Consider the following 71,867-nt stretch of genomic DNA (forward strand, 5'->3'; position numbering starts at 1 on the left):
TTGTTTCTATACTTGGTCCAACAGGCAGATGGGAGTTGCGAACATTAGTTCCAAGATTGATCGGGCACTTATTAATAGTAGTTGGCTGAATTCATTTCCTCTAGCTAAAGCAGATTTTCCACCGGCTGGGGATTCAGATCACTCCCCTATTATTATACCACTCGTTGCACCCAACATACACCGGCGGACTCCGTTTCGGTTCTTTAATGCCTAGATGGAGGATCCCACGTTCATGTTGCTTATGTATGGAAGGTGTCAGTACGGGGTAACCCGATGTTTCGTATGGTGACAAAGCTCAAAGCTTTGAAGGCTCGGTTGAATGAATGGAAGAAAGTTCGGTTCAAGGGGGTGACAAACCAGGTAACCATTAATCGGAATTTCTTACATTCAGTGCAGGTTCATTTGCAGGGGGATCTAACAAACCCGGTGTTACGAGGCAAGAGAGAGTAGCTACTGAAAACTATAGTAACATTGTTCGGGCTGAAACGGCAATGCTTCGACAACGTGCTAAAGTTGAATGGCTTACTCTCGATGATAGCAATACAACTTACACAATTCCATCAAAGAGCGGAAGTCTCGGAATGCTATCACTCGACTCACTAGGGAGGATGGTTCGGTGGCCGAGGATCCAGAGGAGATAGCTAATATGTGTGTGGACTTCTATCGGGACTTATTTGGTCGAGAGGATGAGGATAATGAAGCATTAGACCCCATATCTAATGTGGAGTTCTCATGCCCGCTTACAGACGCTGAAGGAGCCATTCTCATTACGAGGGTGACTAAAGATGAGATTTTGTGCTGCCTTACAGACTATTGGTTCTGATCGATTGCCGGGATCGGATGGGTTCTCTTCCCATTTTTTTAAGGCGTGTTGGAAGATCGTAGGAGATGATTTTGTGGGGGCTATTCAGAGGTTCTTCAACACCGGAAAACTTCTCAAGGAGGTAAACTCTACCTTTGTGACTCTTATTCCTAAAATAGATAATGCTTCTTCAGTGTCAAATTTCAGACCGATATCTTGTTGTAATCTGGTGTATAAATGCATTACCAAGATTCTTACTGTACGGCTGAAGGGAGTTATTTATTCAATGATCAGTCCGAGCCAATCAGCTTCATTTCTGGTCGTACTATTCAGGACAATATCATGTTCGCCCATGTGATTGTTCGGAATTACCACCGACCAGACATCTCGGCTAGGTGTACGGTTAAAATTGACCTTAAGAGGGCGTATGACACAGTTTGTTGGTCTTCTCTATTCTCAGTCCTTGGTAAGTTTCTTTTTCCAAGGATATTCATAGAATGGATACGAGCCTATGTTACTACGTCTAAGTTCTCGATTATGGTCAATGGTGAAGCCATGGGTATTTTGATGGGAAGCGAGGCCTACGACAAGGCTGCCCGATTTCTCCATATTTGTTTGTGTTAGTGATGGAGGTATTTGCAGTTCTTATTGATAGAGAGGAAAGAGCAGGTCGGTTTCTCCTACACCCGAAGTGTCGAGTTCTGAAATTTACTCACTTTTGTTTCGCTTACGATCTCATGGTCTTCTTCTGGGGAGACGAGGGTTCGGCTCAATCCCTAAAATGTGTGTTAACTGGTTTTCATCGGGCGACAGGGTTGCAGGCCAATGTGCTCAAGAGTACGGTTTTCTTTGTTGGTATTCGGACCCAAGGTCAGAGTGATATAACTAGTATTCTGGAATTCGGTACTGGTTCTCTTCCTATCCGATACTTAAGTTTGCCTCTTATATCGTCTCGTCTTACTTAGGAATATAGGAAGAGTCTTCTAAATTTATCAAAGTGAATCTAAACTAAAAAAAACACGTGATAAAAAATGGGTAGTGAATCTAGTTTTAATATTAGGAAGTCTAATTTAGATACAAAAATTTAGAAAGTAAAATTTAGGTGGGATCCTTATTAATGCAATATTATAGGACAAGGGATAGGCAATGTTAGGGACTATTGAGGTCGAGGCTAGAGAGGTGGTGGTAGATAGTACTCTAAGAGATGAGGTGATCTGGACGCCTAGCCAGAATGGAGAGTTTACTCTCAAAGAGACGTATGAAGCTATTCGACCTAGAGGAACTCGATTGAGCTGGACTTCATTAGTATGGTCACCGGGGGGTATACCCAAACATTGCTTCATCACATGGCTTGCTTTCCGACAACGCCTCAAAACCAGATCGCTTCTGGCTAGTTGGGGTATGGCTATAGACACTACTTGTGTATACTGTGGGGGGGGGGGGGGGGGGAATGAAGAAACGGTTTTCCACCTATTCTTTAGGTGTTCAGTCACAAAGATTATATGGGAATCGTTATTACTTAAGATGGGATTCCAGAGAGTACGTGCTGCAGATTGGGAAGGGGAGCTATAGTGGTGTATTAATCATTTTGGTGGGCTTTCTATCGCTGCCCGAGTGGGTCGTTTGCTTCTAAATGCCTATGTTTATCATATTTGGAAGGAGCGGAATAATAGAGTATTTAGAAGTAATGTCATGCCACCGGGGTTGATTATACACACTATTTGTGATGAAGTGAGGATCAAGCTGAATACCATTACCAAACGGTTTGAAGATACGGAGGAGAATCGGAGAACCATTGATCGCTGGAATCTTACTATCTCTCTCCAAAAGCCGGTTTACACTCCATGCAAATAGACTCGGCCGACGGCAGCGAGATACATGATTAATACGGATGGTGCATTGAACGAGGTGGATGCGGGGTATGGAGCCATTATTCGAGACTCGGAGGGGACCGTTGTGAGAGCAGCCACAGGTCAGGTTGACGGACAGACTATTTTCATACATGAGCTACAGGGCGTTGAGTTGGGTTTGGAGTTAGCACTTAGTGTCGGATTGCAGGAAGTTGAACTTGGTCTTGACTCGATGAATATCAAGTTACTTCTTGCAAAACCACATCAGAAATTACCATGGAGGGCGAGGCGTTTGTGGAAGAGAGTTCAGAGGCTTCGAAGTCAATTTCAGAGTTTTCGAGTTTTTCATATCTATAGAGAAGCCAATCAGGCTGCAGATTTCTTGTCAAAGATGAAGCTCGGACCGGGGGTGACTCACTTGAATATTAGTCAACTTCCGGTGGAATTAGTCAATATCGTTAATGCGAACTCTAGGGGGACAGTGAGAATGAGGAAAAGGTGGGGCTAATGAAATGATGTAATTTTGTTTTTTTGCTGTCTTTTGATTTTATATTTCATTGTTTTCAGTTCGGGCATCTCCCGCTTATCATTATCAAAAAAAAAACTTAAAATGGGAATGAGTCAAAAGAAGGGGTTGTCACCATAGTCCATAAAATCGAATGACCTAAACTCCTCAATTGTGTTGCTCAACCCCTCCTTAAACAACAAAATACTACAAAGTTTTACAAATATCACAGCAAACGACAGTAATAACAATCAAACAAATTATTTATTGGCATAATGGGATTACTCCAGTGTTGATGGTGGAGACACCTAGCTATTAAACATTATTAGAACTTCAATAAGCATTACCCTACTACCTATTACCATATTAACCACTTCAAGTTATGTTTATGAAACTTAGTTGTGTTCTCCATCTCCTCCTCCTTAAAGCCATAAAACTGACAAAGTCTTACAAATATCTCAAACAATTATAACGGGAAAAACAATACTACAACAATAAATTATTTGTTAATTAGTTGCATACAGGAGTACGAAGTCAAGGGTTCGAGACGCTAATCAATTAAAAAAAAAAAGAACTATGTAAATGCATGATTATCAATTAATTGTTAGTTAGTTTTTTTTTCTATATTTTCAAGTATCTGTAAAACACAATGCAATATTGAGGGACAAAGAGAAAGAAACAAGAAACACAACTAAATTTGGTAAGAACACAAATATTTAACGAGAATGAGTCCGAAAAAGAGGATGATATGGTATCACCATGATATCTGTTGTCCTACCATAACAGAATTTACCATATCCTCTTTGGACCAACCTCTACTAGTTATGTCCATCAAATTTAGAAATAATAAGTCAACAAGTTTACATGTATGTATTTATAGAAATAGAGTAGGGCCGGTAAATCTAAAACTACTTGGTTGTGACCCAAAGTCATAAATACTTTCTAAATTTGTCCAAGTGAACATAAACTAAAAAAATTCGAAGTAATAAAAAATGAAAAGTGAATCTAGTTTTAAAATTAGAAACCGTAATTTAATTGGGATCCTTATTACTCCCTCCGTCTCAAATTAAGAGACCCAGACCTAAAATCCTTCAAAATTTTCACGTATTTTTTCTTCCACTTATACCCTCATTTAATGTTCAGATTTGTGTGATTCTTTTTTTAGACTAAATCTAAAATGAATTTCTTTACCGAAAATAGGTGGAGGAAAATTGGATTTCAATTTAATAGTCAAATTATTTTAAGTAACAAGATAAATTGTTCCTAATATTAGATGGTATTTTTCTTTTAAATTGGATGGTATTTTTTCTTCGAATTTAGATTGTTACCAATAATCAAGCAAATACAAATAGATTTCTATAGAATTCCTCCATTGATACAAATATTTTCACAAAAAAATTGTTGAAACTTGAAATTTTTTGGAGGTAAATTTATATCCAACTTAAATTTAATTTTTTTGGAGGTAAAATTTGGTTGAAACTTAAATTTTGTTTTTGAGAGTAAAATTAGATTTAATCAATCAAAAAGTATGCCGCCAAAACTTGATTTAGACAAAGAATACAAAAATTTGAGCTCTGTATATGTCATGACTTTCATCTTCATACACAGTGTACCCTTTAGCTAGAGTAATTTTTTGTTTACCAAACTAGAAATTCAAGTCCATACTTTCTAAATCTCTTTAGTTCTCAATGTCCGATCTCCACTTGAATCCCTCTACCTTTGGTTCTAAGAAAAAAGTTTCAAATCAAGAACGTCAAAATATTCTAGATTACCTCTGGATAAGAAGTGATAATGGCAAACTACGGAAAGGTACAATTAGTGAAACGGCAACTTTATTTTCGCGGGATAGAAAAACCATACATCGAATTTGGAATCGTGCTCAAGAATGCATCGCTAAAGGAGAAATTGTTGACGTATCTCACTGATTTTCTAGGCGTGTTGGTCGAAAAAGAATTCAAATTGATCCCGCTAAAATTAAAGAGCTTCGTCCACAACGACGCACAAATATTCGTTCCATGTCAAATGATTTGCATGTTTCAAAAGATACACTTCATAGACGAATAAAAGAAGGTATGCTTGTACCACACTCAAATGCTCTAAAACCGTCTTTGACAAATGAAAACAAGAAAACAAGACTTCGGTTTTGTTTGTCGATGCTTGATCCAAATAGTCTTACTACCAATCCAGTTTTTCGCAATATGTACAACTATATCCATATTGATGAGAAATGGTTTTACATGACCAAAGAAACTCAAAAATACTACCTCCTCCCCGGAGAAGAAGAACCGCATCGTACTTGTCAAAGTAAACGGTTTATTAGTAAGGTTATGTATATTGCACCTGTCGGTAGACCAAAAACTGATTTCGAAGGTAATGAACTATTTTCAGGAAAAATTGGAATTTTTCCATTGGTATGTAAAGTGCCGGCAAAAAAAAACATTAAAAATCGTGTTGCCGATATTTTAGAGACGAAACCAATAACATCTGTAAATAAAGATGTTATTCGATCTTTCTTGATCGAAAAATTTTTGCCGACAATAAAAGAAAAATGGCCGCTTGATCGTCTCTCGGATACCATTTATATTCAGCAAGATAATGCAAAACCTCACATTAGCCCAAATGATGTTGAGTTTCGCCAAGCCGTCTCAAACATTGGACTTGATATTCAATTGGGTTGCCAACCATCAAATAGTCCGGATTTGAACGTCTTAGATCTTGGATTTTTTCGAGCTATTCAGTCATTACAACATCAAGAAGGACCCAAGAATGAAAATGATCAAGAGAAACTATAGCAGGTGAGGTTGGAGAGAGAAAGTCCCGGGTTGGGAGATTTTTTAGGGCTCTTCCACTTTCCGGCGCCGCCTATCTTCTTCTCTGATTTTCTTGGGTTATTGACCGGTTTTGTTGTCTGCTTGGGCTTGGTTTCTGTGTCCGATTGCTTCTCTTTAGCTGACTGTTTCTCTTGAAGGGAAATGTTGGCTAAAAGGGAGGCACGACTCCTTCTGGTGGTGGAGATTCAGGTCCATTTGGGTCTGAGTCTCTACCGAAACAGAAAGTTCATGGGGAAGGGGAATCAGATAGGTGCTCTGAGAAGTATTCTGGTGAGTTCAAGGTCCGTTCGAGCTGGTCTGGTCTATTCCAGAAGAATGGAAGAGTTTCTCGTGAGAAAATGGATTTTGTACCTCCTACTGTGATTAATGAGGAGGTAGTTCAGGTGATTTCTACAAAGGATTATGAGGAGGATATTAGACAATGTGAGAATTGGTTGGTGGGTTCCTTCATTGGTAGACGATTGGATTTCATATTTGTACGTAACTCTTTACGTCGAATTTGGAAACCGAAGGGAGAGATGCACATCACTGCTCAAGGTGAGTCTTCCTTTGTTATTCGTTTTGACTTGGATGAAGATAGACAGAGAGTTCTTGAGCTGGAACCTATTTACATTGCTAGTCGTTTATTTTTTGTGCGTCCATGGAAGTTGTTTATTGAGGAAGAGCTTGAGGAGATTGAGTCTCTTCCAGTGTGGGTGTGTTTGAGGAGAGTCCCTGGTTTTCTATGGAATCGAAGAGGTCTAGCTCAGATAGTGAGCAACTTAGGGACTCCAATCGTGTTGGACAGTCCTACTGAGCTTAAGACTAGAATGAGTTTTGCTAGGGTTCTTGTGGAGATAGGGAAGGAGAGCTCATTCCCTTCGACAATACCCCTGTTGGTGGACGGAGTGAGAGGAGTGGAATTGCAAGTAGAGTATGCTTGGAAGCCGATGAAATGTGCAGGTTGTGGGTCTTTTGGGCACTCTATTGGTAAGTGCCTCAAAAGTGTTCGACGAAATGCCACACCATCTGAAGATAAGTTTGCTTGTAAGAAGCCTAAGAAGAATCCTAGGCATAGTGTTAATGAGGTAGGGCAATCTAGTTCAGCAGCTAGTATCCCCATGAATGCTCCAGCTCGTGCTCAGGGATTGGGACCTTCCATGATCCCCCTACAAAGAGTTTGGGGCCAACTCGAGTACAGGTTCAGTCACCTGGTGTGCTGAACTTGGCAAAGGGTGTGAAGGGAGCTGGACAACCTGCTGGATTGAGCCTGATTGATGAAGTAATGGAGGATAGTGGTGCTGGTTGGCCTGTGGTTACTAATAAGAGGAACAAGAAGGCTGGTCCTAATACTGGGTTAGTTTCTACTGGGTGCAATGAGGAGAATGAGCTGGCTAAAGGGATAAAGAGACAGTGTGTGAGTGTGGTTAAGTCTGGGGAAGATAAGCATAAGGAGGATACTACAGTTGGGGTGGGAATGTCTGAGGAGGAGTGTTTAAATGAAGATGTGGATGCTGGGTTTGAAGAGAATGGGGTTCATGATGTGGATGGGGATGGAGTAGCTAATATAGTAGCTCTATTTACCAAAGGAGTTGAGGGTAGGATGGCAAAGCCAGGGTTGAGGGGTAGGGGTCCTTATAGAAATTTCAATGGTTAGTTTAGCTAGTTGGAATGTGAGGGGGCTGAATAATCCTCCTAGAATAAAGGATGTTAGGGATCTTGTTAGAACTAAGAAGTTGTCTATGGTGGGGTTGGTAGAGACTAGAGTGAAGGAGGTGAATAAGGTAGCTGTGCAGAGAAGTATCTGTCCCTTTTGGACTTTTTTAGATAACTATGAAGAGGATGATGGTGGGAGAATTTGGTTGGGGTGGGACTTAAGGGTCTTGGATGTCCAGCTATTGTTTAAAACAGACCAAGTCCTGCTGTTCAGGTGAGAATGTTGGATGGAAGGGAGTGTTTGGTTGCTGTTGTGTATGGTAGGAACTCTAAAGAGATGAGAAAGAGTTTGTGGAAGGATATGATAGATCTTTGTGAGTCCTTTGAGGCTCCTTGGATGTTTTTGGGTGATTTTAATTCTATAGTGAGTAGTGATGAGAAGATGGGTGGCCAGGTAGTGAGGGCTAACCAGTTTGAGGACTTGGCAGAGTGTATCCAGAGGACCAGTTTGTTTGACTGTGCTTTTTCCGGTTCTCTCTTTACTTGGTATAATGGGCAGGAGGGGGAGAATGGTATTTGGGCTAAGTTGGATAGAGTGCTAATCAACATTGATTGGTTGGAAGTATTTCCTGGGTCTAAGGTCTGTTTTGACTTGCCCAGGTCTTCTGATCATGCTCCAGCCATTATGAATCTTGATGATGTTGAGGTTAGGGGCAGGAAACCCTTTAAGTTCTTTAATTGCTGGTTGGAAGAGACTGGGTTTATTGAGATGATAGAAGAGGTATGGCAAGGCAAGTTTGAGGGTAACCCTATGTTTAGATTTGTTTCTAAGCTTAAGGCTGTTAAGGGTTGCATTATTCAGTGGAAAAGGGGTAAGTTTAAGAATTTCCCTGATCAAGTTAGTGTTGTTAGGCATCATATGGAGAGGGTGCAGGGTCTTATACAGGGGGAGCCTTCTAAGTTGAATTGAGGAGGGTGGAGAGAGAAGCTGTAGAGAATTATGCTCATTTGGCCAAATATGGAGGCAGCTATGCTTAAGCAACAGACTAGGGTCAAATGGATTAATTTGGATGATGGGAATAACAGGTTCTTTCACAATACTATTAAGGAGAGGAAAGCTAGGAATTCTATTAAGCAGGTAGTGGGAGATGATGGAGTGATGGTGGAGGACCAGGATAGGGTGATTCAAGAATGTGTGAACTTTTATGAGAGAATGCTAGGGACTGAGGAGAGTGATGTGGAGGAGGATGCTATTTTGAATTCCTTTCAGTTCCAACACCCCTTGGAGTATGGTGAGAGCTTGGAATTGGTGAAACCTGTTAGTAGAGATGAAGTTCTTCATGCCTTGTCTACCATTGGTTCTGAGAAGGCCCCAGGACCTGATGGTTTTTCATCTTATTTCTTTAAGAAGTGCTGGAGGATAGTGGGAGATGATTTTGTACTTGCTGTCCAAAACTTCTTCAAATCTGGGAAGCTGCTGAAGGAGGTAAATTCCACTCTTGTTTCTCTTGTTCCTAAGATTCCTAATGCCTCTTCTCTTGGGGACTTTAGACCTATTTCTTGTTGCAATGTGATCTATAAATGTATTACTAAGATTCTAACTGAAAGGTTGAAGCTAGTTGTGTTTTCCATGGTGAGTGAGAACCAATCTGCTTTTATTTCTGGGAGGTGCATACAAGACAACATCATGCTTGCTCATGAGATTGTGAGAAACTATACTCAGAAGAAGGGGATGGCTAGGTGTACAGTTAAAATAGATCTTAGGAAAGCCTATGACACTGTGAGGTGGTCTTCCTTGCTCAAGATTCTTAGGAAATTTCAATTGCCTGAGGTTTTTGTTAATTGGATTTTTGTTTGTGTTTCCACACATAGATACTCTATTGTTGTTAATGGGGCGTGCTCATGGGTATTTTCATGGGAAAAGAGGATTGAGACAGGGTGACCCTATATCCCCTTATTTGTTTGTTATGGTGATGGAGGTGTTCTCAGCCTTGTTGCTCAAAGAGGAGAATGAGGGTAGATTCCACCTTCATCCCAAATGCAAAGAACAAAAAATTACTCACTTATGCTTTGCAGATGACTTGATGGTGTTTTTTAGAGGTGATGAAGAGTCTGCTTCAGCCCTTAATAGGGTGTTATTGAGCCTAAAGAAGGGTACTGGTCTTGGTGCTAATTGTCATAAGAGCTCCATGTTCTGGGCTGGGTCTGATTGTAGGGAGAAAGAGCAAGTTCAGGCTGTTTTGGGGTTTCAATGGGGTTCTTTGCCAATTAGATATCTTGGTTTGCCTCTAGTTGCTAGTAGGCTTTCCTATAATGACTGTATTCCCCTCATCCATAAGATTCAAGGGAGGATTAAGTCTTGGAAGGCTAGGTTTCTGTCTTTTGCTGGGAGATGCTTGTTGATAAAGGCAGTGCTTTGTAGTGTACTTATCTATTGGACAACAGTGTTTGTGCTTCCTAAGAGGGTGTTTAGGGAGATTAATGCTCTATTCTTCAGATTCTTATGGTCTGGGGTGGAGATGGGTGTCAAGAGGCCTACTATTAAGAGAGATGTTGTTTTCTTGCCTAAGGAGGAGGGAGGTTTAGGTATTAGAAGCAGTGAAACTCTTAATGATGCTATGAACCTCAGGCATGTTTGGGAGCTGGTGAGTGGTAAGAACTCTCTATGGGTTAGATGGGTCAAGAAGAATTTGGTGAAGGGGAAGAGTTTTTGGGTGATGGAGATACCTCATGACTGCTCCTGGTGTTGGAGAAGAATCCTAGGCAGTAGGGATAGGGCCAAATCCATTATCTTTCATATGATAGGTAAGGGTGATAATGTTCAGGTTTGGCTTGATGTATGGCATCTTAAGGGGCTTCTTTACTCTGAATTTAAGGAGAATGCAAGGTTTGCTTCTAATCTTAAGCTAGATATGAAGGTGGCTGAGATTATTAAGGATGGGATGTGGAACTTTCCTAATCACTTGAGACACTTATTGGATCCTATTCTAGGTTCCATGGAGAATGTTTCTATAGGGAAGGTTGATGAAGATAGAGTTGTGTGGACAGTGAGTAGTAATGGGGATTTTAGTGTGAAAGCTACTTATGACCATGTGAGACAGAGGTGTGCTGCTACTGTTGAGTGGCATAGGTTGGTATGGTCTGGGTGCTCTATCCCTAGACACTGTTTTATTGCTTGGGTGGCTATGCAGAGGGGGTTGAAGACAAACATGAAGTTGAATTCTTGGGGCTTTCTTGTTCAGAGGAGTTGTCATCTCTGTGGGACAGTAGATGAAACTAATTTTCATGTCTTGTTTGAGTGTCCTTTCTCAGTTAGAGTTTGGAAGGGGCTAATGCTTCTGCTGGGTATTAGTCCTTGTGTGTTTGTTGATTAGGAGGGTGCTATCAGGTGGTGTATCATTAACTTTCAGGGAGATAAGTTCTGTAATAAGATGGGTAGAATGGTGTTTTCAGCTTTCGTTTATCACATATGGAGGGAGAGAAATTTGAGATCTTTTCAAAGTTGTAGTAGGAGTGAGGAGGCTGAGATACTTATTATAAAGAAGGAGATAGTGATCAAAATGATTTCTTCGGAGGGCAGGATTGAGTTTACTTCTGAGAATCATAGGTTATTGGCTGAGTTGAATGTTGATAAACCTATGGTTAGGAAGGGATTCAAGGGGTTGAGATGGAAGGCTCCTAATGAAGGGATAGTGCTGGTTAACACGGATGGTGCTTTGGATGGCATTAGGGCAGGATATGGTGCAATCCTTCGAAATGATAGAGGAGAGGTCTTGGCTGCTAGTGCTGGTTGTACTGTACCATGTGATGTTCTTACTCATGAGCTTCAAGGAGTATTAATTGGGCTTGAGGTTGCTAAGAGGTTGGGACTTAAGAGGATTGAAGTGGCCTCGGGTTCTGCTTTGGTGGTGATGCTGCTGTCTGATGTCAACAGGGAAGCTCCATGGAAAGTATGGGGTATTCTTAAAGAGGTGACAGATATGTGGAAGACTTTTGAGAGCTGTAAAGTTACTCATGTGTATAGGGAGACAAATGAGGCTGCTGATTTCTTGTCCAGGCTGAGCAGCAGTGGAGTGATTCATTTAAATGTTAAGCAGTTGCCGAGCAGACTTGCTGATATTATTTCACAGGATGTGAGAGGTGTCATTAGACTTAGGAAATTTTGGCATGTAGAGTCTTAATTGTTGGTTTTTTTCTTTGGGGACTTTTGGTTCATTATAGGTTTCTTCTATAATGAGGGTTGTATGAACGGTGGTGTTTTCAATAAAAGGGTCGGGGTCCCTTTAATCCCCGCTGACTCTTTCAAAAAAAAGAAGGACCCAAGAACATTGATGAGTTGATTTATGCAGTGGAGAAGTCATTCAACAACTTATCGTACGTCAAAGATCCTCAATAATTTTCTAACTATGCAACAATGTATGATCGAGATAATGAAAGTGCACGGGGTCAATAACTATAAGATCCCACACATGAGTAAAGGACAATTAGAAAACAATGGAAATCTTCCTTCTCAACTTGAATGTGACAGTGTTTTACTTGATAATGTCTTAGAATTTCTGCAAAATCAAGTTTGAAAGAATGGTCTGACAAAGTTCTTACTTCCATGTATTTGTTAGTCAATTTTTAACCAATTGATGTCATTGTCTTTTAATTTGATTTGTTTCTTTCTTTTTAATTCGTGTATGTATTAATCGAATAAAATAAAAGAACAAAATATTCGTAGTAAAAAAAAAATTAAGTAAGTATTCTTAGTTAAGTAATTTTGATTTAGTTACCTTTTTGGTTGTTGGCCAATATATATTTGAGCACAAACGTGTAATATAAAGATAAAGGGTACTGTTGGAAATTTAATGAATTTTATATGATAAAAAGGAAAATGAATCTCTTATTTTGAGACAACCTAAAAAAGAAACTGGGTCTATTAATTTGAGACGGAGGGAGTACTAGTTAATATTTAGTGATGATAAAAAAACTGAAAGTGAATCTAGTTTTAAAATTAGAAAGTCCAAATTAGGTCGGATGGTATCATTACTATAATGATTAGTATTTAGTAATGATAAAAAAAAAATGGAAAGTTAATCTAGTTTTTAAAATTAGAAAGTCCAATTTATTTGAAATGGTATCCTTATTAATGGTTAATATTTTGTACTGATAAAATGGAAAGGGAATTAGATTAATTTCGTAGTGCTTGTATTTAATAGCTACCCATCTATTATTCCCTGAAATTTAAAATGCAGGTTCATTCCGCACTAACAACCGTCAGGGGGCGGGGGGAGTGGGGAGAGGAGGGGGTCGTATCATAAGCATTGCATTGCACCTGTTTCACCAGTGATTGAAAAAGTGGGATTTCGGGGATAGATAAGACAAGATTTGAAGACCCATCTCTCTTTTGACAATATTTATGCTCTTTAACAGTACCCCAATGGGTTTCATGTCAAATTAAAGAGACATTAATATGGTTAACAAATCCAGTATTTGTTTCCCGCGGGAAGTGTTTCCAACATCTAAATGATACATGATTGAGTCTTATTTGTCGCATGCGAACAAATTCCAACACAGTAATCAAGTCAATTCTTCCAAACAATGACATATGCCGACAATGATGGCATTCTTTAAACAAAAATTCCAACAGGGAGAGGGGATGTGATTTGTGTCCCTCCAAAAGAGTTTCCAGCGTGGCATAATTTAGTCTCAACAGCTACTAAATTTCAACACAGTTGTTCCAAACTATGAGATAAAATGATAATGCCTTCTCTTTCAACAAAAAAAAATGACACCAAGTGAGATTCAAACAGCTCAACGACACATAATTAAGTCTCATATGTTGCATGTTAACCATTTTAAACAAAATGAATACCTTCTCTTTAAGCAAAAAAAAAAAAAAAGAAAAAAGCTAGCGAGCCAAGGAGGGGGGATATTGTTTCCCTCCAAACGAGTTTCCAACAGCTCAACGGGACATGATTAAGTCTCACACATGCTAACAAATTTCAACATCTGATTTGTCACGTGCTACCAAATTGCAACACATCATTTGTCGCATACTAACAAATTTCAAAACATAATTTGTTGCATACTAACAAATTTCAACACATTATTTGTGATCAAGTAAATTGCTCCAAACTACCAAATACCCCAACAATAACACTTTCTCTCCGAACAAAAGAAATTTGTGCTTGATGCAAAGGGCACATTAGCTAGTACCATGTAATTCAACCAAAGTAACTTGTAATTCCACCATTAAGTCCCCGTCACCCTTTCACTTCATTCAGTTATATACATTTCAAAAGATAAAATTCACCCTAGATTTTTCTTTCGGTTACACTTGGTTCTCCAACAACCATATACAAAAATGCATGCTTCAACTCCAAACTCGATAGGCTTAAAGACTCAAAATCAGAAAATATATGAATACTAATATCAAGATTTAACAAGAAACCAAAAAATCCACATAAACTATCATATTTCGGCTTCCTAGAGCCTCGCATTAATAACTGTTTCTAGAAAAGTGGCCTACAGTAAACACAATTGCTTGAAATAAATTGTTATAGCAAAAAAAATTGCTTGAAATAAATTGATTCCTTTTATGTAAGTAAAGCAATGCCAACCTTAATTTCGAAAACAAAAACATAAAAAATAAAAACAAATAAAAAAAATAAAAACAATTACACAAATAGAATCTCCATACATCATATGCATATCCATGAAATTAAGCCAACTGTCGGACAATGTTTATAGTCATATCACGATGTATGGAGGAGATATTTGTGTAATAAGGCCAAACAAAAATAGAAAAACGAAAACAAATACCTTCTAATTGTAAAGTAAATATGGTATTTTCCATCAGAGTTTCCAACTGTCGGCCAATGTTTATAGTCATATCATGATGATAATGCCTTCTCTTTCAATGTGTAGATTTTCAAATACCTGGTGTTTTGATGTGTGAATTTTATTTGTATAAATAACTGATATACTTACTATGATGTGTACTTTTAGAAATTAGTATTTGATGTGCCTGTATTGAATGAGTGCAATATTCACAAAATTACAGTCATTTTTCTTGTTGGAACAATTTACGATGTGTAATTTGTCCGAATAGTTGATTTTGGGTCCATTTGAATCTGACATAACGTAAGTCCGAAAGAATAGTTGTTTGAAATAATGTTAAATTACTATTGTGCGCACGACTATGACATGTTTGGACAATTCCAACTGGAACTTTTTTTGCAAGTCTTAGAATTCAAACTAGGTAGTTTTGTAAATTTTCATACGGTTGGTGTGGCACTTTTTAATTAGAAATTGATATTTTATAGGTTGCTTAGCGGTAGTGATATGCATCGAATTAGTATTTTAGTATGTGTAGTATGAAGAATTGGCATCTTGGACCATTTTGCATGTACAATCTTTGTTTGGTTGAGTGAGTGCAGAGATACCATATGTGATTATACACTTGACCATGCATTAAGCTAGTAGTTTGTGTGGATGTGAATTAGGTTCATTTATCTGGATACTTAATTTGGTTGTTTGCAATATAGTATTTTAGTTTGTGTTTTTATGGGCAGTAAACTGATGTATTATGGACTGTGTCGTCACTATTATGTCTGTTTTACCTCTATTGTTATATTTCGGTGTTAATAGTTATTTGGACAATATTTTTGTATCTTAAAATTGTATTTGGTATTGTTGATGAGGAGGGCTATCAGGCTATTATCGAAGTTCTTGTAAGCATGTAGGACATTAGGGTTATCGGTGTTCTTTTCTATTTTGTTATTGGATGGATTTTCATAAAAAACTAATATTTTGGTGACCTAGGTAATTATGTGGTTGTTTTCTTTTCTGGAATTGTAGTATTTTACATATGCTTTGTAGCTTTACTCTTTCCGTTAATAGAAACTAAGAATTATATTTGAGACAAATCCAGGCGTTGGTTGTGTTTTTCATTAAATCTTGATCATTAAATCTCTTATCTATCTTACAAATTGAAAATTGATTCACCCGCTCGTACAAGAAAGTAGACAAGTCAATGAATCTGGATCGGTAACCCCTTCATTTTTAATCTACACAGTAATTGTTGATTCTATGGGCCACATTATTGGGAGAAAGTTCTCTCTCCATTTATTAATATTACCTGATTTACTTCCTCCCACAAGAAACGCCCAAACCCCGTTACTAGGGAAACGTTTCCAAATCTTTTTTTTTCTTAGCACTAATTAATTTTCTCATATCAGCTCATCCTCTTGATGCTCCTCTGATCCATGAAATAATGTATGTTGATTGGTTTCGTCCTCTTCCTTCCATTGCCAAATTGATGCACTTAGAAACCTTTAATACACCCTTCCATTTACCCTCATTATCATTTTTTCTTCCCACTGTTTTTTATGTTTCTACTCTCTAAAACTGAGTTGTTGAAAATCATCTCAATTTGATTGAGTTAGTATTGTTTCTATTGTAATAGATTATGGAGAGAGTTATTGGGGTAAATTCAAACTTGGAAGGAAGATTAGGAGTGGATCATTTGTTGAGCTTATTCTAGGTATGCGGACTCCTTCTCTTTTTATCTAGTTTGACTCTTAATTTCTTGGGAGAGTTACTGAAAACTCCACCTTTTGAAAATGTTTTCACATGAATCTACATTTTTTTTAATAGTTGTATTTTCCACCACCTTCTGTCAGAGTTAACAGAAAATCACCGTTAGTGAAAGTGTAATTACAACTAAGCCCATTTACTAAATAAGGACTAATTCGGTGAGACCAAAAATGTGGGGCGCCTTCAATAGAATGCAGTTGCGTTTATTACATAAATCCTTTCTCCCTAACATTTGAAGAATCAAGCTAACTCCTTTCTGTAATCCCCAAATTGATAGAAAAAAATCCAGGGTTCCATTCGAAGAAGAATTTCTAGGGTTCCATTCGAAGAATTAAATTTAGGGTTACATTCGAACTGTGCACCGCCTCTCTCTTGTCTCTGGGTACTCCCTCTCTCTCGCTCTCTTCGTACTCCATAACCTTTCATTTAAGTTCGTATGGTTAGAAATGCACATTTACCCATTACAAAAACCATATATAATAGCTCGATTTAGATGAAAGGTTATGGAGCTCGATTTAGATGAAAGGTGAGAATACCATATATAATAGCTTGATGTAGATGAAAGATTATAGAGCTTGTATGAAATTTTATGATTCTCCGTGGAGTAAAAATCAAGTGGAGTATATAAATCAATGATGAAATTTGGTAGCAACCCTGAAATCACTTGTCTGAAATTTCTTCATTGACTTATACTCCATTTGATAGCATTTCAGAGAAGTGATTTCAGGCATGGAGTATAAATCAACTAATGAAATGTTCTGAAATCACTTGTCTAAAATTTTATACTCCATTTGATACCCAGAAATTCTCTTAAACTTATACTTCTGGTTCTCGAACCAGGTCCTCTATCTGTTTCATCTCTCTGAAATTTTATACTGAAATGCGCATACATGACTATTCATTAGTTGATGTGTTAAAATACGGTTGCGCGACGACATTATGAGCTCGATAAATAGAAAGTTTTGTCATTGATTTGCATACATGACTAACAGGGCCCAATTGGGAGTAAGGATAGTCTTAAACGAACGGTTGAAATGTTGGCTTTAATGCCCGAGAATGATCCTTATCCTCTTGATGCTATTTATTGGGGAGGAACGGACAAACAATTTGAAACACCTCCACCACCACCACCAAGTAATGGATTTTGTTCCCCTTCTCTAATTTCATGATAGATTGTGTTTATGGGATTGTTTTGAAGGACTGTCGTATATATTATTTCTTAATTTGATGTGCTTTATCTTTGTCTTGTAAAGGTGGTACTACTGTTGGGTTATGATTCATACTAGTGTTGTTAGCGGAACCTCAGACATCTTATGTCTAACACTAGCATTCCTAGGATCATCATGCATAAGTTAATAATTAACTAAGAGTTAGAGATTACCTTAATCGCTAGTTTTCCCTCGAACCTTTCCAATCGAATGCAAAGACCAAGAGCCCCAAGTGTTGCTCCTTTACTCAAGACACCCGAATGATCAGTTGATCTTCCACCTGGTAGTTTTTTTTGTTGAGTATTCCACCTTGTAGCTAGCTAGAACTCCAATGGTGGTTTGATATATGAAGAACACCTTCTTTATTGACTAGTTAGATAGCTTGGGAATTAGCTCATTTTCTCTTCTCTACTTGATGTTGTAGAGTAAGAAAGCTTCTTGAGAAATTCCACACCTTATTCAAGTCCCTAAGATACATTATATAGAACCCTAGTTAGAGACCCACCCTAATTAGGTTTTCCAAAAAGTCCCTTTTGAATGAGATTAAGAAAATAGTCAAAAAAATAGAAACAGTTTCTATTTTCCACTTTGCTTAAGTTGTGGCCGTACAAACCTACCCAAACTTGGCAGATCAGACATGGCCCTTTAGGGCAACTGGCAAGCCAGGCCGGCCCTAATCTGGGCCCAAAAGGTCTCCCTTTTGCCCCCAACCCAAAATCCCTCTTTTTTAGCCTTTTGTGTTATCTTTGCCTAAACTTCTTTTAGGACTACGAGACATGTTTATGGGACTCTCCTATGATTATATGTCTCATCCCACTAGTCATATCACCCGATCAAATAGACATTCTTATGTGTAACCAGATGTAGGATCCGGTCGAAGTTAGCCGCGAATTACTTCGTAATTCGACAATCGTAGAAGGTTTCTAGCGAAACACTACGACCCCTAAATCGTCCAAACTTAATGATTTTATTCATCAATTGTCATATCCGACAAATTGCTCGCATTGCATCTTTGGTCGAAGGAACTTCTTCCCCTTTCTCTTGCTTCTCTTCATCATCCCCTCTTCCTTGCAAAGATGTTTATTTATAGTCTTAGTATCAATTGTTATTAACACCTCATTAATTCATCCTGATAACTTTTGTAACCACAAACTTTTTTTGGCTGTGCTTTCCCATTCTCTGTTTGGAGTTAGTTGTTATTGTTATTGGGCATACGAAGACATCATACGGGTATTTGGGCTGAACAATTGAATTGGTCTATCAATACGTTCCATGGAAATTCCATTCTTGGTCGACTTGAGAGCCTGATATTTAATGCATACTTCTTCCATATTTGGACAGAGAGAAATCATAGTATTTTCTGGGGTGCAACACGCACATGGCAGATAGTTCTTCAGGTGATTAGTAGTGAGGTCAAAGTAAAGGCAACATCATGGAAGAAGAGGCCTAGCGCGACAGGTGGGGGCCAGCAGATTCTCAATAATTGGAACATTACGATACCGGTTTCCCCAAAAACGCCCAAAATGTGTAAATGGGAATGCCCATCGCCAGGTTAAATACTAATTAATACTGATGGTTCGTTTGCTGACTTAGCAGGAGGATACGGTGCTATACTCAGGGACTCGAATGGGGACCCGATAGTTGCGGCGGCATCTCGGACTAAAACAGAGTCAGTGTTGAAACATGAACTTCAAGGTGTCAAGTTAGGACTGGGGTTAGCAGTGAAATATGGAGTTAGGCGAGTGCTTCTTGCCACAGATTCGTCTCTTACGATTACTATTCTCACGAGAAGCAATCAGAAGGTTCCTCGGCATGTCACACGGTTAGTAAATGAGATCCGATCACTATGGGTCCGATTCGAGGATTGCTTCATTATGCATGTTTACCGCGAGATAAACCAGGCTGCAGACTACTTATCAAAAAGGAGGACCACTATGGGATTATCAGAGATGAAGCCGAATGAGTTTCCAGAGGAGCTACAAAGGATTGTGAGGGGTGTAATTAAAATTCGGACAAATTAGTTACTTTACACTTTTTTGATTTTTTCTTTGAGATTCTCATTTAACTATGATTAAAATTTAGTTTTTCTTTGGGACGGACCCTTTAACCTGTTGACAAATTCAAATAAAAAGAAATGTTAAGTTTACAATTTAATCGAGCACTTAATGTCTTCAAAATAACTTTTGTAACCTCTTTTGTAGTAATTGCCATCAATTAAAACCTTAGAATGAATCTGGACCAATTGTAACCAACCCTTGGATTGCAACCTACCCTTGGATTCACACTACTTTCTCTCTCTTGATGAAATCAACGTGAATCCAACCTGTTGGATGGCGATTCACGCCAAAAGCGTCGGTCCCCATATCACTGCTGTAAAACAAAATTCTCCGGAGAATAAAGATTTTAGTCAATACATATTGACTCAGGGGCATTTTTTTTTAGTCCAAAAATTGATTTGATCAAACATTGCCCCATAATCTTCATCTTCTCTCCCTCTCTATATTTCCCTCTCTTACTCTATCTCTCCTATTGCTCTCTCTCTCTCTCCCAGTGTCTTGCATCATCTCTCTCTTGTTCTCTTATTCTTTACCTCTTCTTCTCTTAGTCTCTCTCTCGATTCCTCATTGTTTATCAAAGGGAAGTGTTCTCATCGAAACTTAACATAGAGGAGGGTTTCTAGTGAAACCCTCATCGAGGATTTCGTGGACATTACCATTTTGTGGCCACAAATCGGGTCGTGGCCACCAACTATGTGGTTTCCACAGAGAGATCTGTACAAACTGAGAGAGAGAGAGAGAGGGAGACTGCGAGAAAGTGGGATAAAGACTGAGGGAGATATAGATAGTGAATGAGGGAAATATGTCTACAACGGGAGAAATTATGAGAGGGTTAAAGACCAAAGTAAAGTTAAAATCATGGGGGTTGGATATAGATGAGGTATGTCCACTATGTAAAGTAGGTGAAGAGTCCGATGAACACCTTTTTTTTCAATGCTCTTATTCTCTTAAGGTATGGACAGATCTTCTAATGTTAATGGGTATTAGGAAAAATGCAACAGGGTGTTGGGCTGACGAAATTGAATGGTGTGTTAACACTTTCAAAGGCAACTCCATTATAGGACGACTTGGTAGCATGGTATTTATCGGGTTCTTCTATCACATTTGGATCGAACGCAATAACCGAGTCTTTCGTAGAGAGGAAAAAACAGAACAAATTCTATTTAGGCAAAATAGTCAGTGACATCAAAACAAAGGTAATGACGTGGAAACGTAAACCGAATGGGTTGGATGGTGCTTAGCAGATCTTAGAACGATGAAATCTGACTGTACCACTATCAATTCAAGTATCGAAAACTTGTAAATGGGCAAGGCCCTAGTATGGATCAGACTCTAATCAATACCGATGGGGCATTTGATGATGTCTCAGGTGGTTATGGTGCGATCTTGAGAACCTCACGAGGTGAGCCTATAATAGCAGCAACAACATGGTCAGAGAGGAGGTCGGTAATCATGCATGAGATGCAGGGAATTTGCTTAGGATTAAAGCTAGCGGCAAAATTTGGTAAAAGACGAGTGAAGATCGCCACGGACTCCTCCTTTGCTGTTTCGATTTTGTCTTATGAGGGGAAGAAGCCTCCCTGGCAACTTATTCGTGTAGTCCGAGAAATATGGGAGTTATGGAGGCAAATAGACGAATGCTCTATTCAACATGTTTACCGAGAAACCAACCAAGCAGCAGATTACCTATCGAAAATGAAGCCACTATCAGGATATATAGAGATGTCACCACATAATCCACCTGCTGACCTTCAGAAGATTGTAGATGACGACAAAAGAGGAGTTATTAGAGTTTGGCGTAGCTAGTTAGCAAGACAACATTTGCTATATTCTTTATTGTTTATTCGTTTATTTGTTTCTCTCTTGACATTTTGATGTATTATTGTTATTTCTCTAGTTTTTCCTAGTCCTCTTTGTTCGGATTGGGCCCTTTATTCCTGCGGACAAATTCAAATAAAAAAAAGAAATGATGAGAGGGAGAGAGAGAGAGATCTAGGGTGAGAACGACAGAGAGATAGTCAGTGAGAGAGAGAAAACGGAAACAATAAAACAATGAGGTGGGAGCCAGCAGATTCTCAATAATTGGAACATTACTATATCGGTTTCCCTAAAAACACCCAAAATGTGTAAATGGGAATGCCCATCGCCAGGTGAAATACTAATTAATACTGATGGTTCGTTTGCTGACTTAGCAGGAGGATACGGTGCTATACTCAGGGACTCGAATGGGGACCCGATAGTTGCGGCGGCATCTCGGACTAAAACAGAGTCAGTGTTGAAACATGAACTTCAAGGTGTCAAGTTAGGACTGGGGTTAGCAGTGAAATAGTGAGTTAGGCGAGTGCGTCTTGCCACAGATTCGTCTCTTACGATTACTATTCTCACGAGAAGCAATCAGAAGGTTCCTCGGCATGTCACACGGTTAGTAAATGAGATCCGATCACTATGGGTCCGATTCATGGATTGCTTCATTATGCATGTTTACCGCGAGATAAACCAGGCTGCAGACTACTTATCAAAAAGGAGGACCACTATGGGATTATCAGAGATGAAGCCGAATGAGTTTCCAGAGGAGCTACAAAGGATTGTGAGGGGTGTAATTAAAATTCGGACAAATTAGTTACTTTAGACTTTTTTGATTTTTTCTTTGAGATTCTCATTTAACTATGATTAAAATTTAGTTTTTCTTTGGGTCGGACCCTTTAACCTGTTGACAAATTCAAATAAAAAGAAATGTTAAGTTTACAATTTAATCGAGCACTAGATGTCTTCAAAATAACTTTTGTAACCTCTTTTGTAGTAATTGCCATCAATTAAAACCTTAGAATGAATCTGGACCAATTGTAACCAACCCTTGGATTGCAACCTACCCTTGGATTCACACTACTTTCTCTCTCTTGATGAAATCAACGTGAATCCAACCTGTTGGATGGCGATTCACGCCAAAAGCGTCGGTCCCCATATCACTGCTGTAAAACAAAATTCTCCGGAGAATAAAGATTTTAGTCAATACATATTGACTCAGGGGCATTTTTTTTTAGTCCAAAAATTGATTTGATCAAACATTGCCCCATAATCTTCATCTTCTCTCCCTCTCTATATTTCCCTCTCTTACTCTATCTCTCCTATTGCTTTCTCTCTCTCTCCCAGTGTCTTGCATCATCTCTCTCTTGTTCTCTTATTCTTTACCTCTTCTTCTCTTAGTCTCTCTCTCGATTCCTCATTGTTTATCAAAGGGAAGTGTTCTCATCGAAACTTAACATAGAGGAGGGTTTCTAGTGAAACCCTCATCGAGGATTTCGTGGACATTACCATTTTGTGGCCACAAATCGGGTCGTGGCCACCAACTATGTGGTTTCCACAGAGAGATCTGTACAAACTGAGAGAGAGAGAGAGAGAGAGAGAGAGAGAGAGGGAGACTGCGAGAAAGTGGGATAAAGACTGAGGGAGATATAGATAGTGAGGGAGGGAAATATGTCTACAACGGGAGAAATTATGAGAGGGTTAAAGACCAAAGTAAAGTTAAAATCATGGGGGTTGGATATAGATGAGGTATGTCCACTATGTAAAGTAGGTGAAGAGTCCGATGAACACCTTTTTTTTCAATGCTCTTATTCTCTTAAGGTATGGACAGATCTTCTAATGTTAATGGGTATTAGGAAAAATGCAACAGGGTGTTGGGCTGACGAAATTGAATGGTGTGTGCACTTTCAAAGGCAACTCCATTATAGGACGACTTGGTAGCATGGTATTTATCGGGTTCTTCTATCACATTTGGATCGAACGCAATAACCGAGTCTTTCGTAGAGAGGAAAAAACAGAACAAATTCTATTCAGGCAAAATAGTCAGTGACATCAAAACAAAGGTAATGACGTGGAAACGTAAACCGAATGGGTTGGATGGTGCTTAGCAGATCTTAGAACGATGGAATCTGACTGTACCACTATCAATTCAAGTATCGAAAACTTGTAAATGGGCAAGGCCCTAGTATGGATCAGACTCTAATCAATACCGATGGGGCATTTGATGATGTCTCAGGTGGTTATGGTGCGATCTTGAGAACCTCACGAGGTGAGCCTATAATAGCAGCAACAACATGGTCAGAGAGGAGGTCGGTAATCATGCATGAGATGCAGGGAATTTGCTTAGGATTAAAGCTAGCGGCAAAATTTGGTAAAACACGAGTGAAGATCGCCACGGACTCCTCTTTTGCTGTTTCGATTTTGTCTTATGAGGGGAAGAAGCCTCCCTGGCAACTTATTCGTGTAGTCCGAGAAATATGGGAGTTATGGAGGCAAATAGACGAATGCTCTATTCAACATGTTTACCGAGAAACCAACCAAGCAGCAGATTACCTATCGAAAATGAAGCCAGTATCAGGATATATAGAGATGTCACCACATAATCCACCTGCTGACCTTCAGAAGATTGTAGATGACGACAAAAGAGGAGTTATTAGAGTTTGGCGTAGCTAGTTAGCAAGACAACATTTGCTATATTCTTTATTGTTTATTCGTTTATTTGTTTCTCTCTTGACATTTTGATGTATTATTGTTATTTCTCTAGTTTTTCCTAGTCCTCTTTGTTCGGATTGGGCCCTTTATTCCTACTGACAAATTCAAATAAAAAAAAAGAAATGATGAGAGGGAGAGAGAGAGAGATCTAGGGTGAGAACGACAGAGAGATAGTCAGTGAGAGAGAGAAAACGGAAACAATAAAACAATGAGGTGGGAGCCATCAGATTCTCAATAATTGGAACATTACTATATCGGTTTCCCTAAAAACACCCAAAATGTGTAAATGGGAATGCCCATCGCCAGGTGAAATACTAATTAATACTGATGGTTCGTTTGCTGACTTAGCAGGAGGATACGATGCTATACTCAGGGACTCGAATGAGGACCCGATAGTTGCGGCGGCATCTCGGACTAAAACAGAGTCAGTGTTGAAACATGAACTTCAAGGTGTCAAGTTAGGACTGGGGTTAGCAGTGAAATAGTGAGTTAGGCGAGTGCGTCTTGCCACAGATTCGTCTCTTACGATTACTATTCTCACGAGAAGCAATCAGAAGGTTCCTCGGCATGTCACACGGTTAGTAAATGAGATCCGATCACTATGGGTCCGATTCGAGGATTGCTTCATTATGCATGTTTACCGCGAGATAAACCAGGCTGCAGACTACTTATCAAAAAGGAGGACCACTATGGGATTATCAGAGATGAAGCCGAATGAGTTTCCAGAGGAGCTACAAAGGATTGTGAGGGGTGTAATTAAAATTCGGACAAATTAGTTACTTTAGATTTTTTTGATTTTTTCTTTGAGATTCTCATTTAACTATGATTAAAATTTAGTTTTTCTTTGGGTCGGACCCTTTAACCTGTTGACAAATTCAAATAAAAAGAAATGTTAAGTTTACAATTTAATCGAGCACTAGATGTCTTCAAAATAACTTTTGTAACCTCTTTTGTAGTAATTGCCATCAATTAAAACCTTAGAATGAATCTGGACCAATTGTAACCAACCCTTGGATTGCAACCTACCCTTGGATTCACACTACTTTCTCTCTCTTGATGAAATCAACGTGAATCCAACCTGTTGGATGGCGATTCACGCCAAAAGCGTCGGTCCCCATATCACTGCTGTAAAACAAAATTCTCCGGAGAATAAAGATTTTAGGGCATTTTTTTTAGTCCAAAAATTGATTTGATCAAACATTGCCCCATAATCTTCATCTTCTCTCCCTCTCTATATTTCCCTCTCTTACTCTATCTCTCCTATTGCTCTCTCTCTCTCTCCCAGTGTCTTGCATCATCTCTCTCTTGTTCTCTTATTCTTTACCTCTTCTTCTCTTAGTCTCTCTCTCGATTCCTCATTGTTTATCAAAGGGAAGTGTTCTCATCGAAACTAAACATAGAGGAGGGTTTCTAGTGAAACCCTCATCGAGGATTTCGTGGACATTACCATTTTGTGGCCACAAATCGGGTCGTGGCCACCAACTATGTGGTTTCCACAGAGAGATCTGTACAAACTGAGAGAGAGAGAGAGAGAGGGAGACTGCGAGAAAGTGGGATAAAGACTGAGGGAGATATAGATAGTGAGGGAGGGAAATATGTCTACAACGGGAGAAATTATGAGAGGGTTAAAGACCAAAGTAAAGTTAAAATCATGGGGGTTGGATATAGATGAGGTATGTCCACTATGTAAAGTAGGTGAAGAGTCCGATGAACACCTTTTTTTTCAATGCTCTTATTCTCTTAAGGTATGGACAGATCTTCTAATGTTAATGGGTATTAGGAAAAATGCAACAGGGTGTTGGGCTGACGAAATTGAATGGTGTGTTAACACTTTCAAAGGCAACTCCATTATAGGACGACTTGGTAGCATGGTATTTATCGGGTTCTTCTATCATTTGGATCGAACGCAATAATCGAGTCTTTCGTAGAGAGGAAAAAACAGAACAAATCCTATTCAGGCAAAATAGTCAGCGACATCAAAACAAAGGTAATGACGTGGAAACGTAAACCGAATGGGTTGGATGGTGCTCAGCAGATCTTAGAACGATGGAATCTGACTGTACCACTATCAATTCAAGTATCGAAAACTTGTAAATGGGCAGGCCCTAGTATGGATCAGACTCTAATCAATACCGATGGGGCATTTGATGATGTCTCAGGTGGTTATGGTGCGATCTTGAGAACCTCACGAGGTGAGCCTATAATAGCAGCAACAACATGGTCAGAGAGGAGGTCGGTAATCATGCATGAGATGCAGGGAATTTGCTTAGGATTAAAGCTAGCGGCAAAATTTGGCAATAGACGAGTGAAGATCGCTACGGACTCCTCCGTTGTTGTTTCGATTTTGTCTTATGAGGGGAAGAAGCCTCCCTGGCAACTTATTCGTGTAGTCCGAGAAATATGGGAGTTATGGAGGCAAATGGACGAATGCTCTATTCAACATGTTTACCGAGAAATCAACCAAGCAGCAGATTACCTATCGAAAATGAAGCCAGTATCAGGATATGTAGAGATGTTGTTACCACATAATCTACCTGCTGACCTTCAGAAGATTGTAGATGACGACAAAAGAGGAGTTATTAGAGTTCGGCGTAGCTAGTTAGCTAGACAACATTTGCTATATTCTTTACTGTTGATTCGTTTATTTGTTTCTCTCTTGACATTTTGATGTATTATTGTTTTTTCTCTAGTTTTTCCTAGTCCTTTTTGTTCCGGTTCGGGTTCGGGCCCTTTATTCCCGCTGACAAATTCAAATAAAAAAAAGAAATAATGAGAGGGAGAGAGAGAGAGATCTAGGGTAAGAACGACAGAGCGATAGTCAGTGAGAGGGAGAGAGAACGGAAACAATAAAACAGTGAGGTGGGAGCCAGCAGATTCTCAATAATTGGAACATTACTATACCGGTTTCCCAAAAAACACCCAAAATGTGTAAATGGGAATGCCCATCGCCAGGTGAAATACTAATTAATACTGATGGTTTGTTTGCTGACTTAGCAGGAGGATACTGTGCTATACTCAGGGACTCGAATGGGGACCCGATAGTTGCGGCGGCATCGCGGACTAAAACAGAGTCAGTGTTGAAACATGAACTTCAAGGTGTCAAGTTAGGACTGGGGTTAGCAGTGAAATATGGAGAGTTAGGCGAGTGCTTCTTGCCACAGATTCGTCTCTTACGATTACTATTCTCACGAGAAGCAATTAGAAGGTTCCTTGGCATGTCACACGGTTAGTAAATGAGATCCGATCACTATGGGTCCGATTCGAGGATTGCTTCATTATGCATGTTTACCGCGAGATAAACCAGGCTGCAGACTACTTATCAAAAAGGAGGACCACTATGGGATTATCAGAGATGAAGCCGAATGAGTTTCCAGAGGAGCTACAAAGGATTGTGAGGGGTGTAATTAAAATTCGGACAAATTAGTTACTTTAGACTTTTTTGATTTTTTTCTTTGAGATTCTCATTTAACTATGATTAAAATTTAGTTTTTCTTTGGGTCGGACCCTTTAACCTGTTGACAAATTCAAATAAAAAGAAATGTTAAGTTTACAATTTAATCGAGCACTTAATGTCTTCAAAATAACTTTTGTAACCTCTTTTGTAGTAATTGCCATCAATTAAAACCTTAGAATGAATCTGGACCAATTGTAACCAACCCTTGGATTGCAACCTACCCTTGGATTCACACTACTTTCTCTCTCTTGATGAAATCAACGTGAATCCAACCTGTTGGATGGCGATTCACGCCAAAAGCGTCTGTCCCCATATCACTGCTGTAAAACAAAATTCTTCGGAGAATAAAGATTTTAGTCAATAAATATTGACTCAGGGGCATTTTTTTAATCCAAAAATTGATTTGATCAAGCATTGCCTCATAATCTTCATCTTCTCTCCCTATCTATATTTCACTCTCTTACTCTATCTCTCCTATTGCTCTCTCTCTCTCTCCCAGTGTCTTGCATCATCTCTCTCTTGTTCTCTTATTCTTTACCTCTTCTTCTCTTAGTCTCTCTCTCGATTCCTCATTGTTTATCAAAGGAAAGTTGTCTCATTGAAACTTAACATAGAGGAGGGTTTCACTAGAAACCCTCATCGAGGATTTCGTGGACATTACCATTTTGTGGCCACAGATCGGGTCGTGGCCACCAACTCTGTGGTTTCCACAGAGAGATCTGTACAAACTGAGAGAGAGAGAGAGAGAGGGGGAGACTGCGAGAAAGTGGGATAAAGACTGAGGGAGATATAGATAGTGAGAGAGGGAAATATGTCTACAACGGGAGAAATTATGAGAGGGTTAAAGACCATAGTAAAGTTAAAATCATGGGGGTTGGATATAGATGAGGTATGTCCACTATGTAAAGTAGGTGAAGAGTCCGATGAACACCTTTTTTTTCAGTGCTCTTATTCTCTTAAGGTATGGACAGATCTTCTAATGTTAATGGGTATTAGGAAAAATGCAACAGGGTGTTGGGCTGACGAAATTGAATGGTGTGTTAAAACTTTCAAAGGCAACTCCATTATAGGACGACTTGGTAGCATGGTATTTATCGGGTTCTTCTATCACATTTGGATCGAACGCAATAATCGAGTCTTTCGTAGAGAGGAAAAAACAGAACAAATCCTATTCTAGCAAAATAGTCAGCGACATCAAAACAAAGGTAATGACGTGGAAACGTAAACCGAATGGGTTGGATGGTGCTCAGCAGATCTTAGAACGATGGAATCTGACTGTACCACTATCAATTCAAGTATCGAAAACTTGTAAATGGGCAGGCCCTAGTATGGATCAGACTCTAATCAATACCGATGGGGCATTTGATGATGTCTCAGGTGGTTATGGTGCGATCTTGAGAATCTCACGAGGTGAGCCTATAATAGCAGCAACAACATGGTCAGAGAGGAGGTCGGTAATCATGCATGAGATGCAGGGAATTTGCTTAGGATTAAAGCTGCTGAGACATGAAAATGTCCCATCTTAGTCTCTTAATTTGAACAAGTTAGTCTATCTAGGACAAGTTAGTCTCATGAATTACCTCTTTTTCTACTCAGGTACCTTTTTCAGAGTTATGTGTGCAAAACGGATAAAAGTCGGAGAAAATGCAGACTAGGGGTATTTTGGTCATTTGTTGATTCTGATTTCATGGTCAAGATTAGTGCTCGGATGGAAAGTAGAGTCCAAGACAAACCCGTAGGCAAAAACGGAAGTCAAATCGGAGTTCGGATGAGTAAAACAGAGCGAGTCAAAGTTCGGGTCAAAATTGGTGGACCAAGAGTCAAGCGGGCCACATTCTGGCACGGCCAGGAGTACACCAAGCAATTCCTAACAGCAGTTATCATCTTCTTCCTTCCTGGTTTCTAAAAACGAAAATTGCCAAAATAAAAAGAACCGAGACCGGCTAATGATTCAACCGACTTCTAAGAAATCGAACAACCGACTTTTAGGAAAAAGGAAACAACCGACCCATTCAAACCCTATAAAAGAAAGAAGGAACCAAGAGAAGGATCATCCTCCATTAAAACGATAAAATCCGAGGTACAAAGAGAGTTTCTGTTTCTGTTTCTTATTCTTCTTTCTTCTTTTCTTAGTGAGAGAGAGAGGTTTAGATTGAAAGAGTAGTAGAGAGAGAGAGAGAGAGAGCTCCTAATTTGTAGAGAGAGAGAGAGATTGAATTTATTATAAAACCACCATTAATCTCATCTTTTTCTTCTTCTTTCTTTATCATTACTGTTAGAGAGAGAAAGAGAGTGTTACTGTTTTAGAGAGAGAAAGAGAAACTTTAGAGAGAGAAAGAAAGAGAAAACAGTAGAGAGAGAGAAAAACCAGTTAAGGAAAATAATTTTCCCACGGAGAAGTATTTTCCGAGAAGATGAGAAAACTATTTTCCTAAGGGTCTGTTTGGCTGCACAGAGTGAAATTTCAAGAAAAAAGGTGTTTTCTCTCCAATTCTTTTTCTCTTATCATTAATTCAACCATGTCTTTGATATTCATGGGTTTCTAACTCTACCACTAGGATAAAGGATGAAACCCTAACTTGAGTATTTGAACCCTAATATCATATTTATTTTATTATCTCTTTTAGTGTGCCTTAATGTTTCATAATTAACCGTACTTCGGTTAGCCTAAGAAACTAACAACTTGGTTCCTAATTGCATGATATTTTAAGTGAAGTGGGTTATGGGTTTAGTTAATTGCAAAAAGTTCTTTATCGTTTAATGTTCCGAAAATTGGAGATTGATTTCCACCAATTTTTGAGTTATCAAAAGAGGGATAATAATTTAAATTAGATATTAGATTTGAATATGATTGTTAGTGGTGAATTCCAATATCCTAGATTTACCAACTTATAGTTTTTCATCATCACAACTTTATTTTGTTTTCTAAGTTTCAATTTTTAGTTTTCCAAACATCTTCTCAAAGTCAACTATTTTATTCCCTAGTTTATTAGTTAGTTTTAGGTTTAGATTTAATTCCAAACAAATCTTCGTGGGATCGACCTCGTAATTCTTGCCATATTTACATACGGTTCGTACACTTGCGAGTTTTAATTTGATCTAATTTACCTAGTATTTAGGTTCACTAGATTTCACATCAAAAGCTAGCAGCGTAAAAGACGAGTGAAGATCGCTACGGACTCCTCCCTTGCTGTTTCGATTTTGTCTTATGAGGGGAAGAAGCCTCCTGGCAACTTATTCGTGTAGTCCGAGAAATATGGGAGTTATGGAGGCAAATGGACGAATGCTCTATTCAACATGTTTACCGAGAAACCAACCAAGCAGCAGATTACCTATCGAAAATGAAGCCAGTATCAGGATATATAGAGATGTTACCAAATAATCTACCTGCTAACCTTCAGAAGATTGTAGATGACGACAAAAGAGGAGTTATTAGAGTTCGGCGTAGCTAGTTAGCAAGACAACATTTGCTATATTCTTTATTGTTTATTCGTTTATTTGTTTCTCTCTTGACATTTTGATGTATTATTGTTATTTCTCTAGTTTTTCTTAGTCCTCTTTGTTCGGGTTCGGGTTCAGGCCCTTTATTCCCGCTGACAAATTCAAATAAAAAAAGAAATGATGAGAGGGAGAGAGAGAGAGATCTAGAGTGAGAACGACAGAGAGATAGTCAGTGAGAGAGAGAGAGAACAGAAACAATAAAACAGTGAGGTGGGAGCCAGCAGATTCTCAATAATTGGAACATTACTATACTGGTTTCCCTAAAAACACCCAAAATGTGTAAATGGGAATGCCCATCGCCAGGTGAAATACTAATTAATACTGATGGTTTGTTTGCTGACTTAGCAGGAGGATACGGTGCTATACTCAGAGACTCGAATGGGGACCCGATAGTTGCGGCGGCATCTCGGACTAAAACAGAGTCAGTGTTGAAACATGAACTTCAAGGTGTCAAGTTAGGACTGGAGTTAGCAGTGAAATATGGAGTTAGGCGAGTGCTTCTTGCCACAGATTCGTCTCTTACGATTACTATTCTCACAAGAAGCAATCAGAAGGTTCCTTGGCATGTCACACGGTTAGTAAATGAGATCCGATCACTATGGGTCCGATTCGAGGATTGTTTCATTATGCATGTTTACCGGGAGATAAACCAGGCTGCAGACTACTTATCAAAAAGGAGGACCCCTATGGGATTATCAGAGATGAAGCCGAATGAGTTTCCAGAGGAGCTACAAAGGATTGTGAGGGGTGTAATTAAAATTCGGACAAATTAGTTACTTTAGACTTTTTTGATTTTTTCTTTGAGATTCTCATTTAACTATGATTAAAATTTAGTTTTTGTTTGGGTCGGACCCTTTAACCTGTTGACAAATTCAAATAAAAAGAAATGTAAAGTTTATAATTTAATCGAGCACTTAATGTCTTCAAAATAACTTATTTGGAAGGAGCGGAATAATAGGGTATTTAGAAGTAATGTCATGTCAACGGGGTTTATTATACACACTATTTGTGATGAAGTGAGGATCAAGCTGAATACCGTTACCAAACGGTTTGAAGATACGGAGGAGAATCGGAGAACCGTCGATCGCTGGAATCTTACTATCTCTCTCCAAAAGCCGGTTTACACTTCATGCAAATGGACTCGGCCGACGGCAGGGAGATATATGATTAATACGAATGGTGCATTGAACGAGGTGGATGCGGGGTATGGAGCCATTATTCGAGACTCGGAGGGGACTGTTGTGAGAGCAGCCACAGGTCAGGTTGACGGACAGACTATTTTCATACATGAGCTACATGGTGTTGAGTTGGGTTTGGAGTTAGCACTTAGTGCCGGATTGCAGGAAGTTGAACTTGGTCTTGACTCGATGAATATCAAGTTACTTCTTGCAAAACCACATCAGAAATTACCATGGACGGCAATGCGTTTGTGGAAGAGAGTTCAAAGGCTTCGAAGTCAATTTCGGAGTTTTCGAGTTTTTCATGTCTATAGAGAAGCCAATCAGGCTGCAGATTTCTTGTCGAAGATGAAGCTCGGACCGTGGGTGACTCACTTGAATATTAGTCAACTTCCGGTGGAATTAGTCAATATCGTTAATGCGGACTCTAGAGGGACAGTGAGAATGAGGAAAGGGGGGGGGGGCTAATGAAATGATGTAATTTTGATTTCCTTGCTGTTTTTTTGATTTTCTATTTCATTGTACTCGGTTCGGGATTCTCCCGCTTATCATTATAAAAGAAAAAGGAATAAAATGTGCCATTTTGCTGAACCTATCAACTACCAATGAACAGAAAAAAGATAGCCTTCATCTGAAAAAGAGGAGAGAGAAAGAGCCGGGTGGAGCAAAGTTTGAGGGTCTTCTTCCGACAGCCTTTTATCTTTCAGATTTACTCACTTTAAGTTTTTATTTTGGGTTATTTCCCTAATGGCCCCCAACTTTGTGACCAGCTTCCCGCCTGGCCCCCTACTTTACGAAAAATATCCATATGGCCCCCTTCCGTTATAACACCGTCACTCTCTCTCCTCCATCATGTTTTCTCTCTCTGCCAAGTCACGCCACATCATCTGTTACGCCACCTCATCATCTTCTCCGGCATGGGTCTCCGACCGGCCAAATTTCCGGCCCGCAACCTTCAAAATTTTTTTCTCTCTCTCTCTAAAAAAAAAAAATTTTTTTTTTTATTCTCTCCTCTAACTAAACTCCGGCGAAGGGGTTTCCCTTCGTCGGAGTTCGATCTGTTCAAGAACAGACGGATCTGTTCTCCGGCGAAGGAAAACCCTTCGCAGGAGTTTAGAGAGAGAGAGAGGTGAGAATAAATTTTTTTTTTAGAGAGAGAGAGAGAAAAAAAATTTTGAAGGTCGCCGGCCGGAAATTTGGCCGGCCGGCGACCCATGTCGGGGAAGATGATGAGGTGGCATAAAAGATGATGTGGCGTGACTTGGCAGAGAGAGAAAACATGATGGAGGAGAGAGAGTGACGGTGTTATAACGGAAGGGGGCCATATGGGTATTTTTTGTAAAGTAGGGGGCCAGGCGGGAAGCTGGTCACAAAGTTGGGGGCCATTAGGAAAATAACCCTTTTATTTTTCGGGTTTCAAAAAAGTTATTATTTTTCTCTCAAATCTTAATGTGAGGTGAAGATGAAGTGAAAAATGAAAGAAAAGCAACAAACATTTTATTTTAACTTTTAGTCCCAAAACAATACTGATTATTTTAATCTCAGTCATTAACTTGAGCGCTTTAGATTTGAAATTAATCTGTTAAAATTATGTTGAAATCGGAGCCGATTTTGGCTCGACCCGAATCGTCAAATTCAAAAACGGAATGCGTTCGTCTCACCGAGCCCTTCAAGTTAGAGCCAAGAATCACTGAAATCCGATTCAAGATGAACGAGAAATTCAAGTTTAAAGTTTGAACGAAGATCTGGACGGCTCGCGGAATCCACCAAATCTAATGGTCGCGCGTGTAACAATTTGGGACACGAGTGGGACGCGGTCAGAATCGTTGTATACGCGAAATCCAACGGCGCACGTCCCTTATGCGTCGGGCTAAATTCGGGATTCTGTCAGATTTCAACTAACGACCATCTCGCTGAATCGGTGGGCAAATTTCAGGACAGGTCTGACCCCATCTAACGGTGGGCAGTTTCTCCCGCGATTCCTAGCCAAATCCGACGATCAGAAAGCTAGTCGACCTAATCAGATTAGTAACTAACTCCTTTCTCAAGAGTTATGTCCCAAAAACCCAAGAGATGTGCCCTTATGCCTATTCAATTCCTATATAAACAAACCAAATTCATCTCATTTTACATCCAATTCATTCTCTTATAAAAATCATTATTCTGGTGTGTCTGGAATATAAATATGATTTGGAAGTATTCTTGTATATCTAGAATTTTGAAGAAAGAAGTCTCTAAGTGAATTCCGTCTATTTTCTTCGTCTCTTCTCTTTTGGAATCAGTATTCTGGTGTGTCTGGAAAATAATTATGATTTGAAAATTATTCCGGTGTGTCTGGAATTCCAAAAGAGAAGTATCTAAATGATGTTATAATAGTCAAGTGTCTAGAAGATCTATTCGCTTCAGTCTAGGAGCTCATATTATTTACGAAGGTTCGCCTACTTCCAGAATATAGAAGTACCATCTTAAATTTCGAAAGGGTAGTCGTAGTATCCCGAAGACATACACTCTAACGATTGGTACTGTTACGGGGGTGTAAAATGTCTTAAGGAAAGAGACTTTATTCTCGCCTCGACTCCATTATCGTTTATCTCGGTTAATCCGGAAGAAGGAATTTCTGATAAAGTCGGTATTCACTTATCGTTTATCTTTCTATAACTTAGAGAAAGGAAGTGCCCTACTTCGGCCTAGACTCTATCTTAATCAAGACAAGACAGAGATAAAGTGAACTCAAATCATAACTAGAGGAACAACAAATTATAACTAAAGTTCTTATAGTTTTTCAAAATATGTATTAAAACTCTCAAGTGCAGTGAAGAAAATTAAACTAAGAGAAGCTACAGTGCTACACTCAAACTCTAAATCTTAAAGTGTCACATAAGATTTTTTTTTTAGAGTTTCTCCTTAAAATTCATCTCCAATGCAAAACTCAATATGAATCTCTAGAATGATGTGTCAAGATTTATTTTAGAGATCTTCAAGAGGACACTCTAAATTTGGAGTGTCATCTTGAGGATCTCTAAGTGCCACATAAACAAATCAATTAATTATTGGGAAAGCCTTAGTTACCCCACTGACGAAGGGGGACTTGGTTTTCGTAATATTGATGTGACACGAAAATGTCACATTTGGAGAGCCTAACTTAGACTAATTAGTCATTTTCGAGTGTTATCAATAATATTTTATGTGTTTTTCATGTTAGGTACTTATTTTGGAGTTAAGCGTGTAAACCGGAATAAAGGGAACGAATTGTCACTATCATTTCATGTGCCGAAAACGAGAGAAAAAGATTTCAAGCAAATCAAATGAGAAGAGGAGTCAAAGACGAGTCTAACGATGATAACGGAAGTCAATTCCGAGTTCGGATGGGGAAGTTGTGGAAGAAAGAAGTCGAGGTTCGGTCTTAAAACAAAGATTCTATGAAGGCACCCCCCTTGATTTCCAAGTGAAGATTAAAGCCCAAGTCTAAAACCCAAGAGCCTAGATATGAAGGAACAAAACCCAAGCCCAAAGAAGATGAAAGAAGGAAGAGATTTTGGAGGCACCCTCTATATGGACTCAAGTTTGAGTCAAAGTCAAGTCTTGACTAAGTCTAGGGTTTGAGTAAAAAGAGAGGGTCAAGACACTATTCATCTTCTTCTTCATTCTAACAATACACAAGTTTTGGAAGGAAGAGAGAGATAGTTAGGGTTTTCTTGGTTCTTCATCACCAAAAGCAAGGGTTGAAAGAGGGTTTGGTAGAGAAAGAGAGAGCAAGAGAAGGAGGGGTGCCGGCCAAGTTGGCCGGCACCATAGCCGGCACGGGACTCGGCCGGACAGCAGCCCGAGCTCCATTGGAGCTGCACGAAATAGCCATTAATGGCAGCTCGGGCTGCTCAATATGTGCACGGGATGCACTCAATAGCAAGGGACAACCGCGATCTAGCTTGGGGAAGCTCGGATGTGCTTGATTTGGCCGGAAACTCCACTTTTCTTGGCCGGGATTCCACCATCCTTGATCGGATTTTTCGTGTTTTTCCGGCAACTTTCTTGACTCAAAACCATAGGGCTTTTACTCCCCATGTCTTGATCTATCTTCCCATGTAGTTTGATTTGATTTTGGGTGAAAAATCTTTAGAGAGAGAAAGCTTGGTGAAGCTTTAATGGTGGATGTTCTTGAGATGGGGAAGATGATGATGGGTGCTATGGGGAAATCTGATTTTTACTCGGGGACACCCAAAGTTCACTATTAAAGGGAAATCCAGAAAATTGCTACGGGGAGATCGACTACACTTAGAGACTCATTTTTCTCGACGAACCTAGCCTCGAACCACATCGAAAAAAAGGGGATTTCTCATCATCTTCTTTTCATTTATCACTCACTAACCATGTTAGCTGAATCAAGTGTGTCGATTATATGAGATGAAATGTGATAAATTCGTGATTATGTTTAATATGATTTGATGTTTTGATTATGAGTTGATGTTCATTTGATTCGATTATCGTTTCGATCGTATTTTCATGTGTCTTGTCAAGCACTTCGCATAGTTAATAGATGAAACGAAGTATTCGATATCGATAGTAGTCTAAGTCATAATTTCATGTGTCTTGTCATGCACTTCACATTGTTAGGCGACTAAACGACACTTTCGACGACTCGGGATTAACCGATTTAGGACGTTTGTTTGACTAAGTATGATATCCGGACATACGTAGTACTTATAGACATCACTTTAGGAGTCGAACATTGATTGTATTTGACACATTACATCGGACAATACGTAGTTGTAGGTTTATCATTATAGATTCCCGGATTTTGATACATGAACTCTCGTATTCGGATACTCTTGAAGTATGATTTGAATGTGATGATTGGCTTTTTATTTGTTTACATGTGAGTTTAATTGACTTCGTCTAGTTGTATAAACTAGAAGCCTCGATCGTAATCGTCCATTGACACAAAGTTTGATAATGCGTACTTAGTTTGATAATCGATACGTGGTGACATTTGATCGGTTATACTTAGTTTGACGTATTATACTTATTAGTGTCATACTTGTTCATTTTCAATTCATTAGATAATGTGTGTAAGTTTGATAGTCGATGCTTAGTGACGTTTGATCGGTTATGCTTAGTTAGACACACGATGCTTAGGATTGTCAATGTGGGTGAAGTTAGTTATATTTTCATGCGAATAGATACATAGTATTTATCATAGTCGATCTTGTGGATCGAAGTATCCGTCTCAATTAACTTTTGTCCGAATCAACTCTTACCGTCTCCCGACTCTTGTTCCTCCGACTCTTCTTTCGAATCTCTCTCGCCCGTTTACTTTTATCGTTTAATTAGTTTATTTCTTCTCTTATTACTTATTCAATCTAAAACGCCCATTTATCTTTGTTTCCTTTCCTATTTAGTCTAAGTTAGCATTTGATACATAGACCGGGGGACAAGACCCTTTGTTATCCAAACTACCAACTTATCCTTGGATCGATCCCGGCTTTGCCGGATTACTACTTGATACCTCCGCTTGGGTGTGCAACCTTTTCGGGTGCATCAAGTTTTTGGCGCCGCTGCCGGGGATAGGTTTAGTAGTTAGGATAGCGTTAGTTGTTTTGTTCATTAGTTTAGTGTTATTTGCTTCTTAGACATCTTTATTTTATTTTGTACTTTCCTAATTTCATTTTTTTTAGGTACCGGCTTATAGAAAAGAGCCAAAAGTGACATAAAGGCGAAGGAAAAGGAAGGAATCGAGAAGCTTAAGAAGAAAGACGAACGAAACGAGAAGAGCACTCGATAGTATCGCATTCTATCTCATCCTTTTTACTTGTGTGTGATTGTTTAGTTCTATAAGTGTTTGTTCCCATTTTTGCGATTGTGTGTTAGTATCCTTGAATATTGTGATATCATGGCAAGTTGGTCATTTGATGAGAATGACCTTATGCGAACTCTGTCCAACACTAGTCGACCATCTACAAGTCATCAGGACTTTTCAAACTTATATAGGAATGGTCCGACTAATGATAGGAATAGACGAGTTGAACCTGACCGACCTAGGATGACCATGGGTGAATATCGTTTAATTAGTTTATTTCTTCTCTTATTACTTATTCAATCTAAAACCCCCATTTATCTTTGTTTCCTTTCCTATTTAGTCTAAGTTAGCATTTGATACATAGACCGGGGGACAAGACCCTTTGTTATCCAAACTACCAACTTATCCTTGGATCGATCCCGGCTTTGCCGGATTACTACTTGATACCTCCGCTTGGGTGTGCAACCTTTTCGGGTGCATCAAATATCGAGGTGTTGTTCGAGGCATCAAACCTTCGTCATATATGGGATTTGATTAGTGGAAAGAGGACCTTGTGGGCTGATTGGGTGAGAAATAATCTTATCAATAATCAGCATTTATGGACTCTTTCAACCCCGAGTAACAGTTCTTGGTGTTGGTGTCGAATTTTAGCTACTAGAACCATGGCTCAGCGACTCCTGAATACTTCTTTGGGGGATGGCCAGGATACTACTTTCTGGACTTACTTATGACATCCTCGGGGTTTTCTTTATGATGCTTTCGAGGAGGGTTACATATATGATTCCCACCTACATTTAGATGTACGGGTCTCTCAATTTATTGGGCAGTCGGGCTGGGCTTTTCCTACTCATACTGCAGCTATGTTAGGGACTATCGCGGTCGAGGCTAGAGAGGTGGTGGTAGATAGACTTTCAGAGATGAGGTAATCTGGATGCCCAGCCAGAATGGAGAGTTTACTCTCAAAGAGACTTATGCAGCAATTCGACCTAGCGGAACTCGATCGAGCTGGACTTCCTTAGTATGGTCACCGGGTGGTATACCCAAACATTCCTTTCTCACATGACTTGCCTTCCGAAGACGCCTCAAAACCAGATCTCTTCTGGTTAATTGGGGTATGGTTATAGACACTACATGTGTGTTCTGTGGGGGAGACGAAGAAATGGGTTCCACCTATTCTTTGGTTGTTTGGCTACAAAGAATATATGGGAATCACTATTACTCAAGATGAGATTTCAGAGAGTATGTGTTGTTAATTAGGAAGAGGAGTTACAATGGTGTTTTAATCACTTTGGTGGGCCTTCTATTGCTGCCAGGGTGGGTCGTCTGCTTTAAAATGCCTATGTCTATCATATTTGGAAGGAGCAGAATAACAGGGTATTTAGAAGCAATGTCATGTCGTTGGGGATGATTGTCCACACCATTTGTGATGAAGTGCAGATCAAGCTGAATACCGTTACCAAACGGTTTGAAGACACCGAGGAGAACCGGAGGACCATCGATCGATGGAATCTTACTATCTCTCTTCATGTAAATAGACTCTGCCGATGGCAGGGAGATATATGATTAATACTGATGGTGCTCTGAACGAGGTGGATGCGGGGTATGGAGCCATTATTCGAGATTCAGAGGGGATTGTTGTCGGAGTAGCCACTGGTCAGGTTGACGGACATACTATCTTTATGCATGAGTTGTAGGGTGTTGAGTTAGGCTTGGAGTTAACACTTAGTGCCGGGCTGCAGGAAGTTGAACTTGGTCTTGATTCGATGAATATCAAGTTACTTTTTGCAAAACCACATCAGAAATTACCATGGAGGGCGAGGCGGTTATGGAAGAGAGTTCAGAGGCTTAAGAGCCAATTTCGGAGTTTTCGGGTTTTTTCATGTCTATAGAGAAGCAAAGCAAGCTGCTGATCGCTTGTCAAAGATGAAGCTCGGACCGGGAGTAACTCACTTGAATGTTAGTCAACTGTCGGTTGAATTAGTCAACATTGTTAATGCGGACTCTAGAGGGGCAGTGAGAATGAGGAAAGGGTGGGGCTAATGAAATGATATAATTTGATTTTCTTCGTTGTTATTTTATTTGTTTTTTCTTTGTATTCGGTTCGGGCTTCTCCCGCTTATCATTATAAAAAAAAACTCCCATCTGCCTGTTAGACCAAGTATAAAAACAACTTGTATACAAGCAATCGAACAGTCCCAAATCGGTTACACAATCAAACATCTCATTGGAACCTTGAGATGGTGAGGTATTACTACCTCTCTTCTCATTAGCCAACATCGTGGTGTTAAAGTCACCTAGCACCAACCAAGGAGCCTCAAAACCCATCATAAGAAGCTCAAGGTCTCTCCAAAGCTCCCGGCGATGAACAGTACTATTACTTCCATACACCACCGCCAAATGAAAACCCGAGCCCTCTGTAAACCGAACACCACCTGCAATAACTTTCCCTTTAACATGAGACACAGTAAAATCAACCCTAGTAGGGTCCCAACTAATCCAAATCCGGCCTCCCGAAACAGCTGCATAGTTATCAATAAAAGTCCAGTTGGAATTAAGACTTCGCTGAATACGAGTCTCATTAACCTCCTGAACATGAGTTTCTAACAATCCACACAAACCAATTCTATGCAATCTCATAAAATCACGCACACTCTTCGTACGGAGAGCGTCATTAAGACCTCTCACGTTCCAACATGCAAGATTAATCATAAAAACTACTGGGGAGGTGTTTCGACTTCTTCGGAGGTCTCGAGATGACTATCCATACACATAGTATTCTGATTTGGTTCAACTTCGTCCCTAGGCCTAGTCGATGGTGGTCGACCTTCCTCATGCTAATTTTGGTCTCTCATTAACGATAATCGTACCGATCACTCTCATTATCATCAACCAAACCATTTGAGCCAGATAGAGCCGAAAAAGAATTACCTGCAAGTAGCTCGGTTGAACCTGATTTGCTATTGTGAATAACTCCTTTATTTGCCATCTTTCTTCTTTGGTGATCAGGTTTCTCCCGCTGACAATTAAAAAAAAATGGTTTCTCCGGCTGACCTACTCCCACTGCAAATTTGTTTGTTTTTTATACAACCAACCACCCATCATTGCTATTCCGATCGTCCTCCGAGTTGTGATGGACAACATCACGATTTGGAACCATTGCTGGTCGTTTTCTCCCACCCCCCTGTCTAGGGGTGGGAATCGGGCGGGCGCGGACGGGCTCGGGCAACTATGAGCCGGACTCGGGCGGATCGGGGCGGACCAAACACTCACTATAGGTGCCCGTAACCCGGCTGCCCGAGCAGGTCCCAACGGGCTCGGGCCAGACGAACTCGGGTAATATTGTTAAAAAAAGGTATTTGATTTAATTTCATTTATAATACTAGTAACTGTACAAAACAAAATTTATAAAAACAATAAACAAAAACATTGATTTAATTAATGGGTGCAATTTTCCAAATCTTAAGTCCCTAAGTTTCCAAATCTTCACCCTTTCACCTGCAAGAAACATAAAAACCATAAACATAAAATTAATTAACAAAAACCCAACAACAAATCAAACTAACAATACCATATCAGAGAAGTATAGAGGTTAAACCTAGCAACAAATTACAAACCTAGTAACAAATTTTCTCTGTAAATATGAAACTCTAATTTATTATACCATCTAAATGAAACATTACTAAACTTAGCAACAAATCATACTAACAATAACATATCATAAAAAAAAATTACATTGGAGGTTAAACCTAGCAACAAGTTGATGGACAGGCTATTTTCATACACGAGCTACAGGGTGTTGAGTTGGGATTGGAGTTAGCACTTAGTGCCGGATTGCAGGAAGTTGAACTTGGTCTTGACTCGATGAATATCAAGTTACTTCTTGCAAAACCACATCAGAAATTACCATGGAGGGCGAGGCGTTTGTGGAAGAGGGTTCAGAGGCTTCGGAGTCAATTTCGGAGTTTTCGTGTCTTTCATGTCTATAGAGAAGCCAATCAGGCTGCAGATTTCCTGTCGAAGATGAAGCTCGGACCGGGGGTGACTCACTTGAATATTAGTCAACTTCCGGTGGAATTAGTCAATATCGTTAATGCGGACTCTAGAGGTACAGTGAGAATGAGGAAATGGTGGGGCTAATGAGATGATGTACTTTGACTTCCTTGCTGTTTTTTGGTTTTTTTGATTTCTTATTTCATTGTATTCGTTTCGGGCTTCTCCCGCTTATCATAATAAAAAAAAAAAAAAGTTACAAACCTAGCAACAAATCTTCTCTGTAAATATGAAACCTTAATTTATTAAACCGTCTAAGTGAAACATTACTAAACCTAGCAACAAATCATACTAACAATAACAAATCATAAACATTACTAAACAAGACCAACTAAACTAAACATACACTAAACAAAATTACTACAAAATAATAAACAAAAACATCTCAAATGTTTGGTCTATCAAACAAGAACACCATAATTATCTCATAAAAAAAAACAAGAACACATAAAGAAAATAACAAAACTACAACATTATGGTAAATCCTAGATCTATTATAAAAACAAATCTGACTCGTAAGAGTCAAGATCTATAATAAAACCTTCAAAAAAACAACAACTACATAATATAAATATTTTTAATTATTTTCTAAGATGAGTTAAAGGCTTAACCGCGTCATTTGATCGTTAGATCATCTGCGTATACTCATTAACGATCTTTTCATCTTATCTTCAACCCACATGTAGAGATCATAGTTGTAAACAGTAAACTAGAATCACTAGATCATAAAAATACCACCACAAATCGAAATAAGGCTTCGGTTTTCATCTTATCTTCAACCCACATGTAGAGATCATGGTTTAATGGAGTTCTGTTACCATGGTTTGATCATTGATGCAGGGAGAGAGAGAGAGAGAGAGTTGGATTCGTGGAGAGAGAGAGAGGCGGAGAGAGATAGAGTTTTAGGTTTAGGGTTTCTGTGAGTTTTAGGTTTAGGGTTTCTGTGAGGGGATGAGGGCTTTTATAAGAGTTGAAGGGTTAGATATACGGCTGAGAACGAATTCGAAGAGACGCCCTATATCAGCCGTTGGATCTAAAGGAATTCACACGGATCGTGGGTACTCGGGCTCGGGTAGCGGCCGGACTTCGTCGGGCTCGGGTAACGGACGGCTATAACGGGTCGGGACTCGGATTTGAGGTTATGCCCGATTCATCGGGCCGGGTTAGCCCGGCTCGGGTTGGCTACGGGCAACGGGCTCTAACGGTCCGGGCTGAACGGGCCGGACCTCGGGGTCTCGGACCGTTTTCCCAGCCCCTACCCCTGTCTATTAGTATCATAACTTCGAACATGATTAGCACCCATTTGCTTACCTGAATTATGAATTTCGATTCTCGCAATTCTCACTCCATTCTGTCCCGATCGAGTCTTGATTGCATTATCTAGTCGATTGTCACCCCTTGGTTTCCTAGGCTCGGTTAGGTGGGTTGTACCTTGACTAGCTGGTTTCGGTTTATTTGGACACGTTGAATCCACATGTCCGAACACCTTGCACGCCGTACATATATCTGGTTTCCATGAGTGCTCCACTTGCACTTTCACCGTATGCTCTGAGTTTCCATCTTTAACCTGAATGAGGACTTCATCAGGTAAACACTTATCCGCTCTAACTTCTACACAAACCCGAGCAAAAGCCATTATCTCTTTCGATTTAGTACGACTATTCTGCCTAAGAGGAACACCAAGTCACTCGCAATGTATGAAATACCTATCGAATTCCTAAAAATAAGAGGGATATTTCTCAAGCTCACCCATATCGAAATAGTGTTCATTTCTTGTAATTCACATTCAACGTTTAGCTTCCAAGGTCGAGCAATGAATGGACGACCAACAATAAAAATGGGCTCATGTTCCAAGGCGCCGTCTATCATCCACCGACGAGAATTTTATAACATAAGTTGAGTTTCCATATACAGTAGCTGCAAGTCTCCTTCGGCTTCCACTGATTTAATAGCACACTATTCACTAAACCATACCCTAGTCTCTTACCAATAAAGCTACCGATGAGAATGTCCTCAAATGAGCTGACTTCATGGGCAAAATCTGAAACGTTCAATTCAGCCACTGTGTGACCATTCCGCTCTTTTGGAGGGAAATAGCATAAGTCTTCTTCATTAGCAATCCCTGGTTTTTAAACAGAGTGGACCAATCAGCTCTGGTCGCACTTCCTCCAAGAGATTTAGAGGCACCCAATCTGGTTCGCCCAGCACCAAGTCCATTTTCTCCAGCCAAAACCCTAATTTCAAGGAGGTTATGCACCTGAGTTGTTGCCGATGTAGTTGTGTTCATGGTAACCCTAGCATTAGGGTTGCGAAGAATATTAGCAAACAAGTTATTTTTTATTGCATCGGCTAATGGATTATTACCTAGACTTTGTTTTTTCATGAAAACAGACCCTCCTCCTTCGTTAACACGAGCAACAGTTCGTTTTGCATTAGTATGAACAACAGCTCGTGGTGCATCTTCATTAAAAAATTTAACTCGTGTGATAGAAACATCACTAACCTGTTTGATTGTTTTCGTTGCTGTGTAACTGAAGACCCACTCAATCTGGTTCTTTCACTCCTGTGTTCGATTGATTATCATTACAAACCAGAACTCCCTCCTCTTCCATCTCGTCTTCTTCATCTTCACTTTGCAAACGATTTCCAGCCAACAGAAACCGTCCTTCCCCTATCTGTCTCTCATCCCGCAAGCTTGATTCATTCATGCCCGGCAAGAACGAACCAACCAGCAAGAAAACCCTAAAAAAAACTTTCCTCACGTCACTTTCTTTCTTCTCACGTCACTTTCTCTCTCCTCCTAGTTTACACAGTTTGGTACAATTTGGCGCAATCTCATTACTTTCGACTAAGGAGTGGCGAGACTCATGATGATGCACAAAATGTCCAGACGTTGACTAACGTCTGAAGAGTCAAGATCAGACATGAAGTCTACTGGGTCAACCCGGCTTAAGGTTGTAGGACAGCTGAGCCCCTGATGGTCCACCGAATATTCCCTTAACTGGGAGGTCGGCCAGAAGAAACCAGCCCTGCAAAACGCCCTTGACATGGACAGATCAGCCCTGGGATCTTCAAAGGAGTAAGGGGATTCTGCACAGGTTCGACCAGTGTCTTACGCCCAGAACTGAGGAGGCAGCAACGCCAAGCGATCTACCGACTTAATCTCGAAACTTCTAGAAAGATCTCAGTCGGCTACACATCTCGAAGTGTTTAAGCCAGTTTGAATTCCACGCATCTAAAGGAGAAAACTTCTCCTTTAGAGTCTATCACACCAACAAGATATCTACGAAGAATCCTTGAACTTAGGAACTTCCACTTATCAAAGATCCGAGATAGACTCTAAGAGAAACCCTAGATACTCAAGAGAGGAAGTGACGTGAAAAAGTGATTTTTTAGGGTTTTTCTTAGGTTTTGCTGATCGGAAAGGCTGTTGGTTGGATTTTCCGGCCATGAAGGAGCTTTCTCACGGCAAAGATATTAGCTTAAGAGATGATGGAGAGGCGCGGTTCTTGTTGGCTGGAAACCGTGTCATCAGTGAAGGTGAAGAAGATGAAATGCAGGATGATGCTTCCATGGCGGCTAAACAGACACAACCGAGCATAGGTAGGGCTGATCATGTCTCTGTCCCCATTATTTTCAAGGCAACAACAAACCAGGTTTCTAGCCTATCAAAAGGAGTTCCTAAGCCCCATAAATCAACTCCAAAGAGTGTGGTTTCAAGTTTTTTTTATAATGTTAAGCGGGAGAAGCCCGAACCCAATACAATGAAATAAAACTAAATAAAACAGCAAAGAAATCAAATTACATCATTTCATTAGGCCCACCCTTTCCTCATTCTCACTGTCCCTCTAGAGTCCGCATTAACAACTAGTTCCACCGGTAGTCGACTAACATTCAAGTGAGTTACTCCCGGTCCGAGCCTCATCTTTGACAAATGATCAGCAGCTTGGTTTGCTTCCCTATAGACATGAAACACCCAAAAACTCCAAAATTGGCTCTTAAGCCTCTTAACTCTCTTCCATAAACGCCTCGCCCGCCATGGTAATTTCTGATTTGGTTTTGCAAGAAGTAACTTGATATTCATTAAATCAAGACCAAGTTCAACATCCTGCAGCCCAGCACTAAGTGCTAACTCCAGTCCCAACTCAACACCCTGTAACTCATGTATAAAGATAGTCCGTCCATCAACCTGACCCGTGGCTGCTCTAACAACAATCCCCTCCGAATCTTGAATAATGGCTCCATACCCCGCATCCACCTCGTTCAGAGCACCATCGGTATTAATCATATATCTCCCTATCATCGACCGAGTCTATTTACATGAAGTGTAGACTGGCTTTTGAAGAGAGATAGTAAGATTTCATCGATCAATGGTCCTCCGATTCTCCTCAGTATCTTCAAACCGTTTGGTAATAGTATTCAGCTTGATCCGCACTTCATCGCAAATAGTATGAATAATCAGCCCCGGTGACATAACATCGCCTCTAAATGCCCTGTTATTCCGCTCCTTCCAAATATGATAGACATAGGCATTTAGAAGCAAGCGCCCCACCCGGGCAGCAATGGAAAACCCACCAAAGTGATTAAGACACCACTGTAACTCCTCTTCCCAATCAACATCACATACTCTCTGAAATCCCATCTTGCGTAATAGTGATTCCCATATATTTTTTGTAACCGAACAACCAAAGAATAGATGGAAATCCGTTTCTTCATCTCCCCCACAAAGAACACATGTAGTGTCTATAACCATACCTCGACTAGCCAGAAGGGATTTAGTTTTGAGGCGTCTTCGAAAGGCAAGCCACGTGATGAAACAATGTTTGGGTATTTCACCCGGTGACCATACTAAAGAAGTCCAGCTCCGTCGAGTTCCTCTGGGTCGAATTGCTTCATACGCCTCTTTGAGAGTAAACTCTCCATTCTGGTTGGGCATCCAGATCACCTCGTCTATGAGAGTACTATCTACCACCACCTCTCTAGCCTCGACCGCAATAGTCCCTAACATAGCTGTGATATGAGTAGGAAAAACCCAGCCCGACTGCCCAATAAACTGAGATACCCGTGCATCTAAATGTAGGCGAGAATCATATCTATACCCCTCCGCGAAAGCATCATAAAGAAGACCCCGAGGATGCCATAGATCAGTCCAAAAATTGGTATCATGACCATCCCCCAGAGAAGTGCAAATGAGTCGCTGAGCCGTCGGTCTGCTGGCTAGAATCCGACGCCAACATCAAGAACTTCTACTTGAAGCCGATAAAGTCTAGAAGTGCTGATCTTTGATTGAAAGCCTAAGGAAGAGGATTTAAGTGAAAGATGAGCTTTCTAGAGAACCGGGAACTCGCCGAAAGCTCTACAATTTTACCTCGTGAAAACACTGAAAAGATGGATAAATTGGTATCGATCAACAAAAAAGAAAAACATTAGGGTTTAACAAAGATGGTGATTAGATTAGGGTTGAATTCTTAGTCATAAAGAAGAATACTAGGTGACTTTAACTCCACGATGCTGGCCAATGAGAAGAGAGGGGGTAACAACTCACCATCTCAAGGCTCCAATGAGATGTTTGAATGTGTTACCAATTTGGGACTGTTTGATTGTCCGTATACAGGTTGTTTCTATACATGGTCCAATAGGCAGATGGGACCCGCAAACGTCAGTTCCAAGAGTACTTACTATCTACGACCACCTCTCTGGCCTCAACCTCGCTCGATAGTCCCTAGCATGGCTGCTACATGAGTAGGAAAGACCCAGCCCGACTGCCCTATAAACTGAGAAACCCGGGCATCTAGATGAAGGTGAGAATCATATTTATACCCCTCCGCGAAAGCATCATAAAGAAGACCCCGAGGATGCCACAGATCAGTCCAAAATTGGTATCATGACCATCCCCAGAAAAGTGCAAATGAGTCGTTGAGCCGTCGGCCTGCTGGCTAGAATCCGACGCCAACACCAAGAACTTCTACTCGAAGCCGATAAAGTCTAGAAGTGCTGATCTTTGATGAGATTATTTCTCACCCACTCAGCCCACAAAGTCGTCTTACCACTAACCAGGTCCCATATATGACGAAGATTTGACGCCTCGAACAACACCTCGATATTACGAAAACCAAGTCCCCTTTCATCAGTGGGGTAACAAAGGCTTTCCCAGCCAATGGGAGCTCTCTTACACCCCATATCCACGCCAGACCACAGGAACTTACTAAATATGGAGTTGATGTCATTCATTACTCTCTTGAAAATAACGAACACTGCTGCCCAATATAGTAGCATACTATTCAAAACCACCTTTACGAGGAGAACTCGGTCCGCGAACGATAAAAATCGACTCTTCCAAGATTGGATTCGTCCCTTGATTTTATCAATCAGCGGAATACGATGACTATAGGTGAGACGAGACGATATAAGAGGTAAACCCAAATAACGGATAGGCAGAGAACCAGTACCGAATTCCAGAATACTAGTAATATCACTCTGACCTTGGGCCGAAAGACCTGCAAAGAAAACCGTGCTCTTAGTTACATTGGCCTGCAACCCCGTCGCCCGATGAAAACCTGTTAACACACCTTTTAGAGATTGAGCCAAATTAGTGTCTCCTCGAAAGAAGACCATGAGATCGTCGGCGAAACAAAGGTGAGTAACTTTCGGAACTCGACACTTAGGGTGTAGCAGGAACCGACCTGCTCTTTCCTCTCGATCAATAAGAACCGTGAATACCTCCATCATTAGGACAAACAGATATGGAGAAATCGGGCAGCCTTGACGTAGACCTCGGTTCCCATCAAAATAACCATAGGCTTCACCAGTAACCATAATCGAGAACTTAGTGACACAAGCCCGTATCCATTCTATGAATATCCTTCGAAAGCGAAACTTACCAAGGACTGAGAATAGTGAAGACCAACGAACTGTGTCATACGCCTTCTTAAGGTCAATCTTAACCGTACACCTAGCCGAGATATCTGGTCGGTGGTAATTCCTAACAATCTCATGGGCTAGCATGTTGTCCTGAATAGTACGACCAGAAATAAAGGCTGATTGGTTCGGACTGATCATCGAATAAATAACTCCCTTCAGCCGTATAGTAAGAATCTTGGTAATGCATTTTTACAACACATTACAACAAGATATCGGTCTGAAATCTGACACTGAAGAAGCATTATCTATTTTAGGAATAAGAGTCACAAAAGTAGAATTTACCTCTTTGAGAAGTTTTCCGGAGCTGAAGAACCTCTGGATAGCTCCCACGAAATCATCTCCCACGATGTCCCAACACGCCTTAAAAAAATGGGAAGAGAACCCATCCGGCCCCGACGATCGATCAGAACCAATAGTCTGTAAAGCAGCAAAAATCTCATCTCTAGTCACCCCTCGTAATGAGAATCTCCGTCCAGAACCAATAGTATGTAAAGCAACAAGAGCTCTAAACGTGGGAATCTCCGTCCAGGCATTAAAGAACCGAAACGGAGTTCGCCGGTGTATGTTAGGTGTAGCAAGCGGTATAATGATAGGCGAGTGATCTGAGTCCCCAGTCGGTAGAAAGTCTGCTTTGGCTAGAGGAAAACAAGTCAACCACCTACTATTAATAAGAGCCCGATCAATCTTGGAACTGATGTTCGCAGCTCCCATCTGCCTGTTAGACCAAGTATAGAAACAACCTGTATACGAACAGTCAACAGTCCCAAATCGGCAACACAATCAAACATCTCATTGGAGCCTTGAGATGGTGAGGTATTACCACCTCTTTTCTCATTGGCCAACATCGTGGTGTTGAAGTCACCTAGCACCAGCCAAGGAGCCTCAGAACCCGTCATAAGAAACTCAAGGTCCCTCCAAAGCTCCCGGCGATGAACAGTATTATTACTTCCGTACACCACTGCCAAATGAAAACCTGAGCCATCTGTAAACTGAACACCACCTGCAATAACTTGCCTTCCAACATGGGACACAGTAAAATTGACCCTAGTAGGGTCCCAACTAATCCAAATCCGTCCATTCGGAACAACCACATAATTATCAATGAAGGTCCAGCTAGAATTAAGACTATGCTGAATACGAGTCTTATTCCTTTCCTGGACATGAGTTTCTAAAAAGCCACACAACCCAATACGGTTCAATCTCACAAAATCTCTAACACTCTTCATACGGATAGCGTCATTAAGACCTCTCACGTTCCAACATGCGAGATTAATCATTAAACAAAGGAGGGGACTGTTTCGACCTCATCAGAGATCTCACGGTTTCCATCTACACACATAGTAATCAAAAAGGGGGTGTGATCTGTCTTGGGCCCTTCATTAACATTTACACCTCTCCCCAGTGTCTCATTACGAGGGTGACTAGAGATGAGATTTTTGCTGCTTTACAGACTATTGGTTCTGATCGATCGCCGGGGCCGGATGGGCTCTCTTCCCATTTTTTTAATGCGTGTTGGGACATCGTGGGAGATGATTTTGTGGAAGCTATCCAGAGGTTCTTCAGCTCAGGAAAACTTCTCAAAGAGGTAAACTCTACTTTTGTGACTCTTATTCCTAAAATAGATAATGCTTCTTCAGTGTTAGATTTCAGACCGATATCTTGTTGTAATGTGTTGTATAAAATGCATTACCAAGGTTCTTACTATACGGCTGAAGGGAGTTATTTATTCGATGATCAGTCCGAACCAATCAGCCTTTATTTCTCGCCGTACTATTCAGGACAATATCATGCTAGCCCATGAGATTGTTCGGAATTACCACCGACCAGATACCTCGGCTAGGTGTACAGTTAAGATTGACCTTAAGAAGGTGTATGACACAGTTCGTTGTTCTTCACTATTCTCAGTCCTTGGTAAGTTTCACTTTCCAAAGATATTCATAGAATGGATACGGGCCTGTGTCACCACGTCTAAGTTCCCGATTATGGTCAATGGTGAGGCCCATGGTTATTTTGATGGGAAGCGAGGTCTACGGCAAGGTTGCCCGATTTCTCCATATTTGTTTGTCCTAATGATGGAGGTATTCGCGGTTCTTATTGATCGAAAGGAAAGAGCAGGTCGGTTCCTGCTACACCCTAAGTGTCGAGTTCCGAAAGTTACTCACCTTTGTTTCGCCGATGATCTCATGGTCTTTTTTCGAGGAGATGTGGGTTCGGCTCAATCTCTAAAAAGGTGTGTTAACTGGGTTTCATCGGGCGACGGGGTTGCAGGCCAATGTGACTAAGAGCACGGTCTTCTTTGCAGGTCTTTTGGCCCATGGTCAGAGTGATATTACTAGTATTTTGGAATTCAGTATTGGTTCTCTGTCTATCCGTTATTTGGGTTTACCTCTTATATCGTCTTGTCTCACCTATAGTCATTGTATTCCGCTGATTGATAAAATCAAGGGACAAATCCAATCTTGGAAGAGTCGATTTTTATCGTTCGCATGGCGAGTTCTCCTCGTAAAGGTGGTTTTGAATAGTATGTTACTATATTGGGCATCAGTGTTCGTCATTCCCAAGAGAGTAATAAACGACATGAACTCTATCTTTAGCAAGTTCTTGTGGTCTGGCGTGGATATGGAGTGTAAGAGAGCTCCCATTGGCTGGGAAAGCCTTTGTTACCCCACTGATGAAGGGGGACTTGGTTTTCGTAATATCGAGGTTTTGTTCAGGCGTCAAATCTTCGTCATATATGGGACCTGGTTAGTGGTAAGACGACTTTGTGGGTTGAATGAGTGAGACATAATCTCATCAAAGATCAGCACTTCTGGACTTTATCGGCTTCGAGTAGAAGTTCTTGATGTTGACGTCGGATTCTTGCTGGCAGGTCGACGGCTCAGCGACCCATTTGCACTTCTCTGGGAAATGGTCATGATACCAAAATTTGGACTGACTTATAGCATCCTCGTGGTCTTCTCCATGATGCTTTCGAGGAGGGGTATAAATATGATTCTCACCTTCATCTAGATGCCTGTGTTTCTCAGTTTATAGGGCAGTCAGGCGGGGTCTTTCCTACTCATGTTGCAGCCATGTTTGGGACTATCGAGGTTGAGGCCAGAGAGGTGGTCGTAGATAATACTCTCAGAGATGAGGTGATTTGGATACCTAGCCAGAATGGAGAGTTTACTCTCAAAGAGACGTATGAAGCAATTCGACCTAGAGGAACTCGATTGAGTTGGACTTCATTAGTATGGTCTTCGGGTGGTATCCCCAAACATTGCTTCATCACGTGGCTTGCTTTTCGAAGACGCCTTAAATCTAGATCGCTTTAGGCTAGTTGGGGTATGATTATAGACCCTACATGTGTATTTTGTGGGGGAGACGAAGAAACGGATTTCCACTTATTCTTTGGTTGTTTGGTCACAAAGATTATATGGGAATCACTATTACTCAAGATGGGATTTCAGAGAGTATGTGTTGCTGATTGGGAAGGGGAGCTACAGTGGTGTATTAATCACTTTGGTGGGCTTTCTATTGCTGCCCGAGTGGTTCGTCTGCTTCTAAATGCCTATGGCTATCATATTTGGAAGGAGCAGAATAACAGGGTATTTAGAAGTAATGTCATGTCACCGGGCCTGATTATATGCACTATTTGTGATGAAGTGCGGATCAAGCTGAATACCATTACCAAACGGTTTGAGGATACTGAGGAGAATAGGAGGGCCATCGATCGCTGGAATCTTACTATCTCCCTCCAAAAGCCGGTCTATACTTCATGTAAATGGACTCGGCCGATGGCTGGAAGATATATGATTAATACCGATGGTGCTCTGAACGAGGTGGATGCGGGGTATGGAGCCATTATTCGAGATTCGGAGGGGACGGTTGTGAGAGCCGGTACAGGTCAGGTTGATGGACATACTATCTTCATACACGAGCTACAGGGTGTTGAGTTGGGATTGGAGCTAGCACTTTGTGCCGGATTGCAGGAAGTTACTTCTTGCAAAACCACACCAGAAACTACCATGGAGGGCAAGGCGTTTATGGAAGAGAGTTCAAAGGCTTCGGGGCCAATTTCGGAGTTTTCGGGTTTTTCATGTCTATAGAGAAGCCAATCAGGCTGCTGATTTCTTGTCGAAGATGAAGCTCGGACCGGGGGTAACTCACTTGAATTGTAGTCAACTTCCGGTGGAATTGGTCAATATTGTTAATGCGGACTCTAGAAGAACAGTGAGAATGAGGCAAGGGTGGGGCTAATGATATGATGTTATTTGATTTCTTTGTTGTTTTTGATATTTTTTTTCTTTGTTTGCGGGTTCGGGCTCCTCCCGCTTATCATTATAAAAAAAATGTACCAAACGACGTCACGAACTTTTTCGCATGAATTGTGAAATTTGTCATGAAATATGTTTCTTATCTCCTAATCATTCCATATGATTATTTAGGGTTCCGACCTCAATATTGACCACTCAGATTGGAAACGAAACACCACCAACAAGAAACTGCACCAAACGGTAAATTTTAGGCAGAGTAAGCACGAGGAGAGAGAAAGTGCTCTGGGCGATTTTAGGGTTTGTGTTTTCACCAGCAAAACATGGAGCTTTTTCTCCCACCGGCTGGTGTTCTTCCGGCTAGGTTGGAGTATTACCACGATGAAGGATGATGGTATAGTTGGTGAAGGTAGGTTTTTAACGAAGGGAAACCCTCCTGTTAGTGAAGACGAGATGGAAGATGAAACTCCATTAATGGAGGAAGTCGAAACTTTGTCAAACTTAAAAGGGGGTGGTCAGAACAGTGTGGTTTCAAGCCAGTCAAATAGTGAATCACTTATTTTCTCAGCAACAAAGGAGAAGAACCATACAGAAACATCAGATGGAACTCGATCAGTCACAAAGATTTCATCACGGGAAGGGATCAGTAGAACGAGTTCTGGTCAAAAATATGGAAACACTTCTTTCGCAGATGATATTCGTAATAACATGTTTGCAAACGTGTTAAGACAATCATCATTAACTAAGTTTCAAGCATACTCGACAGGAGAGCTCAACAACCATCGTTGATCACAAGAAGCAAACAACTCGACGGTAGGGTTCAGGCAAACCCTAGGGTACAGACCAGTACACCATCTGTTGTTCCAGGGGGGGCAGGAAGACTCACGAGCAGGCCCAACAACTAACTGGGCTCGGTTGTTTAAATCTCAATCACTACAAACAAGCAACAATCTTGTCTACACTCCTCCAATAGAAGTAAATGGTAAGCAATTAATTGATTTAGACATTGCTGCATATGATGATGAAGTCAGGTCCTTCGACGATGTCTTGATCGACAGCTTTATTGGCGAAAGATTAGGGTTTGGTCTGGTTCAAAGTGTATTGGTTAAAAAATGGAACCCGAAAGGTGACATTAAGCTTACTGTCCATGGCAATTCGGCGTTCGTTATAAAATTTTCATCAATGGATGACAGGAAACGAGCAATGGAACATGAACCTATCTTCATTGCTGGGAGATTATTTATAGTCCGTCCTTGGCGATTACATATTGAAAAGGAATTAAAGGAAATGAAAACAATACCAACGTGGGTTAACCTACGAAATGTTCCTCTTGTGTTTTGTAATACCAAAGGGATTAGTCAAATTGCTAGCGGCATTGGTAAACCCATCATGCTCGACAGTCACACGGAAACACGAGAAAGGATGTCTTATGCCCGGGTGTGTGTGGAAGTGAAATCCGATAGTGAGTTGCCGGATGAACTGATTTTGCGAGTTAGAAATGGGGAGAAACATGAGCTCGTAACAGTGGAGGTTGAGTACTCATGGAAACCTGAAAGGTGTGCTAAGTGCTCGGTTTTTGGACATAATGATGATATGTGCCCAAAAAACCGTAAAGTACATGAGACAATAATTGTGAATCAAAGGAATCCTAACAGGTCCAGGACTACTAACCGAGAGATCATACCAACGCAGCAAAACAAGAACTCGAAACCATCCAGTACTACACATAAAATCACAACTTCAACAACATTTCAACACCAAGATGGGGGGCGTAAAAGACCAGCCACAGGCCCAGGTATTGACTTCCAATCAAATCGTAATCGAGGTGCGAGCAATGAGACAAACGAGTGGAGAATTGTAGCACACAAATCTAAGGAGTTCCAATCAAGGGTAGGACCGAGTGATACAATAAACCAACCTAGGCTGAAAATAGCAAGGAGGCTACCACTATCCAACACAGTACCCACGGGTTCACTTACTAACACCGAGACAGGTAACTCTTTCGCTGCCTTATCGTCTTTTACTGATTTAGAGTCTGAACCATGGGTTGAATCTATTGATCAAAACCCCCATGAGGAAGATATTCCTCCAGTTGGTAGCTCTCGGAATGAATCTGGCCTTGCCTTGAGTATATTGGGAAAGCAGAGTACTATGGAGACTTCTGAGGAAGTCGAACCATTACCCCAAGAGTTTTAATGATCAATCTCGCATGTTGGAATGTGAGAGGTCTCAATGACTCTCTCCGCATGAAGAGTGTACATGATTTTATGAGATTGAATTGTATTGGCTTATGTGGATTGTTAGAAACTCATGTCCAGGAAAGGAATAAGACTTGTATTCAACGTAGTCTTAATTCTAGTTGGTCTTTCATTGATAATTATGTGGCTGTTCCGAATGGACGGATTTGGATTGGATGGGACCCGAGTAGGGTTGACTTTACTGTGTCCCATGTTCGAGGACAAGTTATTGCAGGTGGTGTTCGGTTTCCAGATGGATCGGGGTTTCTTTTGGCAGTGGTGTACGGAAGCAATAGTACGGTTCATCGCCGGGAGCTTTGGAGGGACCTAGAGTTTCTTATGCTGGGTTCTGAGGCTCCGTGGCTAGTACTAGGTGACTTCAACTCCACGATGTTGGCAAATGAGAAGAGAGGGGGTAACAACCTACCATCTCAAAGTTCTAATGAGATGTTTGACTGTGTTACCAATTTGGGACTATTCGATTGCCCGTATACAGGTTGTTTCTATACATGGTCTAACAGGCAGATGGGATTTGCAAACGTCAGCTCAAAGATTGATCGGGCTCTTATAAATAGCGGCTGGTTGAGCGTTTTTCCTCTAGCCAAAGCAGATTTTCCACCGGCTGGGGATTCAGATCACTCTCCGGTCATTATACTACTTGAGGCACCCAACATACACCGGCGTACTCTGTTTAGGTTTTTCAATGCCTGGACGGAGGATCCCACGTTTAGAGCTCTAGTTGCTGATGTATGGAAGGTGTCGGTATGGGGTAACCCGATGTTTCGTATGGTGACAAAACTCAAGGCTTTGAAAGCACGGCTGAATGAATGGAAGAAGGATCGGTTCAAGGGGGTGACGAACCAGGTAACCATTAACCGGAATTTTTTTACACTCAGCGCAGGTTAGGTTGCAGGCAGATCCAGCAAATCCGGTATTACGGAGGCAAGAGAGAGTAGCTACTGAAAACTATAGTAATGTTGTTCGGGCAGAAACAGCAATGCTCCGACAATGTGCTAAAGTTGAATGGCTCACTCTCGATGACAGCAACACAGCTTACTTCCATAACTCTATTAAGGAGCGGAAGTCTCGAAATGCTATCACTCGACTCACCAGAGAGGATGGCTCGGTGGCTGAGGATCCAGTGGAAATAGCTAATATGTGTGTGGATTTCTATCGAGACTTATTCGGTCGAGATGACGAGGACAATGAAGCATTAGATCACATTTCTGATGTGGAGTTCTCACGACCGTTGACAGATGCTGAAGGAGTTATTCTTACTATGAGGGTGACCAGAGATGAAATATATGCTGCTCTGCAAACTATTGGTTCCGATCGATCACCAGGGCCGGATGGTTTCTCTTCCCACTTTTTTAAGGCGTGCTGGTCGATTGTGGGAGATGATTTTGTGGAGGCTATTTAGAATTTCTTCAGCTCTGGAAAACTTCTCAAAGAGGTAAACTCAACATTTGTTACTCTTATTCCTAAGATCGATAATGCTTCCTCAGTTTCAGATTTTAGACCTATATCTTGTTGTAATGTGTTGTATAAATGCATTACCAAGATACTGACTATTTGACTGAAAGGAGTAATTTATTCGATGATTAGTCCGAACCAGTCAGCCTTTATCTCAGGCCGTACCATTCAGGACAATATCATGCTAGCCCATGAGATTGTCCGGAACTATCATCGACCTGATGGTCCAGCTCGGTGTACGGTCAAGATTGACCTTAAGAAGGCGTATGATACAGTCCGTTGGTCTTCACTATTCTCAGTCCTTGGTAAGTTCCATTTTTCAAGGATATTTATAGAATGGATACGGGCTTGTGTCACTACGTCTAAGTTCTCTATTTTGGTCAATGGTGAAGCCCATGGTTATTTTGATGGAAAACGGGGTTTACGGCAAGGTTGTCCGATATCTCCATATTTGTTTGTTTTAATGATGGAGGTATTCGCGGTTCTGATTGATCGAGAGGAAAGGGCAGGTCGGTTTCTGCTACACCCTCAGTGTCTAGTCCCGAAGGTTACTCACCTTTGTTTTGCAGACGATCTCATGGTCTTCTTTCGAGGAGACATGGGTTCGGCCCAATCCCTAAAAGGTGTGCTAACTGGCTTTCATCGGGCGACGGGGTTGCATGCCAACGTGCTTAAGAGTACTATCTTCTTTGCTGGCCTGTCGGCTCAAGGTCAGAGTGATATCACTACCATCCTGGAATTCGGTACTGGTTCTCTGCCTATTCGATACTTGGGACTACCCCTCATATCATCTCGTCTTACCTATAGTCATTGCATACCGCTGATAGATAAAATCAAGGGACGAATCCAATCTTGGAAGAGTCGCTTTTTATCGTTTGCGGGGCGTGTTCTTCTCATTAAGGTGGTTTTGAACAGTATGTTACTATATTGGGCAGCGGTGTTTGTTATTCCCAAAAGGGTCATGAACGACATCAACTCCATCTTTAGTAAGTTCCTTTGGTCAGGTGCTGATATGGGGTGTAAGAGAGCTCCTATTGGCTGGGAAAGCCTTTGTTACCCGACTGATGAAGGGGGCCTCGGATTTCGTAATATCGAGGTGTTGTTTGAGGCGTCTAACCTTCGCCATATATGGGATCTGGTTAGTGGTAAGAAGACTTTGTGGGCTGATTGGGTGAGAAATAATCTCATCAAAGATCAACACTTCTGGACTTTATCGGCTTCGAGTAGAAGTTCTTGGTGTTGGCGTCGGATTCTAGCCAGCAGACCGATGGCCCTTCGACTCATTTGCACTTCTTTGGGAGATGGTCATGTTACCAAATTCTGGACTGATTTATGGCATCCTCGTGGTCTTCTATTTGATGCTTTTGAGGAGACACATAGATACGACTCTTACCTTCATTTAGATGCCCGGGTTTCTCAGTTTATCGGGAATTCAGGCTGGGTTTTCCCTATACATGTGGCAGCTATGTTAGGGACTATTGAGGTCGAGGCTAGAGAGGTGGTGGTAGACTACTCTTAGAGATGAGGTGATCTGGACGCCTAGCCAGAATGGAGAGTTTACTCCCAAAGAAACGTATGAAGCTATTCGACCTAGGGGAACTCGATTGAGCTGGATTTCATTAGTATGGTCACCGGGTGGTATACCAAAACATTGCTTCATCACTTGGCTTGCCTTCCGACAATGCCTCAAAACCAGATCGCTTCTGGCTAGTTGGGGTATGGCTATAGACACTACTTGTGTATTCTGTGGGGGAGATGAAGAAACGGTTTTCCACTTATTCTTTGGTTGTTCGGTTACAAAGATCATATGGGAATCGTTATTACTCAAGATGGGATATCAGAGAGTAAGTGCTGCAGATTGGGAAGGGGGGCTACAGTGGTGTATTAATCACTTTGGTGGGCTTTCCATTGCTGCCCGAGTGGGCCGTCTGCTTCTAAATGCCTATGTTTATCATATTTGGAAGGAGCGGAATAATAGGGTATTTAGAAGTAATGTCATGTCACCGGAGCTGATTATACACACTATTTGTGATGAAGTGAGGATCAAGCTGAATACTGTTACCAAACGGTTTGAATATACGGAGGAGAATCGGAGAACCATCGAGCGCTGGAATCTTACTATCTCTCTCCAGAAGCCGGTTTATACTTTATGCAAATGGACTCGGCCGGTGGCTGGGAGATATATGATTAATACAGATGGTGCGCTGAACGAGGTGGATGCTGGGTATGGAGCCATTATTCGAGACTCGGAGGGGACTGTTGTGAGAGCAGCTACAGGTCAGGTTGATGAACATACTATTTTCATACACGAGCTACAGGGTGTTGAGTTGGGATTGGAGTTAGCACTTAGTGCCGGATTGCAGGAAGTTGAACTTGGTCTTGACTCGATGAATATCAAGTTACTTCTTGCAAAACCACATCAGAAATTACCATGGAGGGCGAGGCGTTTGTGGAAGAGGGTTCAGAGGCTTCGGAGTCAATTTTGGAGTTTTCGTGTCTTTCATGTCTATAGAGAAGCCAATCGGCTGCAGATTTCCTGTCGAAGATGAAGCTCGGACCGGGGGTGACTCACTTGAATATTAGTCAACTTCCGGTGGAATTAGTCAATATCGTTAATGCGGACTCTAGAGGTACAGTGAGAATGAGGAAAGGGTGGGGCTAATGAGATGATGTAATTTGACTTCCTTGCTGTTTTTTGGTTTTTTTGATTTCTTATTTCATTGTATTCGTTTCGGGCTTCTCCCGCTTATCATAATAAAAAAAAACTGCACCAAACGGTATGTTTAACATTTTGTTTAAGTTAGAGAGAAAGTGACCCGAGGAGAGAGAAAGCTGACTTCTTGACCCGCGATTTCTTACCCTCACAGTTACATAAATGCAGTACCAAGATTCTTACTATACGGCTGAAGGGAGTTATTTATTCGATGATCAGCCCGAACCAATCAGCCTTTATTTATGGTCGTACTATTCAGGACAATATCATGTTAGCCCATGAGATTGTTCGGAATTACCACCGACCAGACGTCTCGGGCAGGTGTACGGTTAAGATTGACCTTTAGAAGGCGTATGACACAGTTCGTTGGTCTTCACTATTCTCGGTCCTTGGTAAGTTTCACTTTCCAAGGATATTCATAGAATGGATACGGGCCTGTGTCACTACGTCTAAGTTCTCGATTATGGTTAATGATGAAGCCTATGGTTATTTTGATGGGAAGCGAGGTCTACGGCAAGGTTGCCCCGATTTCTCCAGAATTTGAAGTAGTGAATTTGACATCATCTAACAATATGAGACTCAAACCAAATATTTGTTAAGAAAGTGAAGTCATGGTTAGGGCTTTCAGACAACCCCAACTCGTCATCTAACAATATGAGACTCAAACCAAATATTTGCTAAGAAAGTGAAGTCATGTTTAGGGCTTTCAGACAACCCCAACTCAAATGAAATTAGTTACTCATGTTTGAAAATAAATCAGCAGAATAAAAGAAAAAAATACTAGAACTTAAAATGGAAATCAGACTTATCCTTACCATTATGAAACAGGAGGTGATGGTTAAGGTTGAAGCTTGGACTGGCAGAATTGAAGCCAGCATAGAAAGTTCTGAATTGTTGCTAATCCGAACATTGTTAAGCCTGTGGCTTTTCAGTGTGTTAAGGGCTTAAGATGGAGGGCTCCAATTGCAGGTTCTGTCTTGATCAATACTGATGGTGCTTTTGATAGGGACTATGCAGGATTTGGAGCCATTATCAGAGATGAATATGGTATTGTGCTGGCAGCTGGGGCTGGTAGGGCTGCACCTGGTAGTGTTTTGTTGCATGAAATGCAAGGAGTCTTATTAGGCCTGAGGTTGGCTAAGGAGAAAGGGCTGAACAGGGTGTCCCTTGCTTCTGACTCGACCAATGTGGTGTCTATTCTTAATGATAAGGGTGGGAAGCTACCTTGGACTGTGTGGAGCACCTAGAGGGATATCAGAAAGCTGATGCAGCACCTAGAGGGATACCTATAGAGAACTTAATCAGGCAGCTGATTTTTTGTCTCGGCTGAGCAGCAATGGAGTTGTCTGTTTGGATGTGGAGCAGCTTCCTAGTATGCTTGCTTCAATTGTGGATCAGGATAGGAGAGGAATGGTTAGGATTAGGAGATTTTGGCCTACTGAGAGTTAATGTTGTTTTGTGTTTTCTTTGTGGACCATTATAGCTTGCTATAATGTGGGATTTTGTATTTGTTGGTTTATTTCAATAAAAGGGTCAGGGTCCCTTTAATCCCTGTTGACTTTTTCAAAAAAAAAATGGAAATCAGACTTTGAAACTTCTATTCCCTTTCTCTTGCTCCTCTTCCTTGCAAAGATGTTCTATTTATAGTCTAAGGTGTCGTTTGGCAACCTAAAACTAAGTTACTTTTTTAACTTATATAAGTAAAAAAGAAGAAAAGTTAGATTGGCAACCACAAAATGTACTACTTCAATTAAGTCAAAAACTGACTTTTTTTTTAAGTCGGTTTTTTTAACTTTCGACTCCAAGTTGAAGTCATTTTCTAAAGAGGGAAGGGCCCAAATTGGGCGCGTACGGGTCTTGGAAAATTCGTTTTGGAGGGACGAACAAAACTTAGGGTTTCTTCTTCTTTTCTTTCTCAAACGGAATCCAGGTCTATTTCCTCTCATCTTCAAACCTAGGTTTGATTTTCTTCAGCAATCCAGATCAATTTCCTCTCATCTTCTCATTAATAATTGAATCATCTCCAGATTTTCAAACAATTGTAGGTAAGTCTCTCTCTATATCTCATTTTCTCTCTCTCTCTCTATATATCAATTTGGAAAGTTATCAATTTCCTCTTATCTTCTTCACTAATAATTGAATCATCTCCTCTTATCTATTTACTGGTTAGAAACATTGGCTTCTGAATTCCTTTCCTCTGTTTTATTGTTGAAGTTTTACTTGATCATCATAGTTTAGATAACTTATGGCATCTTAAGTCTATAGTTGCTAATTATATTTATGATGTTGGGTTAAGGTGATGCTAATAATAGTGTGTATAGAAAACATGGTAGTAGTAGTAGTAATGAAAGTAGCAACAGCAGCAGCGGAAGAGAGCAATAGCGAGTAGTAGTATTAGTAGTGGGTGTAGCAACAACAACAATGAAAGTAGCAGCAACGGCAAGTAGCAACGATTAGTAGTAGTGGCAGTTAGTAGTATTATTAGTAGCAACGAGTAGTATTATTAGTAGCAGCGAGTAGTAGTAGTAGCAGCGAGTAGTACTAGTAGCAGCGAGTAGTAGTAGCAGCAGCGATTAGTAGTAGTAGCAGCGAGTAGTAGTAGTAGTAGTAGTAGTAGAACCAGCGAGTAGTAGTAGTAGTAGTAGCAGCGAGTAGCAGGAGTAGTAGTAGCAGCGAGTAGCAGGAGTAGTAGTAGCAGCGAGTAGTAGGAGTAGTAGTAGCAGCGAGTAGTAGGAGTACATCGAAATAGAGTAGTAGCGGGTAGCGAGTAGTAGTAGGTGCGGTAGCGAGTAGTAGTAGTAGTAGCAGCAACGGCAAGTAGCAGCGAGTAGTATTAGTAGTACTAGCTGCGAGTAATAGTAGTAACAACAAGTAGTATTAGTAGTAGCAGCTAGTAGTAGCGAGTACTAGTTGTGGCAGCGGGAGTAGTAGAGGGTAGGGGTAGTAGCAACAACACTAGTTATAGTAGCATAGGAAAGAGAGGGTAGTAGTGGTAACAATAGTACTAGTAACAACTATGGTAACAGTAGTAGTAGTATGAGGGTAGAAGGGGGTACTAGTAGTAGCAGCAGTAGTATGAGGGTGTAGTATTGTGTATAAAAAGGATAGTTGTATTGTGTATTGGAAAGAGGGAGAAAGAGGGATTGCTAGTGTAACGTTACCATCAAATTGTTCTCCTCCCCCTCATTCTTTTGGTAGTGCTTTGGTACTTGTTGATGTAGTATTAGTGATGGTGATGAAGATTTGTTAGATGATTTTTTTTACGGATGGTAAACAATGATAAGAAGAATAAAGTATGTTGTGAAAAAACTAAACTTTTTCACTTATAAGCAAGTGTTTTGCCAAACTAACTTTTTGATTTAATAACTTATAAGTAAGTGGATCGCATCGTGTGTATTTGCACCATAAGATCGGCATCAGAAAGAACGACCCTTCAAATGTTAGCAGATAGGGAAGCAAAGTTTCTCCTTCCTCCTCCTGGTGGTGGAGGTTCAGATTCTTTGAGATCTAAATCTCTACCAAAACAGAGTGGTTATGGTGAGGGGTCCTCGGATCAATCTGGTGGTTCACCTGAACAGAAGAAATACTCTAGTTGGGCTTCTCTCTTTCGTCCTGACGAGAGGAGATGTCGGACGAAGCTAGTGTATTCTTCATCTACGACTATTAAGAATGGAGAAATCCCTGAGATTGTGTTAGACGAATTTGAAGATGAAATTCGTGACTGAAAATTTATTAATTGGTTCCTTTGTAGGAGTAAGGATGCCTTTTCCTATGGTTCGTCCAGTGTTAACTGATAAATGGAAACCTAATGGTAATATGTTCTTGACTGTTCATGGAGAGGCAGCTTATATCATTCGATTTGATTTAGAAGAAGATAGGCAGAGGGTATTAGAGATGGAACCTCTGTATATTGCTAATAGGCTATTATTTGTTCGTCCGTGGAGTTTATTCATTGAAGATGATATTGCAGCCATGGAAACGCTACCAGTCTGGGTATGTTTTCGTAATGTTCCTATGTTCTTATGGAATCCCAAGGGGTTGGCTCTGATTGCTAGTCAAATAGGGAAACCGATCATGCTAGATGAACCAACTACTAAGAAATCCAGGTTAGCCTATGCTCGTGTTTGTATTGAGATTTCGAAGGAGTGTTTGATGCCTGAGCTCTTATCTTTTGTGGTTAAGGATCATCGGAAAATAGATATTCGTGTTGAATATGCATGGAAACCCCTTAAATGTTCAGGGTGTGGGGCTTTTGGGCACTCTGTGGGAAAATGTAGAACAACTGTTCGATAAAATGCTCCAGTGAGACCTCCTGGTAATGTTACTAATGACAAGTCTGGGACAGGGAAGGTAGGGGTGCAGCCTTGTGCCCCAGCTCGTGCTCAGGGTGTGGGGCCTAATAAGGTTCCCCCTGCTAAGAGTAGCAGCTCCATTATCTTTACTTGTGCTCAAGATGAGATCTCTCCAGGGGTTTCTCTTGCAAAAAGTGAGGATGGGGTTGCATCCTGCCCAGTCATTAGTGATGATAGTTTGATGGATCCTGAGTGGACAAAGGTTAGGAGATCTAAGAAGAACAAGTTTATTGATGGAGCTCGAAGGCTTGTAGCTCCTTCAATAATTGAAGATAGGGGTGCTAGTAAGTCAGTGAAGAGACTTTGTGTGGTGGATTCTAGTGTTGAAAGAGATGCTATGGAGGTTAGTGGAGCCTCTGAGGAGCAGAGAGGTGTGGCAACAAAGGTAGCCTTATTTGGAGGGGGTCAGTCTGGTGCCCAGGTGGGGTTGGGTTTGAAAGGAAGGGGTCCTATTAGGATTCTTAATGATTAGCTTTGGTTTTTGGAATGTGAGGGGGTTGAATGATCTCCTCAAAGTTAGGGAGGTAGTGAAATTCATTAGGAATAATAAGTTAGGTATGTGTAGTATTTTGGAAACTCATGTAGCTGAAGCTAAGAAGGATAAGGTGCATCAAAGTCTGATGCCTTCTTGGAATTGGTTACACAATTATGATTGTGATAAGTTTGGAAGAGTGTGGCTGATCTGGGATGCTGGTCAGTTTTCTGTTACCTTTGTTTCTATGTCTGATCAGAGTTTAACTGTTAGAGTAGAGTTAAAAGATGGTAGGTTCTTTATGCTTTCTTGTATCTATGCTAAAAAGCTTTTGGTAGATAGAAGGAATCTTTGGACTGAGCTGAGGAGTATTTCTCTTGATTTTTCTTGCCCTTGGCTTGGTATGAGAGATTTTAATACTTTTTTAAAGGAAGATGAGAAGTTGGGTGGGGCTAATATTAAACCTAGTGAGCTTCTTGATTTTCAATTTTTTGTTAGAGATTCTCAGCTTTTTGATTGTCCTTTTAGTGGGTGTTTTCATACCTGGTCTAATATGCAATCAGGAGATAGATGCATCACTCAGAAGCTTGATAGGGTCTTAGTGAATATTGAGTGGGTTCAAGAATTCTGTTCTGCTAGAGCTGAGTTTCTTAACAGAGGAATATCTGATCATTCCCCTTGTGTTATTAGTTTATTTGAGGTTAGTGGTGTGGGTCCTAGACCATTCAAGTTTTTCAATTGCTGGACTGAGGAGAAGGGATTCATGAAGCTAGTGGATAAGGCTTGGAGCATTAAGATCACTGGTAATCCTATGTTTAGTTTGGTTTGCAAGTTGAAGAGAGTGAAAGCTGATCTTTTATTGTGGAAGAAGGAGAGGTTTAGGGACTATTTTTTTTTTTTGAAAGAGTCAGCGGGGATTAAAGGGACCCCGACCCTTTTATTGAAACAAAAACACCACTATTCATACAACCCTCATTATAGAAAAAACTATAATGAACCAAAAGACCCCAAAGAAAAAAACCAACAATTAAGACTCTACATGCCAAAATTTCCTAAGTCTAATGACACCTCTCACATCCTGTGAAACAATATCAGCAAGTCTGCTCGGCAGCTGCTTAACATTTAAGTGAATCACTCCACTGCTGCTCAGCCTGGACAAGAAATCAGCAACCTCATTTGTCTCCCTATACACATGAGTAACTTTACAGCTCTCAAAAGTCTTCCACATATCTGTCACCTCTTTAAGAATACCCCATACTTTCCATGGAGCTTCCCTGTTGACATCAGACTGCAGCATCACCACCAAAGCAGAATCCGAAGCCACTTCAATCCTCTTAAGTCCCAACCTCTTAGCAACCTCAAGCCCAAGTAATACTCCCTGAAGCTCATGAGTAAGAACATCACATGGTAAAGTACAACCAGCACTAGCAGCCAAGACCTTTCCTCTATCATTTCGAAGGATTGCACCATATCCTGCCCTAATGCCATCCAAAGCCCCATCCGTGTTAATCAACACTATCCCTTCATTAGGAGCCTTCCATCTCAACCCCTTGAATCCCTTCCTAACCATAGGTTTATCAACATTCAACTCAGCCAATAACCTACGATTCTCAGAAGTAAACTCAATCCTGCCCTCCCAAGAAATCATTTTGACCACCATCTCCTTCTTTATAATAAGAATCACAGCCTCCTCACTCCTACTACAACTTTGAAAAGCTCTCAAATTTCTCTCCCTCCATATGTGATATATGAAAGCTGAAAACACCATTCTACCCATCTTATTACAGAACTTGTCTCCCTGAAAGTTAATGATACACCACCTAATAGCATCCTCCCAATCAACAAACACACAAGGACTAATACCTAGCAGAAGCATTAGCCCCTTCCAAACTCTAACTGAGAAAGGACACTCAAATAAGACATGAAAATCAGTTTCATCTACTGTCCCGCAGAGATGACACCTCCTCTGAACAAGAAAGCCCCAAGAGTTGAACTTCATGTTTGTCTTCAGCCCCCTCTGCATAGCCACCCAAGCAATAAAACAGTGTCTAGGGATAGAGCACCCAGACCATACCAACCTATGCCACTCAACAGCAGCACACCTCTGTCTCACATGGTCATAGGTAGCTTTCACATTAAACTCCCCATTACTACTAACTGTCCACACAACTCTATCTTCATCAACCTTCCCTATAGAGACATTCTCCATGGAACCTAAAATAGGATCCAATAAATGTCTCAAGTGATTAGGAAAGTTCCACATCCCATCCTTAATAATCTCAACCACCTTCATATCTAGCTTAAGATTAGAAGCAAACCTTGCATTCTCCTTAAATTCAGAGTAAAGAATCCCCTCAGGATGCCATACATCAAGCTAAACCTGAACTTTATCACCCTTACCTATCATATGAAAGATAATGGATTTGGCCCTATCCCTACTGCCTAGGATTCTTCTCCAACACCAGGAGCGGTCATGAGGTATCTCCATCACCCAAAAAATCCTCTCCTTCAACAAATTCTTCTTGACCCATCTAACCCATATAGAATTCTTTTGTAAGTTCCTGTGGTCTGGCGTGGATATGGGGTGTAAGAGAGCTCCCATTGGATGGGAAAGCCTTTGTTACCCCACTGATGACGGGGGACTTGGTTTTTGTAATATCGAGGTGTGTTTCGAGGCGTCAAACCTTCCCCATATATGGGATTTGATTAGTGGAAAGAGGACCTTAAGGGTTGATTGGGTGAGAAATAATCTTATCAAAGATCAGCATTTCTGGACTCTTTCAGCCCCGAGTAATAGTTCTTGGTGTTGTCGTCGAATTCTGGCCAGCAGAGCCACGGCTCGGCGACTCATGTGTACTTCTTTTGGGGATGGCCAGGATACTATATTCTGGACTGACTTATGGCATCCTCGGGGTCTGCTTTATGATGCTTTCGAGGAGGGGAATAGAATTGATTCTCACCTACATTTGGATGCACGGATCTCTCAGTTTATTGGGCAGTCGGGTTTGGTTTTTCCTACTCATATTGCAGCGACTCGTGACACGAACTGTTTCGCACGAGTTGTGAGTTTTGTCATCAAATATGTTTCTGTCTTAAAACTCCATTCCATATGATTTTTTTTAGGTTTTACCTCGATTTTGACCTCTCAAATTGGAAACCAAATGCTAGCAACAAGAAACTGCATCAAACTGTGACACAAATTTTTTTGCACGAATTGTGAGATTTGTCGTTTAGTATGTTTCATATGTCACAAAGCTCCATCGCGTATGACTTTTTAGGGGTTTGCTCGTGTTTGTGTGGAAGTTGACGCAGATAAAGATTTACCAACCGAAATAAGCATTCAGGTTGAAGATGGTGATTTCGAACTTTTGGTTCAGGTTCAAGTAGAGTACTCTTGGAAACCGGCTAAGTGTGGGGTTTGCCTTGTTTTTGGACACGATGAGGTGATATGTCCGAAGCAACCGAAACCTAATGTTGCAACAAGTGCTGCTACTAGTGGTCAATTGAGACATAAAGAGGACAGATTGGTCAACAATAATTCTAACACTCGGTTAGGGTCAAAGAGGCAAGATTTGCAACACCAAACTCATGTAAACCAGAGGCAGGAAGGGAACAAATTTGATAGGAAAAATAATTCTGGTCGAAGAGGTGGGGGCAAGAAGAGACCAGCTATGGTTAATGGTCGGGATTCAGGACCTCGTAGCATGAATGAGGGCCGAGAGAGAGAAGAAGGGTGGTCAGTGGTACTCACGCCCGCTTACGGATGCCGAAGGAGCTATTCTCATTACGAGGGTGACTAGAGATGAGATTTTTGCTGCCTTACAGACTATTGGTTCTGATCGATCGCAGGGGCGGGATGGGTTCTCTTCCTATTTTTTTAAGGCGTGTTGGAAGATCGTGGGAGATGACTTTGTGGAGGCTATTTAGAGATTCTTCAGCACAGGAAAACTTCTCAAAGAGGTAAACTCTACCTTTGTGACTTTAATTCCTAAAATAGATAATGTTTCTTCAGTGTTAGATTTCAGACCGATATCTTGTTGTAATGTGTTGTATAAATGCATTACCAAGATTCTTACTATACGTGATGCGGGAGCATCGGAGCTAGATAAACCCGAGCTGACCCAAACAGCTCTGGATCACGAAACAGGTCTGGAACAAGCAGCGTTGGGATACGACGATATTCCTACCCGGGGTCCGAGCGTTACTTTACTGAAGTTGGACCAATCAAATGGCTAATTATGGTCTTTAAAGAAGCTTCTCGAAGACTTGAAGAGTCATTTTCGTTTTATTAATCAGCATTAAGTTTAGTCTAGTCTTTCTATATTCATGCATTTAAACTAAGTTGTTTCCAATGTATCTAGTTTCTATGCATTTGGACTAGCTTTTATTTCCCCATTTAATGTATTCTCCTCTATATAATGAAGCTTATTATGAATGGAAAAATCAGAGAATATTGAATTGGAAATTATAGAGTCTTTGTGACTTTGGATCTGTCTAGATCAACTCCTTTATCCTCTGGTTTTGGAAGAGCCATCGGTGGTGGATTTCGAGTGTCTTTATCATCTAGTGGTGGCAACTTTATCCAGGTGTGGTGTTAGCTCAACCGGTTTCTTTATCAATTTGTGGTGGCAACTTTATCAAAGTGTGGTGATCTGGATCTTCTTATTTACCTGTTACGATTTTACATTCACTCCGTACTCACGCTTATCAGAGCTCTAATTCAGGTTGGTGGAGTGAAATTATAATTCAGACGCTTATAATTCAAGTGGTATCAAGTGAAATTATGAATCCCCTGTTTTGATAATATGGAATTTCCAAGAGGATTGACTCTCGACCAAGCATACGCTGAGCGTATTGGTAGAGAAATGGAGGAAATGAGGCAGCAAATGTAACAAATGGTTCAGGCTTTTAATGACATGAATGTGCAAGCGCAGCCAATAAGACAAAGAGTCGGAGATAACCATTTATCTTCTAATTAAGAGGGACTTGTTTCTCTTAGTTCTAATGATGATCATAGTGTTAATTCTGGACGTGGGAGAAGAAGAGATAATCGACCACATCAACTCACTCGGCAAGAAGAATTCAAAGTTGATTTTCCTGATTTTGAAGGTTACCTAAACCCCGATGACTTTCTAGATTGGTTAAGATCAATGGAACGAGCATTTGAATATAACATTTATGATGATGAGAAGAAGTATAAAATAGCAACCTTAAGGCTAAAGGGTTATGCTAGCCTTTGGTGGGATACTCTTAAGTCGCAACGTTTAAGAGAAGGCAAGACTAGAATCAGGTCTTGAGAGAAGCTGAAACGACTTATGAAGAGGAGATTTTTACCCGATGAGTACAAACAAGATTTTTATCTAAGCTTACACACTTGCAGCAAGAGAAGAAGACAGTAGAAGAGCATACAAGGGAGTTTGATCTTCTGCAATTACGTTGTGATATTCAAGAACCCCAAGAGAGGACTATTCTACGCTTTGTACATGGTTTGTATGATGAAATTTCAACCAAGGTAAAGCTGCAGTTCGTTTTGCATTAGTATGAACAACAACTCGTGGTGCATCTTCATTAAAAAATTTAACTCGTGTGATAGAAACATCACTAACCTGTTTGATTGTTTTCGTTGCTGTGAACTGAATACCCACTCAATCTGGTTCTTTCACTCCTGTGTTTGATTGATTATCATTACAAACTAGAACTCCCTCCTCTTCCATCTCGTCTTCTTCATCTTCACTTTGCAAACGATTTCCAGCCAACAGAAACCGTCCTTCCCCTATCTCTCTCTCATCCCGCAAGCTTGATTCATTCATGGCCGGCAAGAACGAACCAACCAGCAAGAAAACCCTAAAAAAAACTTTCCTCACGTCACTTTCTTTCTTTTCACGTCACTTTCTCTCCTCCTAGTTTACACAGTTTGGTACAATTTGGCGCAATCTCATTACTTTCGACTAAGGAGTGGCGAGACTCATGATGATGCACAAAATGTCCAGACGTTGACTAACGTCTGAAGAGTCAAGATCAGACATGAAGTCTATTGGGTCAACCCGGCTTAGGGTTGTAGGACAGCTGAGCCCCTGATGGTCCACCGAATATTCCCTTAACTGGGAGGTTGGCCAGAAGAAACCAACCCTGCAAAACGCCCTTGGCATGGACAGATCAGCCCTGGGATCTTCAAAAGAGTAAGGGGATTCTGCACAGGTTCGACCAGTGTCTTACGCCCAGAACTGAGGAGGCAGCAGCGCCAAGCGATCTACCGACTTAATCTCGAAACTTTTAGAAAGATCTTAGTCGGCTACACATCTCGAAGTGTTTAAGCCAGTTTGGATTCCACGCATCTAAAGGAGAAAATTTCTCCTTTAGAGTCTATCACACCGGCATGATATCTACGAAGAATCCTTGAAATTAGGAACTTCCACTTATCAAAGATCCGAGATAGACTCTAAGAGAAACCCTAGATACTCAAGAGAGGAAGTGACGTGAAAAAGTGATTTTTTAGGGTTTTTCTTAGGTTTTGCTGATCGGAAAGGCTGCTAGTTGGATTTTCCGGCCATGAAGGAGCTTTCTCACGGCAAAGATACTAGCTTAAGAGATGATGGAGAGGGGCGGTTCTTGTTGACTGGAAACTGTGTCATCAGTGAAGGTGAAGAAGATGAAATGGAGGATGATGCTTCCATGGCGGCTAAACAGACACAACCGAGCATAGGTAGGGCTGATCATGTCTCTGTCCCATTATTTTCAAGGCAACAACAAACCAGGTTTCTAGCCTATCAAAAGGAGTTCCTAAGCCCCATAAATCAACTCCAAAGAGTGTGGTTTCAAGTTTTTTTTATAATGATAAGTGGGAGAAGCCCGAACCCAATACAATGAAATAAAACTAAATAAAACAGCAAAGAAATCAAATTACATCATTTCATTAGCCCCACCCTTTCCTCATTCTCACTGTCCCTCTAGAGTCCGCATTAACAATGTTAACTAGTTCCACCGGTGGTTGACTAACATTCAAGTGAGTTACTCCCGGTCCGAGCCTCATCTTTGACAAATGATCAGTAGCTTGGTTTGCTTCCCTATAGACACGAAACACCCGAAAACTCCGAAATTGGCTCTTAAGCCTCTTAACTCTCTTCCATAAACGCCTCGCCCGCCATGGTAATTTCTGATTTGGTTTTGCAAGAAGTAACTTGATATTCATTAAATCAAGACCAAGTTCAACATCCTGCAGCCCAGCACTAAGTGCTAACTCCAGCCCCAACTCAACACCCTGTAACTCATGTATAAAGATAGTCTGTCCATCAACCTGACCCGTGGCTGCTCTAACAACAATCCCCTCCGAATCTCGAATAATGGCTCCATACCCCGCATCCACCTCGTTCAGAGCACCATCGGTATTAATCATATATCTCCCTGTCATCGACCGAGTCTATTTACATGAAGTGTAGACCGGCTTTTGAAGAGAGATAGTAAGATTTCATCGATCAATGGTCCT

General features: G+C 40.7%; 6 protein-coding genes and 1 pseudogene across 6 annotated transcripts; 6 read left to right on the plus strand and 1 right to left on the minus strand.

The window, feature by feature from the left end:
• The first annotated feature begins 5,394 nt into the window (after positions 1 to 5,394).
• Positions 5,395 to 12,197, plus strand: LOC147537981 (uncharacterized; annotated as a pseudogene).
• Positions 12,198 to 18,792: 6,595 nt separating this feature from the next.
• On the plus strand, positions 18,793 to 19,435 carry LOC147537982 (uncharacterized). Its single transcript, XM_086642897.1, has 2 exons — positions 18,793 to 18,811; positions 19,011 to 19,435. Exons 1-2 carry the CDS (start codon positions 18,793 to 18,795, stop codon positions 19,433 to 19,435), a joined length of 444 nt encoding a protein of 147 aa, XP_086499023.1.
• Positions 19,436 to 20,791: 1,356 nt separating this feature from the next.
• Positions 20,792 to 21,277, plus strand: LOC147537983 (uncharacterized). The gene has a single exon (XM_086642898.1). It carries the CDS (start codon positions 20,792 to 20,794, stop codon positions 21,275 to 21,277), a length of 486 nt encoding a protein of 161 aa, XP_086499024.1.
• Positions 21,278 to 23,461: 2,184 nt separating this feature from the next.
• On the plus strand, positions 23,462 to 23,947 carry LOC147537984 (uncharacterized). The gene has a single exon (XM_086642899.1). The coding sequence runs from the start codon at positions 23,462 to 23,464 to the stop codon at positions 23,945 to 23,947; it is 486 nt and encodes a 161-aa protein (XP_086499025.1).
• Positions 23,948 to 28,648: 4,701 nt separating this feature from the next.
• Positions 28,649 to 31,714, plus strand: LOC147537985 (uncharacterized). Its single transcript, XM_086642901.1, has 2 exons — positions 28,649 to 28,850; positions 31,290 to 31,714. Exons 1-2 carry the CDS (start codon positions 28,649 to 28,651, stop codon positions 31,712 to 31,714), a joined length of 627 nt encoding a protein of 208 aa, XP_086499027.1.
• A 17,820-nt stretch (positions 31,715 to 49,534) lies between these two features.
• Positions 49,535 to 50,161, minus strand: LOC147537986 (uncharacterized). The gene has a single exon (XM_086642902.1). The coding sequence runs from the start codon at positions 50,159 to 50,161 to the stop codon at positions 49,535 to 49,537; it is 627 nt and encodes a 208-aa protein (XP_086499028.1).
• A 14,308-nt stretch (positions 50,162 to 64,469) lies between these two features.
• On the plus strand, positions 64,470 to 65,236 carry LOC147537987 (uncharacterized). Its single transcript, XM_086642903.1, has 2 exons — positions 64,470 to 65,084; positions 65,204 to 65,236. Exons 1-2 carry the CDS (start codon positions 64,470 to 64,472, stop codon positions 65,234 to 65,236), a joined length of 648 nt encoding a protein of 215 aa, XP_086499029.1.
• Positions 65,237 to 71,867: the final 6,631 nt, after the last annotated feature.

The sequence above is a fragment of the Eschscholzia californica genome, unplaced genomic scaffold (assembly GCF_041429995.1).
Source record: "Eschscholzia californica isolate CP2 unplaced genomic scaffold, dmEscCali1.0.p SCAF_5, whole genome shotgun sequence".
NCBI lineage: Eukaryota > Viridiplantae > Streptophyta > Magnoliopsida > Ranunculales > Papaveraceae > Eschscholzia > Eschscholzia californica.

Bases quoted from the DNA above. Each gene is read 5' to 3' on its own strand.
- LOC147537983 (XM_086642898.1), top strand. From the start codon at position 20,792: ATGGATCAGACTCTAATCAATACCGATGGGGCATTTGATGATGTCTCA.
- LOC147537984 (XM_086642899.1), top strand. From the start codon at position 23,462: ATGGATCAGACTCTAATCAATACCGATGGGGCATTTGATGATGTCTCA.
- LOC147537985 (XM_086642901.1), top strand. From the start codon at position 28,649: ATGACGTGGAAACGTAAACCGAATGGGTTGGATGGTGCTCAGCAGATC. The intron at 28,851-31,289 runs GTGAGCCTATAA...CTGACTTAGCAG, and splicing joins GATCTTGAGAATCTCACGAG to GAGGATACGGTGCTATACTC.
- LOC147537986 (XM_086642902.1), bottom strand. From the start codon at position 50,161: ATGATTAATCTCGCATGTTGGAACGTGAGAGGTCTTAATGACGCTATC.
- LOC147537987 (XM_086642903.1), top strand. From the start codon at position 64,470: ATGTGTAGTATTTTGGAAACTCATGTAGCTGAAGCTAAGAAGGATAAG. The intron at 65,085-65,203 runs GTTAGTGGTGTG...TCCTATGTTTAG, and splicing joins GTGTTATTAGTTTATTTGAG to TTTGGTTTGCAAGTTGAAGA.